Source organism: Bos mutus, chromosome 14 (assembly GCF_027580195.1).
Source record: "Bos mutus isolate GX-2022 chromosome 14, NWIPB_WYAK_1.1, whole genome shotgun sequence".
NCBI lineage: Eukaryota > Metazoa > Chordata > Mammalia > Artiodactyla > Bovidae > Bos > Bos mutus.
In genome coordinates this window covers 11,785,952-11,857,719 of record NC_091630.1, presented here as the reverse complement: position 1 = coordinate 11,857,719, position 71,768 = coordinate 11,785,952, and the positions used below count along the sequence as shown (strand labels likewise).

Here is a 71,768-nt window from a genome sequence, read left to right as displayed (position 1 = left end):
ACTTTTAAGTCTCTTGCTATGTTATTTGTCCATTGTTATCTCTCTCAATAAAATGGAAAAAAAAAAAAAGAAAGAGAATTGGTGATGAGACCTGCTCACCAAGATCACTCTCATCCACTGAGCTCTCCATTTCCTGGGAAAAGCACGTGTGAGGGCTAAGCATTGTCCAACCCAAGGGTTGAAGAGAGACCATTGACAGACCGAAGACCTGTCTCTGAAGTTGGGCAGAGCATGAGTGATGGGCAGGAGGTTCTGAAAGTGTTGGTGCAAGATTGGGGCCACTCAGTCATTTCAACGAGCAAGTCTTTGCTGAAAGCTCATCTCAGGCAAAGATCTGTGCTGGACACCCAGAGGACTTTTGAATGAAGTCATGGACTGAGCGTCAAATGTTGCATGAATGAAATATAACATTGAATTCCTTTGCAGGCCTCTCTTATCCAACCCCTACCCACTCTGACCTCATCTCCTGCCTCCTCCCTCTTACTCACCATACGTTAGTCACACTGACCATCTGGCACTTCCTTGAGGGGGCAGATTCCTTCCCCTTCTGTTCCTTTACAAGTGCCTCTGCCTCAAAGATTCTCCTACCTCTAACCCCCTTTTTTGTGTCCGCCCTTTTCTCTTGCTTTAGGTCTCAGTATAAAGTTGGTCTCCTCTAAGCTGTCCTGCCTGTTACTATCCACCTGTTAATTTTCTTCCTGGCACTTTCATAGTGTATATTATGTCCTTTATTAGGTTTGCTTCTTTAGGGGCAGAAACCTTGTTCACTGTTGTGTCCCATCATTGAGCATGGTGCTGGCATGTAGGAGAGGCTCTGTATTCGAATAAGTGAATAGCTTAACTTAGAATCTAATTATGGAGCCAAGATGGACATCGATGGCAGCAAAGAGTTAGCTGCTGAACTTTCAATAAATGGAGAGATCCATGTGGGCAGAAAATGTCAAGGAGGTACAAGCATTGAACAGAGTGGGCAGAATCCAAAGACTTAGCGATAGCCCTGGAGAAGAACCAGCTAGGAGAGAAAATCCAGTCTGTGGGAGAACACAAAAATAGTTTTCCCTTCCCTACAGGTTTGAAGCACCTGCAGTTTCAGTACCTGCAATCTGTCTAGCTTTACTTTCCTCATGTGCTCTCCTCCTACTTACTGGAACACGAGCAAAGGCCATAGTGGCCAGCTGTCCAGGCTTGTTTCTCCAGAGTGCTCTGGTGGACTCCCTTGGGGGGCTACACTCAACTGAGATTGAACTCGCCTATGGCTTCTCAGCCCAGGAATGAGGATGTCTGGGGGGAAACCAGCATGGCTGCTGCCTTCCCCATGAAAAGTGATCCCCAAAGTCCATGGCTCAGAAGGTAAAGAATCAGCCTGCAAGGCAGGAGACCTGGGTTCAATCCCTGGGTGGGGAAGATCCCCTGGAGAAGGAAATGGCTACCCACTCCAGTATTCTTGCCTGGGAAATTCCATGGACAGAGGAACCTGGTGGGCTACAATCCATGGAATCACAAGAGTCGGACACGACTGAGTGACTAACACACAAAGTGCAGAGAGGACCTCAAATGGTCATATTTTAGAATCCCTTCAAGGAATATAGACGCAGAGATGAAGGCAATGGCACCCCACTCCAGTACTCTTGCCTGGCAAATCCCATGGACGGAAGAGCCTGGTAGGCTGCGGTCCATGGGGTCGTGAAGAGTCAGACACAACTGAGCGACTTCCCTTTCACGTTTCACTTTCATGCATTGGAGAAGGAAATGGCAACCCACTCCAGTGTTCTTGCCTGGAGCATCCCAGGGACGGGGGAGCCTGGTGGGCTGCCGTCTATGGGGTCACACAGAGTCAGACACGACTGAAGCAACTTAGCAGCAGTAGCAGCAGTGTCTTCAGTCAGCTATTCTTGCCCACCCCACCACTGAGGTCTAATAGAGCACATTATTTCATTCTCTTGCTTAAGAGTTGTACTTGCACAACTTTGAATTTCATGAATTTCCACACTGTACATTTTGAAGGTTAAGACTTGTTAGCATTTTACCCATGTTCTGTCTTATTCATCTCACGTGTCTTGAAGGTGGTCTGTAGAGCATCAAGTCTTACTTTAATTGTTTATTCGTGTGTTCACTTCCCCTCACCCCACCCCTATCCAGCACACACTGTGCAACTTGAGGGCAGAAGACCAGGTCTTATTATCATTGTAACTCTGCTGCCAGCAAAGAATCTTTAATAAAACAGTTTCTTGGTAAGTGTGAAATTAAACTGAAGCATTCTAAGACCTTCCAGAATTCAGTTCTCTTTTTTAGCAAAGTTGCCTCAATTCATCTGAGCCCGAGTTGTTTGCCTGTTAACTGTATAAACCAAAATCTGTGTCCTCCTTGTCAAAGACGATTAAAGGGCAGAAATCTCATTTTAGCTTTAACTGGTCTGTGACTTAATTTGGCAAGCCTCGTCTTACCCACGATTAGACATTACTGAACAAGAATACAGAAAAATGAAATGAAAGTTAAAAATAACTTTCTGCTATAGTGAAATAACAGTTTAAAACTCTAAGCAAAACTCTTTGCCACAAACCTCAACCCAAGAATCCAGCTATTTCAGAATTTGTAGGGATTTAATTGCCACATTTCTGCCAAGGACAATACCATGCAATGGAGCTAGGAATGAAGTCATTTGGGCATGTGTTTTCTGGAACTGTGCCCCAAATAGTTTTCTTCTTGACATATACCCAGCTCTTTAATACAGCTTAGCATATTAGTATTAGTAATGCTCATAGTTTCTTTATAAAATCATGTTTAAAATATAAAGGGAGCAGGGAAAGATGCTCAGAGTAAGGGAAAGGAAAGAAAAATAAGGAGGAAAGCATTTGTTGAGGATGAATGAACACTCAACAAGAGTGCATCATGAAAACTGCTCTGTCAATGAGAACCTTATCCAAAGAGTCAGCCCAGTGATTGACATGACATTTGCCCCCTGAATTAGGACACTCTGAATTTAGCTAAGGACTATCTTCTTTAGATTCATGCATGATTCACTTAATCCACAAAGGACTATTACTTTTTTTTATTCCTAAGAAGCAGGCAGAAGCAGTGATGACAACCCTCCACCTTTGCTCACGCAGTTTCCTTTCTGTCAATTGTTTCACTCCACTCCTGTCAAGGCTTCAGAAGGAATGTTCAAGGACTCTTCCACTAAAAGGCTATTAAGTAAATGTTTACAGTAATCTTTGCCCACCTTGGACTGTTCCTATCTCTGATATTTCACCACGATCAGAGCCTAAGATCATTTGGCAAATATTTTAAGGAAATAAAAGGTATGAAAATCCCTATTGAGGTCAGAACTATGGAATTCCAGAGGGACTTGGTAGACTCCCCAACAGCTGAGAACAGTCAGCTAGAGAGTGATGCAGAAATTCATAAACTGTATTAAAACTTTTGGTGCCCTGGAAAAAGCTCTGAAATGTTCCAATCATTAAATTACTCAACTGAAATCACTTTCAGCTGAGCAAATGCAGAACAAACCCAAGCTTTTAAACTACATCATATGTTCCAAAAGTAAAATGGAAAGCAATAAAGCAGAGTGGTCTGTTCTTAACTCCCACCTGCTTATGCAGATTTAATACAAAGACATCTCCAGTATGTCTGCCCTCAGAACCAAATATGTGAAAATAATAAGCTTGGACCACTGACTCAAAGGAGTGGTTCTGCCAATTAGAGTGGTTGATGTCAGGACACTTAATACGTGGTAGATTTCAGTAATGTTCATTTCAGTGATACACAAACACATGGATAAATAATATCTGTGGTGAGAATAAGGTGAAAACTCTTGGCAGAGTAAGTAGCCCCATGAAAGAATAAAAACAGAGGCCAAAAAATAAGACAAAAACTTGCAGACTAAAGTGCTGAAAAAAATCAGAGAAGAAAATCATAAAAAGGAGTAAGTGGTTGACAAGCTCAACTGTAGTGAGGGGCGTTGGACTGATCAGTGTCAAGCAAATTTAATAACAACCTCGTGATCTGGAAGATGATAGTTGCAATTTGCACACAAGATCAATTAAGTGTACGTTGCCTCCAACTCCCTGTGCATTCCCTGGTATCATCCCCTTACCAGGAGTGTGGTGGGATTTAGTGACACAGTACTAGTGAGTAGAATCTGGAAGAAGTGATGGGTGTCACTTCTGATATTAGGTAAGAGAAAGACTGTGGTTTCTCTCTTGGGCTGCCTTCTCATTCTCACTCTCTGATTTGCTTTCTCTGGGGAAGCCAGCTGCCACCCTGGAGCTGTCCTAAGGAGACAGTCATGTGACAAAAACCCTGCTGTTTCTGGGTGATAGCCAGGGTGAGCCCAAGGCCTGCCAGCAGCCATGGGCATCCAAGCACATTCCTGCAGTCATTTACTGTGTTAGGAATATGTATTAATAGACATGGATTGCTTTCATTTATCTCAAGAAGTACGACTGTGCTATTAATATTACTGAAAATCACATTGTAGCCATTCCCTAACCTAACAGCAAAGAGTGATGGCCCTGTGGGCTTAAGGATAAAGGTGGAAATATCCTTCCTCAATGACTGAGCAAAGAAGATAGATGTCCTCTCACATTCAATTTACTCTTTAGTCTCCTAATTCATGGTTTCACTTACCATTTCAAGGTCTGTTTAGAAAATTCCAATCTGTTTTGACTAGATAGACAAAAATAGATGACTAAGAGCCAAAACAAAATATTTCAGAAACTATGATCTTTTAAAATGGGATTTGTTTTTAAGTCATTTTCTCTTTTGAAAAAAGATAACAGGAAGGAAAACAGTTTAACAAGACTGATTAACACAGCCATTTGGATGTGGTTATTTTGATTTAGGAAGTGTTTTGGTGTAACTATTTTGATCCCAGTATTCCAAAGAAAATGAAAAATGCTGTTTATTTTTTAAAATTTCCAAGTGATATGCCCAGTAAATTAGTGGATCTTTCTGTCCTGACCCTCCCTCACCCTGGATCACTCTGATCTTAATTTCCAGGTAGTAGTTGATGATGAGATGAAACTTAGGGGTTGGGTAAGGATGACAATTTCAGAGTACTGCAGAATGATATTTAAAATGTAAAATTTTAGTGGCACAATTTTGGGCACAATTTAGTGGCACAATTCAAATAATCTGATTATCAATATGGCCATTGCAAATTGTCAAGTACTTGGGGGTATATTATTTTTGCTAATATCTCTTTGCTTATGTGATCTTACTCAAAATGTGTAATATCCACTAATATAACTTATGTAAGTGCTTTCCAGATTTAAATGTAGATGGATAGCAGTTACATGAAATGCTCTCTGGAATGCACTGTAATATAATGGTTAAGAATACAAGATAATGTACCCTATAATATGGTATATAATACTATACACTATATTAATACTCTATAATAAATAAGAAAAGGAGTAGGTCAAGGCTGTATATTGTCACCCTGCTTATTTAACTTATATGCAGAGTACATCATGAGAAATGCTGGGCTGGAAGAAGCACAAGCTGGAAACAAGATTCTGGGAGAAATATCAATAACCTCAGATATGCAGATGACACCACCCTTAAGGCAGAAAGTGACGAGGAACTAAAAAGCCTCTTGATGAAAGTGAAAGAGGAGAGTGAAAAAGTTGGCTTAAAGCTCAACATTCAGAAAACGAAGATCATGGCATCTGGTCCCATCACTTCATGGGAGATAGGTGGATAAAAAATGGAAACAGTGACAGACTTTATTTTTGGGGGCTCCAAAATCACTGCAGATGATGACTGCAGCCATGAAATTAAAAGACGCTTACTCCTTGGAAGGAAAGTTATGACCAACCTAGATAGCATGTTGAAAAGCAGAGACATTACTTTGCCAACAAAGGTCCATCTAGTCAAGGCTATGGTTTTTCCTGTGGTCATGTATGGATGTGAGAGTTGGACTGTGACGAAGGCTGAGTGCTGAAGAATTGATGCTTTTGAACTGTGGTGTTGGAGAAGACTCTTGAGAGTTCCTTGGACTGCAAGGAGATCCAACCAGTCAATCCTAAAGGAAATCAACCCTGAATATTCGTTGGAAGGACTGATGCTGAAGCTGAAACTCCAATACTTTGGCCACCTGATGCGAAGAGCTGACTCATTTGAAAAGACCCTGGTGCTGGGAGGGATTGGGAGCAGGTAGAGAAGGGGACGACAGAGGATGAGATGGCTGGATGGCATCACTGACTCAATGGACAGGAGTTTGAGTGAACTCTGGGAGTTGGTGATGGAGAGGGAGGCCTGGCGTGCTGAGATTCATGGGGTCGCAAAGAATTGGACACAACTTAGCGACTGAACTGAACTGAATATAATATTAGTGTAAGCCACTCTGTAATATAGTGGTTAAGAATACAAGATAATATAATCTTATATATTGTTATCAGAAATGCATATGTTTAAGTTGAATCTGGGAAGGCAATTCCATTGATAATATCAAAAGCTGATAAAATACAAATGAGAAGTATTAAGATGTCCCTGGTGGTCCAGTGGTTAAGAGTCCAGCTTCCACTGTGGGCAGCATGGTTTTGTTCCCTGGTTGGGGAGCTAAGATCCTACAGGCTCACATGCCATGTGATGAGGCCAAAAAAAAAAAAAAGAATTATGTAAAGTTGTTAATATTAGGAATTCCCAAACATGGCTGCATATCAAGAACCATCTAGAAAGATTTCACCTTCCTGTGAAGATTAAAGAGAAAAATTTCACTCTTTCTGTGAAGAGTAAGGAGGTTTGGATTTAATTTCAGACCATAAACAACTAGAAAATAGGGTAAAATAGATGAAACAGTTGTTTTCATACATTGGACAACAGGCAGCACATTGATTCTTGAGAGAAGGAAAAGAGATAAGACGAGCCCTGTGAATCCTGTGAAGCCCCCAACCTTCTGCCCACAGGCAATTTATGGATCAGTGATATGGCAGGAGGGAATCCAGAGACTTGCTGAGTTGGAGAGATAGAGACAAAGTTTGGGGGAGACTGAAGTGGCTGAACTTGTGGGACAGAGTTCCAGAAAGGAGGGAGTAACACAGAAAAAGAACTTACTTGTGTAGGGATTCCTTTGCATCTTTGCTGAGTATTATGCTGTATAAAGTGTGAAATTCCACAAGCCTGGGTACAGAATGAACAGAGTTATAAACTGAATAATTCCCAAAGCTCACACAGGGAGGGAAAAATGTGAAATCTGGTTATTCAGTCTGATGATCCTTTACATCATCTACAACATTCAGTAGAGGGCCCAGAAGAATCACATCATAGTAATAGGACTCTATTATTTTGGAATGAATAATACTCTAGACTACCCTAGCTTCCCTGGTGGCTCACCAGTAAAGAATCTGCCTGCAATGCACAAGATGCGATAGACATGGGTTTGATCCATGGGTCAGCAAGATCCTCCGGAGAAGGAAATGGCAACCCACTCCAGTATTCTTGCCTGGAAAATCCCATAGACAGAGGAGCCTGGAGGGCTACAGTCCATCTAAGGGGTCACAAAAAGTCGGACACAGCAGAGTACACACACACACACACACAGTTATATTAGAAAAGATGGCCAAAATTAATGATCTAAAATCTCACCTTAAGAAACAAGATGAAGAAGAGTAAGTTAGTCCCAAAGTAAACAGAAAAAAGAAATAATAAAAAGCCAAAAACAATACACTAAAAAATGGGGGAGGGGGAAGTAGCTAAAATCAGTAAAAGCTGATTCTTTGCAAAGATCATTGAAACTGATGAACATTTAGCTAAACTTTTCAAAAAGAGAGACACACACACACACACACACACACACACCCAGAGACACAGAGAGAAGACACATATTACCAATATCAGAAATGAAAGAAGGAATATCACTATAGATCTTACAGACATTAAAATGAGGTTATGGACAACTTTATACCAACAAATTAAAAAATTTAGACAAAATGGACAAATTCTTGAAAGACTCAAATTATCAAAACTGACTTGGGAATGGATATCTGATTCTTATGGAGTCAACCTAGCACTGATTCACTGAATATTATTGAAAATCATTGGTTTTGATCAGATTTTATCTAAATACATCAGTGGACCAAAATGATGGAAGATTTGAGCAGGAGTGCTTGTTTTTGTTGTTTTAGTCACTAGGGCGTGTCCTACTTTTTGCAAGTAGGACTGTCGCTTACCAGGCTCCTCTGTCCATGGGATTTTCCAGGCAGTAATACTGAATTGAGTTGCCATTTCCTTCTCCAGGGGATCTTCCTGACCCAGGGATCGAACCCATGTTTCCTGAGTCTCCTGCATTGGCAGACAGATTCTTTACCTCTGAGCCAACACGGAAAGCCAGGATTAGGGTGTTCAAATAAAGCCCAAACCATTAAACAATAAAATATGCAACTGCAATTGAAGGCTGCACCACCAAACACAGCTCCAAATAGTTTTCATCGAATTGCGGAACGATTTGAGTCAATTGTCTAGGAGTTTTACAAACTTAGCCTTCAAGATTTAGATGTGAAGACACTGGTTTGGCTTACTTGACAGCCATTCCCAATCCCCTTCTCTCTTGCTTATTTTCTAAGCCTTCTTTGCAGCTAGATAAAGGTGGCCAAATGCACCAACCTGGCAAGAATTATAAGCAGATATCTGCTAAAGAGTGGGGGAAGCACCTTGATAAAAGGTGAAAAAGTTCAGCAGCTCTCTTGCAAATGAGCAAATGGCAGGGACAGTAGTCCTAACATCTTTTAGCTGTTGAATTGGCAATGGAAGTAATGGGCTTCTTATGGATTTTTTATTATTGGTATGTAAGGAAAAAAATCCCTGTTTATTTGAACAGTTGATATTGAGCTTTCATTTACTTGCAACTGAGCAGTCTTAACAGAAGACTTGCTGTTACTATTTAGTTGCTGAGTTGTGTCCGACTCTTTCACAACCTGATAGACTGTAGCCCGCCAGGCTCCTCTGACCATGGAGTTCTCCAGGCAAGACTACTGGAGTGAATTGCCGTTTCCTTCTCCAGGGGATCTTGCTGACCCATGGATCAAACCCATGTCTATCACATCGCTTGCATTGACAGGTGGATTCCTTACTGCTGAGCCACCAGGGAAGCCCAAGAGAAGACTAGGGCACATTTATATACCCCCATAACCGAGGAAACAACGAAGACAGAAAGGGAGCTGTCATTCAACTCTTCCCTTGATTGGCTGTAAAATCTTAGAACCATTCCTTAGCATCAGTGAGCCTGAGTTTTGACACCAGTAGATTAACAGCAACACCAACAGCTATGTAGTAAAAACAGTGCTGAGAGAAGAAATAAACAAGAGGCTTCAGTATCCCTTTTGGCCACTGGAAAGACACTATGCCAGTACAGGAAGTTCCTACACATCAGAACGGCTAAATCAAGACTAAGATTCTCCATGTGGCATAATGAAACATCATTAAGCATCAGTTTTAGCATGAATATGAAGAGTCTGGAGGTTTTTTTAGAGGTACATATGCTAAGAAGGCGTCAGCTCCTAAGAGGATCAGGAAAAGTAAATGAAGTGCATTCAGTGTTTCCACAACAGAAGCCTGTGACAATATTTCATATGAAGGAGTCTTTGCCTCTATGATTCCTGCAAATCTCATGACCCATGTTTCTTTTTACATAAAAAACCACCAAAGTTCCCCCCAGAATAACTCCCTGTTTAGCAGATATTTGTGGTCAAGGTTCAGAGAAGATTTTTCCCCAGAAATGGCTTGTGCTCTATGCACTTGGAGGAAAGTAGAGCTCACAGAATTTCAAAAGGCTGCGAGTGCCCAAGGAAATCCATGCAGACTACCTGGGCATGTAAGCAAATGGAGCAAGAAAGCCATGCGCCACTTCCAGGTGACAAGGAAGGGCAGTGAGATTGGAATCCACACAACCATGGTGCCTTACCTTTCTTTCTTATAAATAAGCAGGGAGCTTTATTTGCTCACTAGTCTAATTGCTTTTTGGCTTCCCGTGTGGCACAGTGGTGAAGAATCCACCTGCTGACACAAGAGATGCGGGTTCAGTCCCTGGGTCTGGAAGATCCCCTGGAGTAGGAAACGGCAACCCACTCAGGTATTCTTGCCTGGGAAATCCCACGGACAGAGGATCCTGGTGGGCTGCAGTCTCCACGGGGTTGCAAAGAGTCTGACACAATGGAGCGTGCACTAACTGGCTTCTTATATGAAAAACGGCTCTGGTACCATCCAGCTCCACCACTTCCCGCCTGGCTGTGTTGACCCTGGGTAAAAAAACAAGTTGTGTCTCAGTTTTGTCATGTGTAAAATAAGGATGATAATAGCGCCTCCGTAATAATAATGGGCTTCCCTGGTGGCTCAGCGGTAAAGAATCTGCCTGACAATGCACAAGACACAGGTTCAATCCCTACGTCTGGAAAATCCCCCAGAGAAGGAAATGACAACCTGCTCCATTATCCTTGCCTGGGAAATCCCATAGACAGAGGAGCCTGGCTGACTACTGTCCACGGGGTTGCAAAAGAGTCGGACACTACTTAGCAGCTAAACAAGTTAGCAACTTTAATAATAATACATTTATTGAGACCTACTTTATACGGAACACCACTGTAAGCACATTAAGTATATTAAACTCCTGCAACCTTCACAACTCCATGGTGTGGGCTCTATTATCATTATTGGATTTTAAGTTGAAAAAAGCTGAAGAAAGGGTAAGAACCTTCCTGAGGTCACATAGCTAGTAAGAGACAGAGGTTAGCTAGAGGGTGACTGCCAGGATTGAATGCGATGGAGTGTGCATGTGAAGCCCTGCCTGGCATATGGTGTGCACGTGCCGCTATAAACACTAGTTGTTATTTCTAGGTCACGTTTTGCCCATGATGTCACCTTAGAAACAAGTATAGGAGTCCATTGCAAGTTACGAGTAGGGAATGTAACATAAATAAAAGCACTGAACCTTTTTACGGAAATCCAATTTTGTAGGATAGGAACATGCTGGGTAAGGCAGTTCTAATTGTTTTCTAGGGAGTCTTTCTGGAGAAGCAGCCAGCACAAACCAGTCACAGAGACATTGTCAGTGGTGAACTAAAGTCAAGCTTAGGAGAGAAACAAATGCTGAGTTCTCACAATGGCAGGGGAGTTATAAGAGAATATAAAGGGGATAAACCTGTAACAGACACAGTCCCACTCCTTTCTAAAATAATCTAGACTCACCTAATCCTTCTGTTTTTCTATTTCATAATAAAAGAGTCATTGGCTATCTATCTGCTCCTCAGATAAACCCATTCTATTAATATGAACTCTTAGAACATTTTTTCCATTCCCTGAGATACACTTAATTCTAATCCACTTTTGATTTCAGCTTTAGCCGAGCTGAATTTTACGCATCTTTACTTGTATTGCCTCCAATTCTGTTTAAAACTATTCACTGAGCTCCTATTTTCTCCAAGATTTTTCCTGCAATCAAAAAGATTTATTCTTTAATGAACTTACATGGAAATACTTTTACGGGTTCTTTTTCTTTCTTTTTACAACTCTCCAACACAACTTTCTGTCTGACATTTGTTAGAAATGAGAACTTTGTGGATTGTCTTGTGATTTGTGATATTCTCAGAGAGATGATTCTTTCCTTTTCCAGAGGTCTCCCCTGAGGCTAAATAAATATTTCTCCAAAGAACACATACAAATGGCCAAAAAGTACATGAAAAAGATGCTCAACACCACTAATTATTAGAGAAAAGAAAAGAAAAACTACAATGAAGTAGCACTTCACACCAGTCAGAATGGTCACCATCAAAGCAATCTACAAATAGTAAATGCTGGAGAGGCTGTGGAGAAAAGGGAATCCTCTTGCCCTGTTGGTGGGAATGTAAATTGACATAGTACGGTGATTCCTTAAAAAAAACTAGGAATAAAACTATCATATGACCCAACAATCCTATTACTGGGCATGCACCCTGAGGAAACCATAATTAAAAGAGACGCATGTTCCCCAGTGTTCACTGCAGCACTGTTTACAATAGCTAGGACATGGCAGCAACCTAGATGTCCACTGACAGGTAAATAGATAAAGAAATTGTGGTACATATATACAATGGAATATTACTCAGCCATAAAAAAGACCCCATTTGAATAAGTCCTAATGAGGTGGACCAACCTAGAGCCTATTACTGAATTAGTGAATTTAGCCTATTAGTGAATTTGATCAGAAAGAGAAAATCAAATATTATATATTAATGCATATATGTGGAATCTGGAAAGATGGTACTGAAGAACCTGTTTGCAGGGCATCATTGGAGAGGTGGGCACAGAGAGCAGACTTGTGGACACAGTCGGGGAAGGAGAGGGCGGGGCGGATTGAGAGAAAAGCGTGGAAACATGTATATTACCATGTGTAAAACCGATAGCCAGTGGATATTTTTTAAAAGATGTGGTACAGATATACTGTGGAATATCAACCAACCATAAAAAAGAATGAAATAAGGCCATTTGCAGGAACATAGATGGACCTAGAGATTGTCATACTGAGTAAAGTGAGTCAGAGAAAAGCAAATAGCATATGATATCACTTATATGTAGAATCTAAAAAATGTACAAGTGGACTTATTTATAACATAAAAATAGAGTCACAGAGAAAATAAACTTATGGTTACCGGGGGGGAAAGAGCTGGGGGAGGGATAAATTGGGAGATTGGGATTGACATATACAGACAACTACATATAAAACAGATAACTAATAAGGACCTACTGTATAGCACAGGGAACTCTGCTCAGTACTCAGTAATGGCCTATATGGGAAAAGAATCTAAAAAGAGTATATAAATGACTCACTTTGTTGTACACCTGTAACTAACACAACGTTGTAAGTCAACAATGCTGTACCAATATACCAACTATACAGATAGAAGTTAAGAGGCATTCATTCATTCAGTGTTCAGCACCTATTATTTCCTAGGAGTGGGAATACAAAGATAAATAAGATATCATAACTGTCTTGGACAAGATACTAAAAGTAACGGAAAAAAGAATAAAGGCAGAAATCAACATTGTAAGTCAACTGAGAAGGCAATGGCACCCCACTCCAGTACTCTTGCCTGGAAAATCCCATGGGTGGAGGAGCCTGGTGGGCTGCAGTCCATGGGGTCTCAAAGAGTCGGACATGACTGAGCGACTTCACTTTCACTTTTCACTTTCATGCATTGGAGAAGGAAATGGCAACCCACTCCAGTGTTCTTGTCTGGAGAACCCCAGGGACAGGAGCCTGGTGGGCTGCCGTCTATGGGGTCGCACAGAGTCGGACACGACTGACGTGACTTAGCAGCAGCATACTCCAATAAAAAGCTGAGCTTTAAATACAGAACTATCTGGCTCCAGCACTTGTGTTCATCTCATTGGGTTAGACACCCATTCATTGACTTGCTCAGAGTCAGGTTCTGGGCGAGGTGACATGGCCAGGAAGTCACCAGGGCATGCAGCAGCTGGGACTTGACCCCAGATCTTCCATACGGGCCCATTGTTCCTCCCACACCACTGCAGTCCTTGACTGGGTAGTTGCCAAAATTGGGCAAACACCATGATAAACGCTAGTGGTAAAGAACCTGCCTGCCAAGCAGGAGACATAAGAGACACAGATTTGATCCCTGGGTCAGGAAGATCCCCTGGTTGGGCATGGCAACCCATTCCAGTATTCTTGCCTGGAGAATCCCATGGACAGACAGAGCCTAGCAGGCTACATCCATAAGCTCGAAAAGAGTTGGACATAACTGAAGCTAATTAGCATGCACACATGTAACATGATAAAGACTGAGTGGGGTTGGGGGTGTGGTCTCCCTTGGTTCAAAGGTGCCCAACAGAATGTGCAACCCTTTCCAGGTCCGCCTTCCCTCCCCACTGCTGCAAATGGACACCCACTTTGCACCTCGTCCTTTGCTTCTGCTTTCTTCCTGGGCTGCCTGCAAAGCACCAGGGACTTAGTGCAGGCTTTATTTATTCTTGTATCCTTGGGGTTTTGCTTGTGTATACTTTCTAGTTTCCAAAGTGCTGAAAGATATATTGGGTTTTTTTTTCTTCCTTCCATGCAGTTTATTGTGAGCTGCTCACAGAATAACTCATTTTAGAAAGAGGTTGCTACAAATGTATCACACACTTTAATTTAGGATTCTCCTTGCTGTCCTGTTAGAACACCAGTCTTGACCTCTGAAATTTGTCTCACCTAATGAAGATTGCAGCAAATACGATTTTTGCCTGAATGTCTACTGTTTTAGAAGGAGGTTTGGGATTGCTTAAATACAGATTAAATCCATTTAATTGAGCAAGTGTGTAAGGTCCATTGAAATGCAACCATCAATACTGAAATCTCCCAGGTTGGAGGCTGAGGGGACAGCCAGGATGAATGAGACAGTCTATGCCCTCTATGAGATTTTGGTTTAATTTGAAGGGAGGCTGATGGAGATCAGGGGTTAGCAAACTTTTTCTGAAAAGAGTGATATAGTAAATATTTTAGGCCCTGTAAGCTATAACATCTCTGTAACAACTACTCAATTCTGCCTCTGTAGCACAAGAATAGTCGTAGACAATAGTAAACAAATGGAAATGGCTATGTTCCAATAAAACTTTGTTTATAAAAACAAGCAGTGGGCCAGATTTCCCCCACCAGCCGTAATTTGCTGACACTTGGTTTAGAGTGAGGTTTCTGCCATGAGACTGCCCATGTTACAACCCACTGCCTCCAACTGTGGGACCTTGGTCAACTCACCTAATCCCTCTAAATCTTAGTTTTCTTATCTGTAAGTGGGAATGGGGATAAAAGGTGATTCACAGAAATGTTCTAAAATTGAATGAGATATGGCTTACATAGGGCAACGGCTGACTCCTGGTAAGAACTCAATAAATGTTAATTATTCCCACTAAGCCAAGAGCCCAATCAGAAGCCTCTCTCTGGTGAGGGCATCACAAGGATAGAATTAGAGAAAGGGGATCGTAAACCATAAAGTGTTGTAAAGAAATTCCCTTAGAAATGAAAGGCTTACACAAGGCCCTTGTGAAGAAGGGTGTGAGGATCAGAGAGATTGCCGAGGCTTTTTCTGATAGTCTCTTCCCCCACACATATGCCTGGCTTTGCTCTGCTCTCATTACATCTTATGTGAACTTCTGTTAGGGTCATTGATGGTTCCTCTGAGGAAACCAAGAGTTAACACCTGTCCTCACTCCACCGTGAGCCTCTCCTGGGATTCCAGGACCTCGAGCAGGGCTGGGCTCAGTGTCAGGTGGTTAGTGAGTATTGTTTTTGTATACTTTTCAGTGTTTAGGATTCTAGATGAGTGAAGAAACAGCTCTGCTATAACAGCTCTGAGCTCTCCAAAGCCGGTCCTGTTTTGAGGGGTTTTTGGAAGGACCTTCCCATCATGCTGCTAACATCCGTCCCCCTTTCATGGCAGTATCTAAGCTGGCTCTTACCCAGTCTCTGAAAGTCTGTTTTCTTTATTTCTAAAAGTCAAGGACCGATCCTGTAACACTTACAGAATGTTCTTGAATAACCAATTGACCCTGATTATTTAATGAATAATCTTCTTTTACTTGTAGGAATGAAAAACAAAGGGAAGTGCCAAAGGGGAGCAATCCTAGCATGGCAGCTCTGCGGTGGATGGTCGCCTTGCCACTAGACAGAGACCCAGACAAACAAAGTGAGTGGGAGCCAGACAGCCAGCTTTCCAGCGCACCCCCGGGAGGCATCCTCCAGCGCCTTTCCGGCACAGCTTGGAAGGGGCGCCAAATGGGGACACGGCTGACATCCGCCTCAGTTCTAACCGCTGCAGATCAATGAACCTGGCACCTAGCTCATCTTTATTTGGGTTGCTTTTGAAAGCCCAAGATAGGGAGAGCCACCGGGCTCTGCAGCACAACGTGTTGGTGGCCTTGGCCACAGGCTCTTCTGCTGGCTGCCTCTCCGCTGTGCTGAGTCATTCTCAACAGGGGAGGCGGCAGGAGGAAAGGGCCTCTTTGCAAAGATGTGGAACCAGCCTAACCATATCCCAGGTCTTTGCGCAAACTGGGTATTGCTGCTCACTTCTGTCTGAGCCATGGAGTCAGGAATGTAGCAGAAGCGAAGAATGGGGGCCTCGTAGAAGAACAAGCCAACGTGTATCAGTGCTGGGGCAAGCTTAGCGCCAGAGGCTGACACACACACTCACAGGAAATGCCCACAGAAGCTCTGAAAACTTCACACCAGAGCCCTTCTCTACCCTGGATCCCAGGTATGAAGGCTGCTATCCAGTCTTAACCTCCGCAAGCCTCCAAGAGGTTCTGTCACTGCTTCACGCTCTCCCCGAGACCAGGCAGCACTTGCTGGACTTGCTTTTCTCAAACTCGGCCTCTCTCTTTCACCTCAGAACCTTTCCAAGTGCTGCACCTTCTCCCGGAGCTCTCTTCTCCTCCCAACTCCGCTTCCTCCAGCCTTTTATCTTAGTAACTCAGTATTTAGGTCTCAGTTCAAGTTTTCCTTTATCCAGCTTCACCTAACCCTGCACTGTGGGTCTGTATCTCTCTTCAAACCTCTTACCTCAGCTTGTAATCACATTTATTAGCAATAAGTCAGTAGTTATTGCAGTGAGTGTTTTATCCCCATTGTTAACACAATTCCTGGCTCTAGAGCTGACCTGTTGGGATTTAAATCTTATCTCCAACACCTACAGCTGTATAACAGGGGCAAACCACATCTGCCCATGCCTCAGTTTATGCATCTATAAAATGGGCATTAGAATAGAACTGATGTTTTTGAACTGTGGTGTTGGAGAAGACTCTTGAGATTCCCTTGGATTGCAAGGAGATCCAACCAGTCCATCCTAAAGGAAATCAGTCCTGGGTGTTCATTGGAAGGACTGATGTTGAAGCTGAAACTCCAATACTTAGGTCACCTGATGGGAAGAACTGACTCATTGGAAAAGGACCTGAGGCTGGAAAGATTGAAGGCAGGAGGAGAAGGGGATGACAGAGGATGAGATGGTTGGATGGCATCACTGACTCGATGGACATGAGTTTGGGTAAGCTCCGGGTGATGGACATTGAAGCCTGGCGTGCTGCAGTCCGTGGGGTCGCAAAAAGTCAGACACGACTGAGCAACTGAACTGAACTGACATCATAGAGTCTTTGGGATGATCAATCAAGTGAACCCCTGAGGGGCTGGTTCTGCCTCTTCTCCTTGGTGTTGACACCTGTTTGGACTTCTGCATTCACAGGGATCAGTCAGTTCAGTCGCTTAGTCGTGTCTGACTCTTTGCACCTGTGTACATTCACAGGTATAGTCTGAACCTAAGCCTTAACCACTCCTGACTTCTTGTTTCCACCAACTGGTTTTGCTGTCAGATTGGCTCATTTCTGCCTGCTCAGTCCACGATTTTTCGCTTCAGTCCTGACCCTGTTTCTAGCCCCAAAGTGAACACAGACAATCACCAGCCCTGGCTCTCATCCAGGTTGTGATGCCTGCTCTGGAGGAAGGGGCACAGAGGTGACAGCAGGGAGGAACCGGATGGACCGAGCTCTGGCCTGAGCCAGCACCACCAACAGGCTGGGAGTCCCTGAGGGGCAGAGATGACACGCAGAGCAGTGGTGAGACTCCTAAAACCTGCCTTTCATCACATTTTCCCCTGCTCCCCTCCCTGACCTGGGCAGCAGGCTGTCACGCTCCCCTCCCTTGTGACCTGAAACAGCACTGAGAATTATGTTGGTGGTGTTTCCCACTGTGATCACTCGTCTACTATGTTGTGATGACATTTTACATGTTTAATTTTTATTTTACCTCAAATTAGTTTTTTAAAAATATTTATTTATTTGGTCGTGTCAGGTCTCAGTTGCTGCACACCGGTTCTTCACGTGGGATCTGTCATGTGGGATCTTTCGGAGCAGCACGTGGACTCTCTAGCTGTGGCTCACAGGCTTCGTTGCTTCATGGCATGTGGGATCTTAGGTCCCCAACCAGGGATCAAACCCATGTCCTCTGCATTGCCAGACAGATTCTTAACCACTGGACCACCAGGGAAATCCCTCAAATTAGCTTTTAATTATAAAAGTAAAATAATTTTATATGAGGGCTTCCCAGGTGGCTCAGTAGTAAAGAATCCACCTGCCAATGCAAGAGATGCAGGAGACCTCGGTTCAGTTCCTGGGTCAAGAAGATCTCCTGGAGGAGGAAATGGCAGCCCACTCTAGTATTCTTGCCTGGGGATCCCATGGACAGAGGAGCCTGGCTGGCTCTAGTCCATAGCGTTGCAAAGAGTCAGACAAGACCGAAGGACTGAGCACACAAGCAAATTTACATGATTTAAAACTGATCAGAAGCATAGAAAAGTTATGAAAAAGCTCTCTCCTAACTGCACACAAGCAAATTTACATGATTTAAAACTGATCAGAAGCATAGAAAAGTTATGAAAAAGCTCTCTCCCAACTTACCTATACTTGAAAGTCCCAACCCTTTCTGGGGGGGTGTCCACAATCTATTGTGTGTCCATCTAGAAGAAAAAGAAGTCACTCAGTTGTGTCCAACTCTTTGCAAGTCCATGGATGCAAGTCCATGGATGCAAGTCCACTGTCTGTCGATGGAATTCTCCAGGCAAGAATACTGGAGTGAGTTGCCATTCCCTTCTTCAGAGGATCGTCCCAACCCAGGGACTGAACCCAGATCTCCTGCATTGCAGGCAGTTAGTTTCTTTACTGTCTGAGCCACCAAGGAAGCCCTGTCCTTCTAGAAAAATGTTTGCCAAATATGGATTTATGCAAAAATATCTGTGCAAATGATATATCATACATATTGCCCTGCACAAGGGCACTTCTTTTAATAAAGTTGTACCTTTGTTTCATTTTAAAAGAGACTGAAGGAGAAACAAAGATTCAAAATACCACTTGTCAACCTATGCTGATTTTTCAAATATTATGGATATATGACTCATTCTTCTCAAGGCAGTAGCATTCTGTTCACAAAATTCAGAAAGGTCATCATTTCAAAACCAAAGAAAAACTTTGGTCTTAAATGGATAATGGTACTTGTACAGAGTAGGCATTTATAACCCATAGTGATACCACAATTGATAACATTATTAGAATATTCTAAAAGAGAAAGCTGCCTAAGAAGAGTTGGTTATTCCTTCCCTTGTGCCTTGTTATACCTTGAATGCTATAGTCACATCCATATTCCATATTTATAATTGTGTGTTTGCATTTCTTTCCTTTTGAGTCTTATTTAGTTTTCAAGCCGCATGGACTCAATAGTGTCTGGGACATAATATGCAGTCAGTCTTTGCCCTGTCAGTCTCTATGTAAAGGCATAGCTTCAACTCTTAAATATAAACAAGCGACCAAGGATGAGCAGCCTTGAGGAAAGCTATGTCATAAGATCCAGGAAATAGGGGACCTAGCACGAGAAGGAGGTGGAGAGAATAACCAGGATGATGGCAGAAGTCAGTCCTAGGACCACAGCTCTGCAGGAGGCCTTCTAAGAGATCAGAGGTAAAGGAGCAAAGGAACAGAGGATATCTCCAAGGAAAAAGTGTGATTAATAGGTTACCTGGGGCTTCCCTGGTGGCTCAGGGGTAAAGAATCTGCCTGCAAATGCAGGAGACATGGATTTGACCCCTGGTCTGGGAAGATCTTACATGCTCCACACCAGCTAAGCAGCTAAGTGTGCCCCACTACTGAAGCCCATACACCCTCGAGCCCACGCTCTGCAACCAGAGAAGCCATCCCAGGGCGAAGCCCACACACCACCACTGGAGAAAAGCCCCCACAGCAACAAAGACCCAGAACAGCCAAAAGTAAATAGATAAATAACATTATTTAAAAAAATAGGTTTCCTGATGTGTTTGATCATGTTGAGGGAAACTTTACAGCTTTGTAAGTGAGTCTGGCTGTAAATTGGTGATAAACACACAACATAAACTAAAGGAATAAAAAAAAATAATAACACAATCCTTAACTCCAAGAAAAACAAGCCCTTCTACAGGAAAGCAAAATAAACAATGCTTGACTAGACATAAAAATATAAACACAAAATAGTAATTTAACAAAAATTTGGGATATAAACATACTTTGGATATAAATATACTTGGAAAATATATGGAGATGGAAGTGAAGTGAAAGTGAAAGGCACTCAGTTGTGTCTGACTCTTTGTGACGCCATAGACTATACAGCCCATGGAATTCCCCAGGCTAGAGTGGATAGCCTTTCCCTTCTCCAGGGGATCTTTCCCACCCAGGAATCGAATCGGGGTCTCCTGCATTGCAGGTGAATTCTTTAGCAACTGAGCTATCAGGGAAGCCCATGGAGGTTGAAGTATAATATAGCTTATCTTTCAGGGTACAAAGTCAATCAATAATGTCTATAAAATTGGGAAAAATAGCAAAAATTTTCTGTTAAAGCATATTACTTAGACGCTATGGTGATTCCTTAGAAAATCAAAATATTAAAAAAAAATAAAAAATAAAATCCCCACATAATTCAGTAATTCCTCTTCTAAATATATATCCAGCTTCCCATGTGGTGCTAGTAATAAAGAACCCGCCTGCCAATGCATGAGACATAAGAGACACAAATTTGAGCTCTGGGTTGGGAAGATCCCCTGGAGAAGGAAATGGCAACCCACTCCAGTATTCTTGCCTGGAGAATCCCATGGACAGAGGAACCTGACAGGCTATAGTCCATCAGGTTGCACCAAGTTGGACATGACTGAAATGACTTAGCACACACAACACAAATATATATCCAAAAGAAGTGAAAGCAGGGTCTTGAAGAGGTATTTGTATGCTAATGTTCATTGCAGCCTTATTCACAACAGCCAAAAGTGAATATCCATAGCTGAATATATGGAGAAATAAAATGTAGTGTACAAACACAATGGAATATTATGTAACCTTTAAAAAGAGGGCAGTTCTGCCATTTATGTTCACATGGGTGATTCTGGAGGACATTATGCTAAGTGAAATAAACAAAGAGACAAATACTGTATGAGTCCACTTATATAGGTAACTAGTCAAATTCACAGAAACAGAAAGTAAAATGGTACTATCAGGGGCTGATGGGGAGGAGGGTATGGAGAATGTTGTTCAATGTGTATAGAGTTGTAGTTTTGCAAGATGAAAAAGTTCTAGAGATCTGTTGCACAACACGGTAAATATAGTTCACACCACTGAACTGTACACTTAAAAATGGTTAAGGTAAATTTTGTGTTATGTTTTTTAACCCAATTTAAAAAGAATCATAATTAAAAGACACTTGCTCCTTGGAAGAAAAGCTATGACAAACCTAGAAAGAGTATTAAAAAGCAGAGACATCACTTTGCTGGCAAAAAGTCTGTATAATCAAAGCTATGGTTTTTCCAGTAGTCATGTATGGACGTGAGAGTTGGACCATAAAGAAGGCTGAGCACCAAAGAATTGATGCTTTCGAATTGTGGTGTTAGAGAAGATTCTTGAGAGTCCCTTGACAACAAGGAGACCAAACCAGTCAATCCTAAAGGAAATCAACCTTGAATATTCATTGGAAAGACCATTGGAAGATGCTGAAGCTGAAGCTGAAGCTGAAGCTGAAGCTCTAATACTTTGGCCACCTGATGTGAAGAGCCAACTCATTGGAAAAGACCTGATGCTGGGAAAGATTGAGGGCAGGAAAAGAAAGGGGCAATAGAGGATAAAATGGTTGGATAGCATCATCAACTAAATGGACATCTGAGCAAACTGCTGGAGATAGAGAAGGACGGGGAAGCCTGGTGTGCTGCAGTTTATGGGGTCACAAAGAGTCGGACACAACTTAGCAACTGGACAACAAAAAACCCTCATCAACTGTACAGTTAAAATATATGCATTTTATTGTACACAAGCTATGCCTTAATGAATTTGAAATCAGCAAAAATGAAGAAGCGTGTTACTTAGAGAAAACACTAGAAGAAATAGCTCTTTTTAAAAATCTCTTTAAAGAGGTCATCCCTGGGGATGGGGGAAGTAGAGCAGGGACTACTACTTCATCCTACAATTAAATGTTAAATGGTATATTTTGTTCATATATTGCTCAGGAAAAAATAAACAATAAACTTAAAAAATCCATTCAAGGACATGAGTAAACATTAAGTTTTCAACATAAAAATAGATCAAGACTACAATTCAAGAAATACAAAGAGCTAATGAAAATTTTAAAAATTCAAAGTTATTAATAGCCAAAGAAATCCAATGAGGTACTATTTTTCCTATTAAAATAACAAACAGTAATAAAAAAATCATGTCATTCAATGAAGGCATAGAGAGAATGAGATGAAGGTTTTCACATGTCATGGAGCAACCTTCCAAAAGGATACTTTGAGAATGTGTATTAAGGTCCTTGGGGCCATACTTTTTGACCCAGTGGCTCTAGTTTCAGAAGTAATCATACAGAAAATTAAGGATTAAATCAGAGACATGGACAAAAAAATATATACAAAAGAGTTAATCATTGAACCATTATTTGCAATGTTTTATTATAAAAAATTTCAAACACAGAAAAGTTGAAAGTACAATGAACTCCCATATACTGTTCACCTAGGTTCAACTGTTGACAATTTGTCACAAGTCAAATTGGATGACCTCAGTAGTTAACAGTGGTTATGTCTGGCTATTGGGATTACAGGTAATTTTTACTTTTTATATCATATTTTTTAGCTTTTAGTAAAAACAAACATCAACACTATACAACTCAGCAATCCCACTACTAAGCATATTGTTGTTCAATCGCTCAGTTGTGTCTGACTCTTTGCGACTCCACGGACTGCAGCTTCCCTGTCCATCACCAACTCCCGGAGCTCACTCAAACTCATGTCTATCACATTGGTGATGCCATCCAACCATCTCATCCTCTGTCGTCCCTTTCTCTTCCTGCCTTCAATCTTTCCCAGCATCAGGGTCTTTTCAAATGAGTCAGCTCTTCGCATTAGGTGGCCAAAGTATTGGAGCTTCAGCTTCAGCATCAGTCCTTCAGATGATCTTTCCAATGAATATTCAGGGTTGATTTCCTTTAGGATTGACTGGTTTGATCTTGTTGTCATGGGAGTCTCATGAGCCTTCTCCAAGGCTCTTATAGTTCTTCTGTGTATTCTTGCACTTCTTCTTAGTATCTTCTGCTTCTGTTAGGTCCATACCATTTCTGTCCTTTATTGAGCTCATCTTTGCATGAAATGTTCCCTTGGGATCTCTAATTTTCTTCAAGAGACCTCTAGTCTTTCCCATTCTATTGTTTTCCTCTATTTCTTTGCATTGATCCCTGAGGAAGGCTTTCTTATCTCTCCTTGCTATTCTTTGGAACTCTGCATTCAGGTGGATATATCTTTTTTTTTTTTTTCTCCTTTGCCTTTCACTTCTCTTCTTCTCTCAGCTATTTGTAAGGCCTCCTCAGACAACTGTTTTGCCTTTTTGCATTTCTTTTTCTTGAGGATTTGATCTTGAGGTTTTGATCACTGCCTCCTGTACAGTGTTACGAACCTCCATCCATAGTTCTTCAGACACTCTGTCTATCAGATCTAATCCCTTTCTATTTGTCTCTTCCACTGTAAAATTGTAAGGCGTTTGATTTAGGTCATACCAGAATGGCCTAATGGTTTTTCCTACTTTCTTCAATTTAAGTATGAATTTTGCAATAAGGAGTGCATGATCTGAGCTACAGTCTTGTTTTTTTGCTGACTGTACAGAGCTTCTCCATCTTTAGCTGCAAAGAATATAATCAATCTGATTTTGGTATTGACCATCTGGTGATGTCTATGTGTAGAGTGGTCTCTTGTGTTGTTGGAAGAGGGTGTTTGCTATGACCAGTGCACTCTCTGGCAAAACTTTGTTAGCCTTTGCCCTGCTTCTGCACTCCAAGGCCAAACTTGCCTGTTACTCCAGATATCTCTCAAAGTCCTACTTCCTATACCCCGAGGAAACCCAAAATTGAAAAAGACACATGAATCCCAATGTTAATTTCAACTTTATTTACAGTAGCTAGGACATGGAAGCACCCTAAATGTCCATTAGCAAATGAATGGATAAAGAAGCTATGGTACATATATGCAATGGACTATTACTCAGCCATAAAAAGGAATGCATTTGAGTCAGTCCTAATGAGGTAGATGAACCTAGAGTCTATTATAGAGTGAAGTAAGTCAGAAAGAAAAAAATGAATATTGCATACTAATGCATATATATGGAATCTAGAAAGGTGGTGCTGATGAACCTATTTGCAGAGAAGCAGTGGAGACACAGGCATTGAGAACAGACTTATGGACACAGCTGGGGTGGGGTGGAGAAGGAGAGGGTGGGAGGTACGGAGAGAGCAACACGGAAACATACATTACCACATATAAAACAGACAGCCGATGGGAATTTCTGTATGACTCAGGAAACTCAAACAGGGGCTTGACAGCAACCTAGAGGGGTGGGATGGGAAGGGAGGTGGAAAGGATATTTAAGTGGAAGGGAACATGGGTAAACCTATGGCTGATTCATGTTGACGTTTGGTAGAAATCAGTGCAGTACTGTAAAGCAATGATCCTTCTATTAAAAATAAATAAATAAAAACACACATCAACAATTCCTAATTAATATTTCAGCGAAAAGAAATTCCTGATAAGTGATCTGTTTATTCAACAGATATTACATGGTGAGTCGTTTCCTATGTGTCATGCCATATTGCCCTCCCACTACTAATACCATTTCTGAGTTCAAAATGCCTACCTTCAGAAGCTTTAGTAAAGTCAGTGGTGAGCTTCTCCAGGTTTTTGTTAACAGTTTGCCTTTGAGAGAAGTTTGTAGGTTGCACATTATTTATCTGAAACTAGGAGTGAGTTTCCCTCTGGGTCAATCTGAAGCTACATTTATTACTATTTCTTCAATATCTGATGACCTTGGAAATTGCCCTGAATTCCAGCTGGTTGCCTGTCTTAACTGGTCTGAACCACTCCTCCACGCTTGCCTGTCTGGCTCTCACATACCGCTCTGGAAGGCCTAGCCTGAACCCCTAGTACCTGATACCCCAGGAGAATGAGAAAGGTGCTCCTCCCACCTCCCATGCCCCTGTAGTGCTGGGGTCTCCTGCAGCACGAGATTGCCCCTCGATCTCCTTACCTGCTCCCAACACCTGGCTCTTGGCTCTTGAGGACAGGATCTGCCTGATCCCAGTGTCACAGGACCGAGAAGACAGGGGGGCCCAGCACCTACTCTGTTGTTTAGAAGATCGTTCCTTTGCTCTGGAAACTATTCAAAATGACTTGTTTTTTTTTGGGGGTGGTTTCTTAACTTTACTGAGAGAAATGCCCGAAGAAGATGTGGTTTCCCATCTGGCTACCAAGCAAGGGCCCAGAAGTTTTGTCCTGCCGCTGATCCGCGAGCCTTAGTTAGGGCAACTTTTTCTCTCCCAGAGGGCAATTTGCGAACAACACGGACCACCTTCCAAAAGTCTGCTGTGGGAGGAAGGCTGGCCTGGGAGGAATCCAAAAGAAAAGCTCTTTTTGAGCTACCTGAGCGGAATCCACCCTCTGAGGAGATTTACCTCCTCTCTGAGCTCGTTTCCTCGTTTGTGAAATGGTTAAGTCTGGACTTGAAGGTGTCTCAGGCTTCTTGGTCAACATGAGTCAGAGCAGGGCCCTTGCCGGAGTCCTAGCTAGGGGTGGAGGGGATACCATCAACCCAAATCCCTAGAAAACACCAGACAAAATTAAGACAAAGGAAATTCAGAGCAGGTCTCCTCCCTGGCAGGCGTCCCCTCCACTTTGGAGAAAAATTAAAAGCCCACCTCAAATGTATGCCAGTTTCCCTGGTGGCTCAGACGGTAAAGCGTCTGCCCACAATGTGGGAGACCCGGGTTCAATCCCTGGGTCGGGATGATCTCCTGGAGAAGGCAATGGCAACCCACTCCAGTACTCTTGCCTGGAAATTCCCATGGATGGAGGAACCTGGTAGGCTACAGTCTGTGGGGTCACAAAGAGTTGGACATGATTGAGCGACTTCACTTCACTTCACCTCAGCCTATTTTTTTGCAGAGCATCCCTGGCTAGGGGCCTCAGGGGCACAAGCTCACCTTGACTTGCAGCTGTTGTTGCTGTTTAGTCTGTAAGTCATGTCTGACTGTTTTGTGACCCCATGGACTGTAGCCTGCCAGGCTTCTCTGTCCATGGGATTTCCCAGGCAAGAATAGTGGAGTGGGTTGTCATTTCCTTCTCCAGGGGATCTTTCCTACCCAGGGTTCGAACTTGCGTCTCCTGCACTGCAGATTTTTTACCAGTGAGTCACCAGGGGAGGCCTTGCAGCGGGGAAGATGCTTCTACATATGATTTGCAGACTTGAGAGCTAATTCGTGGTTATGGGGATGACGCAGCTGAGCTGGAAACAGAGTTCTGCACGCACAGCTACCTGATGAACAAGGGTCAGGGGCTCTGTTAGCTTCGACCTCCTGCTAGCTGGCCCGTGCCCAGGGCCTGCCTACCTGGCCAGGCTGCTCGGTCACAGTGAAAGGACTGCTTCGCTCTGGTGGCAGGCTGCTTTGGGGTTGGTACATCTGAATCATTTTCATAAACAGCAAATGGACCTCGGGTTCAGATGCCCACACATCGTGTGTCACAGCAGCCTTCAGAGAAGCGTCACAAAACGGGCAGACGGAAGATCAGGAAGGAAGTTAGGGCACAGGTTAGAAGAGGGCACGTTTCCGAAAAGGTCCTCACAATTTATCTTTTGAAACGCAGAGACAGCTGCGGGGCTTCAGAGGGTGTCGTGCTGGAACGAGCACTTCCTGGGACAAAGTAATTACCCAATGGCTCCCCAGCGCTCTGGAGACCAGTGACCAGCGGCAAAGGGCCTCTGACTAATGTGAACTGAATTTTAAAAGGCGCGATTTTGCCAAAAAAAGAAAAGCAGGACAATAATGAAATTCATAAACATTTGAGTATGACATTTATGACTTTTCTTCTTTTGTGCTTGAGATATTTTTCTTTGATGAAATCCAGGGCACAGAGACTTTACATCCTGGCTATTCAGAGTTAAGTATCTCCAACTTTGAGTATGACTGCCTTGTGACAAAACAGAGCGCGGGGCAGGCGTGGAACTTGTAGCTTCAAACTCATAAAAACACAGAAGCCATAATGAAGTGTGCCTCCTGGTGCCTTTATTAAAACCTGCTGGCCTGACGCTCCCAGACAGGCCTAGCCCACACCACCTGCTGCAAGCCTGGGTGAGCCGCCAGCCTGGCGTGTGGGTAGATTTGGGCCCTTTGGCGGTGCCTCCCACTGTCTTTTGCACTGATTTCCTTTGACCTCTAGAGTAATTTGAAAACAGATGATGTTTTGCTATGGAAAGTTTTCCTCTTGGAACTGTGCCCAAGCTTTTGATATGGGAAAATTTTTGCATCAGTTGCTTAATAATTCCCAACACACATCGTAAAACCCTCACAATTTAGGGTACTTTAGTTCACCCTACCAAAAATAAATCAATTTATTAAAAACAACAAAGGGAATTTATTTCCCACAGTAAGTTGAGAGAGGGAGAAACCAGCAGGGCCGTCAGTCTCTGGGGCGGAAGAGAAGTTTTTACTCTTCTTTCTCCTTGCTGTTCAGTCACTAAGTCGTGTCCGACTCTTTGCGACCCCATGAACTGCAACACGCCAGGCTTCCCTGTCCTTCACTGTCTGCTGGAGTTCGCTCAAACTCATGTCCATTGAGTCAGTGATGCCGTCCAATCATCTCATCCACTGCCGCCTCCTTTTCCTCTTGCCCTCACTCATTCCCAGCCATCAGGGTCTTTTCCAAAGAATCAGTTCTTAGAATCAGACGACCGAAGTATTGGAGGTCCAGCTTCAGCATCAGTCCTTCCAATGAATATTCAGGGTTGGTTTGCCCTTCCTTGCTTCTAGAGCTGCTAATTTGCTTGTTGAGATTCTCGGACACTGATGGGGTCATGTTCAAGGGCACAAGGTGCCAGGAGTGAGTGGCTCTCTCATCCTCCGTGTGTGGTTGAAGTACCCTGAGTGGGGACGTACCGTACCGGCCCATCTTCCTTTCTCTTCTCAGTGGGAGGGAGCCAGGAAAGCACTCTCCCTTCCCTGCAGGGAGCGTCTCTCCTTTGCTGCCAAATGGAGAATGAGGATTTGGACACAGGAGGAAACTGAGGGCTGCCCTTCAGGCCGCAGGCCTCTTGGCCACTGTCTCCAACTCATCTCTTTGGATTTTGCACAGAGCAGTGGTTCTCCAACCTCCACAAGCATCTTAATCACTGGAAGACCTTGTTAAAGCCCAGACTGCTGGCCTCCAGCCAGTGTCTGACTCAGAACGTCTGAAGTGAGACCTTAGGATGTGCATTGCTAATGAGTTCCCAGGTGATGCTGAAGTTGTTGGTCCAGGACCACGCTGTGAGAATTATGATAACGTAACATTTTGCTTTCTTTTACAAATTAGATGTTCCCGGTCCCTTGCTGAATACCATCAAAGCCTCTCTCTGACCCCTGAAACGAGTAACAAAATTATTAAATTATCCCAGTAATAGACAATGGATTTTATGATGTAATGATAAAGGACTCAGAAGTTTTTAACCTAAAGAGGAAGAGGCAAAGAATCTCAAGGAGAAAGCTGTCCATATTTCCTACACACAGTTAAAAAGGCCTGAGCAGCTATGAGAGAGGGCCTGGTGGACATGTGGAAGGATTTCCAAGGATGATTAAGCAGGCTCGCTGAAGGGGCCTGGAGAAATCTTATCCTCAGGGGTCTCCAAAAGCAGGATCCATGACTATCACTTGGACTGCTTGAACCTGGATGACAACATGCATTTCTAGAAGAGTTGTGATTAGCTTGATTCTCATCCTCTTCCAGGAACTATGCTACATGCTTTATTTTATTCTCTTATTAATTCTGTAAAATTGGTGCTCATATCACCATTTTACAAATAAGGAGGCAGAGACCACAAAAGCCTCAAGGTCACTACACCTGGAAAGTAGCAGAACTCAGATTCGGATCCGTGTCTGTGTGATTCCCTGTCCCAAGTTCTGGTCGTACATGAAGCTGTAACTAGCTATTGGTGGTTTGTATCTTCAGATTAAAGAGTCATTCCTGTCCCAAGAAGTTGGGAAGAAGAAAGTTCCCTGTAACTGAATGAAAGACGCATGATTGGTAAGTTTTGAAGGGTTGAGGATTAGGGAGTCGGGGTAGAGGATGTTGGAAGCACACAGGCCCTGGCCAACCAGTGAGGAGCTGGGGTGGGGGTGGGGGGACAATATGAAGAGCCTGGACCCCATGGAGCAGATCACACTGAAGAGGGTGGAGAGAAAGGAAACTCAGCTCACAGTTTGTAGCTTTCATAATTTTGCTTGGGTCAGATCTGCTGAATATAGGCAGTATCAAAGTCACCCAGATTCAGTATAGACTCACTCAGGATGGAAGTTTGTTTCTCTCTGATGTGAAAGTCCAAGCTGGTGGAGCAAGTTTCCTTTGTGATAATGTCAGGGGCCCCAGAAGATGTGGCAAGAATACACAGAAAAACTATATGAAAAGGGTCTTAATGACCCAGATGACCACGATGGTATGGTCACTTACCTAGAGCCAGACATCCTGGAGTGTGAAGTCAAATGGACCTTAGGAAGCATTACTATGAACAAAGCTGGTGGAGGTGATGGAATTCCAGCTGAACTATTTCAAATCCTAATAGATGATGATGTTAAAGTACTACACTCAATATGTCAGCAAATTTGGAAAACTCAGCAGTGGCCACAGGACTGGAAAAGGTCAGTTTTCATTCCAATCCCAAAGAAGGGCAATGCCAAAGAATGTTCAGACTACCCTACAATTGTGCTCATTTCATATGTAAGCAAAGTTATGCTCTAAATCTTTCAAGCTAGCCTTCAGCAGTTTGTGAACTGAGAACTTCCAGATGTGCAAACTGGGTTTAGAAAGGGCAGAGGAACCAGAGATAAAATTGCCAACATTCCCTGGATCATAGAGAAAACAAGGGAATTCCAGAAAAACATCTACTTCTGCTTCATTAACTGCACAAAAGACTTTGTGTGGATCACAACAAACTGGAAAATTCTTAAAGAGATGGAAATACCAGACCACCTTACCTGTCTCCTGAGAAACCTGTATGCCAGTCAAGATGCAACAGTTAGCACCAGACATGAAACAGTGGACTGGTTCAAAATTGGGAAAGGAGTATGTCAAGGCTGTGTCTTGTCACTGTGCTTATTTAATTTATATGCAGAGTACATCATATGACTTTCCTGGCTGGATGAAACACAAGCTGGAATCAAGGTTGTGGGAGAAATATCAACAGCCTCAGATATGCAGATGATACCACTCTAATGGCAGAAAGTGAAGAGGAACTAAAGAGCTTCTTGATGAAGGTGAAAGAGGAGAGTGAAAGAGCTGGCTTAAAACTCAGCATTCAAGAAACTAAGATTATGGCATCTGGTCTCATCACTTCATGGCAAATAGAAGGGGGAAAGTGGAAACAAAGGCAGATTTTATTTTCTTGGGCTCCTAAATCACTGTGGACGGTGACTACAGCCATGAAGTTAAAAGATGTTTGCTCCTTGGAAGGAAAGCTATGGCAAACTTAGCATATTAAAAATTAAAGACATCACTTTGCCAACAAAGGTTCATATAATCAAAGCTGTGGCTTTTCTGGTAGTCATGTATGATATGAGAGTTGGATCATAACGAAGGCTGAGCACTGAAGAACTGATGCTTTTGTTTTGAGTTGTGGTGCTGGAGAAGACTCTTAATAGTCCCTTGGACTACAAAGAGATCAAACTAGTCAATCCTAAAGGAAGTCAATCCTGAATATTCCCTTGAAGGACTGATGCTGAAGCTGAAGCTCCAATACTTTAGCCACCTGAGGTGAAGAGTTGACTCCTTCAAAAAGACCCTGATGCTGGGAAAGATTAAAGGCAAAAGGAGAAGAGGGCAGCAGAGGATGAGATGTTTAGACAGCATCACTGACTCAATAGACGTGAGGTGAAGTGGAAGTCACTCAGTCGTGTCCAACTCTTTGCGACCCCATGGACTATACAGTCCATGGAATTCTCCAGGCCAGAGTACTAGAGTGGGTAGCCTTTCCCTTCTCCAGGGGATCTTCCCAACCCAGGGATCGAACCCAGCTCTCCGGCATTGCAGGCAGATTCTTTACCAGCTGAGCTACAAGGGAAGCCCCAGTAGACGTGAATCTGAGCCTAATCCTGAAGACAGTGAAAGACAGGGGAGCCTGGTGTGCTGCTGTCCGTGGAGTCACAGAGTCAGAAACGACTGAGTGGCTGAACAGCAGCAACAAGGCTGCTCGTGGCCACCTGCCCCCAACCCATTCCACAAACATTACGTTTTCTTCAGGACTTGGCCAGATGTCATTCTCCCCAGAAAATTACTTGGATCCTATAGTTTCATTCTAAACCTCCAGGCCGCTCTCCTGTTACAGCACGCCTCATTTTGCTTATCTTCTTATTTATTTACTTGGCCACGCCCAGCTTCAAGACATGTGGGATCTTAGTTCCCTGACCAGGGATCAAACCTGTGCCCCTTGCAGTGGAAGTGAAGAGTCTTTACCACTGGACAGCCGAGAAGTTCCTCTTATCTTCTTGAGGCTGAACACTATGCTGATTTTGTCCCTAACCCCAGAACAAAACACAATGTCTGATAAATCTCTTAGTAAGTTTATGTTGGGTCCACTTAAAACTCCAAGAATCAAGTTGTACTCAACACTTCTGTATCATGCACATCACAAGCCAATGGCTAAGAGTTCTGTGCCCTGGCAGGGAATTCACTGCCTGGGTCTGGGCCTGGAGGTAGAGCTCATGCCTGGCTAGCATAGAGCTGTCCCCTCTCCTGCAGGCCACATGGGAGGAACAACTGGGCCAGGGAACACCCCCTTAGAGAATACTCAGGTCTCTCAGCTTTTCCCATCATTTCAGATCTTCTACCTTGTCTCCTGGCTCAGCACCTTATAGACATGTCAGTGCCTTTTATAAAATCCCTTCACAATGGCAATGAAAGGCAAGCAAAGCGAGGCTCCATCCAGCCACTGCAAGGAAAGAAAATGTCGGAGGTGGTTTAGCTTCAAGTCTGAGGACAACAGAGGCCATCAGCTTTTGGCCCTTGGTAATTTTCAGGCGTAGCATGAAAAGGTATTTCAAATCTGGCAAAAGATCTGAATCTGTGTCCCAGCATATCTGGAGTCAGAGAAAAAAAGGTCATATTATTTGCTTCCTGGTATTTGCAAACCCAAGGACCAGACACTGAACGGCTGGGCTGTCTTTCCTTGGATGCAGAAGAACTCAGACGAGAGGGTGATACCCACTTGGAAGGGGACAAAGGTCAGAGGTCACTCATTCATTTGTCACCCAGCAGTCACCCTCCTGGTGACTCAGGCCTGCGCCGGGCCCTTCAGAGATCAAGACCCACTCTGCCGCGTGCTGTCACCACCAGGCAGGATGTGACACACACAAGCTTGTGTGCTACTAAACAAAAATCTCTACAACTTAGATGCCGTTGCTTACAGTCCACTTGATAAACTATGACCTCCTCGTATTAGCGGAAGTCAGACAGCCATTAAAAAGCATAGTGACTGTAAGATATGTTGCTATGAGAAGAAAGGAAGCTTCAGGACAGTGTCAGCTTTGATTAGTATGAAAAAGGACCTATCTACCTGTGTGTCTACACACACATACACATGGGCATGTGTGGTCTTAAATGCTTACTGGCTTATTGTTGATGCGCTGGGAAGGGAAACTGGATAATAAAAGGTGAGAAGAAGATGTAACATTCATTTTATATATATTTCAGGCTTCCCTGGTGGCTCAGCAGTAAGGAACCTGCCTCTCAATGCAGGAAATGTAAGAGACACAGTTTCAATCCCTGAGTTAGGAAGATCTCATGGAGGAGGGTATGCCAACCCACTGCAGTATTCTTGCCTGGAGAATCCCATGGGCAAAGGAGCCTGGTGGGCTACAGTTCATAGTGTCTCAAAAAGTTAGACACAACTAAAGCAACTGAGCATGTATGCACGCACACATAAATATATATATTTCAGTAATGTGTGGACCTTTTAAAAAAATCTTTAAAATAATGCTCCTTTTTGAGTTAAAAAAAGGCAACCTGAGGAGGGTTTGAATCCTACTCTTGAATACTCTGCCAGGCACTGGCGTGTGTGCATTACCTCATTTACTCTTCACGAAACCCATGAGGAAGTTACTGTGGTCCCCAAATAATCGGTGAAGGAAGACAGAGCCGCTGTGGAGAGCCAACAGGGAGCTGGCACTCCCGGCCCAGGTGTTGAGAGCGGACTGAGCCTCCATTTCTAGAGTGAGTCTGAGGAGTCAGGCCAGGAAGGCAATGCCCGGTGAAGAGGGCCACAACCCAGCCAGGGGCCCAGGACTGCTTGATGGCACCGGGGTGTCAGGCATTGCTTCCTTCTGATATCTGAGCCCTGGAAAGTGAGGAGGATGAGGCAGGAGAAGAAATGGGGGTGAAGCAGGGGGTGAGAAGCGCATCTGGGCGACAGAGCAGCAAGGGCTGAGGGGTGACGGGGCCCTGCTGGGGCTGCCTGTCCCAGGGTGATGAGCATTGAGGACAGGCTGCAGACAGAGGCTGGAGCCCTTGTGGGAGGCCCCGGACAGCCCTTGCTGAAGGCAGCCAGGAGCTCCAGCAAGGTTCAAACCAGGAAAGAGGGTGTGTGCCCGCTCCTGCCTCATCATCTTCACCCCATTGTCTGTCCTTTTTTAACACTGACTGCTGTCTACAAAGGGCTTCCCCGAAGGCTCAGCGGGAAAGAATCCACCTGCGTTGTAGGAGATGCAGGAGACGTGTGTTTGATCCCTGGGTCAGGAAGATCCCTGGAGGAGGACATGGCCACCCACTCTGGTATTCTTGCTTGGAGAATCCCATGGACAGAGGAGCCTGGTGGGCTTACAGTCCACGGGGTCGCAAAGAGTCGAACATGACTGAGTGACGGGGCACCCACTGTCTATAAAATCCTTGTAGCTCACTTGTTTACTCTCTGTGTCCCTCAACGGATATATAAGCTCTGGAGAACTAGGACCACGTGTGTCCTGTGGGCCCCACTGTCTGCTTGCCTAGAGCAGCGCGGGGTATACTTGGGCTCTCAGCATTGAATGAACGGGTGAAAACTGATTGATTGCCGTCCTGCTGTGCACCCCATGCCCCAGTCCTCGAATGCAGGAGGGAAGTTAAACACTGAGCTGTTCTATCTCCCCCTAGGTCCACTCCCTGCCTTCTCCACCCTCTCAGCATCCTGGGGGGTGGGCTTGGAGGAGCCCGTAGGGACTCCCTTATGCTTTAGCTTCTTGGAGGGTCCAGCCAATGACAGCACTGGCGGGAGATCAGGGAGAGGGCCTTCCATTAAGCCTGTCTTTTATTCTCTGTACGCTGAAGCTTTGACCTCTTTGACTCCATCAGACCCTGGAGTGCGCCTTTCATAAGCAGATAAACCAATCCAGTGTTCCCGCTACCAGCTGCCATCTTCATCAGCTCTCCCCTTCTGGGGCCTGGTCCCCTGCCCTCCTCATCTCGGACCAGGTACGAGATGACTAGAGGCAGCCCCTACTCCCCAGTGTTTAGCCTAGCCAATCCTAAGCTTCCTTATCCTGCCTCTCTTTTTCCTTCCAGTGGGAACCACAGGAAAGGCTCTTCCTGGTCATGTTTTCTTCTGCTCCTTCTGCCCCTGACTAGTTATAGCGCCTCCTGTGGACGCCTTACACAGTGGAGTGCCACGCCTCCTATTGCTGAGGAAGCGTGAGTAGAAACAAGTCTTCCTTCACAAGTCATTTCGTGTCTGTGTGTCTTGAGGGACTGGATTAAAACAGGTGCCGGGTACCCGGAAAACTGGGCACAGTTAGGTCGGGGTATGTGTTCCCTCTACATCCTGTTTGTGGAGGGCTGGCTGCACCCCTCAGGTGAGTTACTTAACTTCCCTGAGCTTTGGCTTCCTCATATGTACAGTGGAAATACTATTATCCACCTGGCAGGGTTGTTCTGAGGGATAAACAGACAATGTACTGTATATATCTTCCCAGAAGGGGAGCTTTTTCTCCCTCTGAAAACTTACCCCTCAGAACTAAAAAGGAACTACCTTATATTTGTGTCCCTATAACGAGGTGTGTTTCTACTGTTTCCACTGGAAACAGTGGCTGACTTTATTTTTGGGGGCTCCAAAATCACTGCAGATGGGAATTGCAGCCATGAAATTAAAAGATGCTTACTCCTTGGAAGGAAAGTTATGACCAACCTAGACAGCATAGTAAAAAGCATATTACTTGGCCAACAAAGGTCCATCTAGTTAAGGCTATGGTTTTTCCAGTAGTCATGTATGGATGTGAGAGTTGGACTACAAAGAAAGCTGAATGCCGAAGAATTGATGCTTTTAAACTGTGGTGTTGGAGAAGACTCTTGAGAGTCCTTTGGACTGCAAGGAGATCCAACCAGTCCATCCTAAAGAAGATCAGTCCTGAGTATTCATTGGAAGGACTGATGCTGAAGCTGAAACTCCAGTACTTTGGCCCTTGATGCGAAGAGCTGACTCGTTTGAAAAGACCCTGATGCTGGGAAAGATTGAGGGCAGGAGGAGAAGGGGACAACAGAGAATGAGATGGCTGGATGGCATCGCTGACTCAATGGACATGGGTTTGGGTGAACTCCGGGAGTTGGTGATGGACGGGGAGGCCTGGCGTTCTGCAGTTCATGGGGTCGCAAAGAGTCGGACACGACTGAGCGACTGAACTGAACTGAACGGGGTGTGTTAGAGGCCCTGTGATAGCCTCTCAGACTCACTTGGTTTCAAGGTAATTCCCAGCTGCCACCGGCGGTGTGCCTTCACACAGGGGTAACGACAGCCTCCCACTTCCTGCTGCACCTTCTTCCCGCCCCTTTGGGGGCTCCCTGCAGACGCTGCCATGTTGCTGTGAGGCCCGTTCAGTGCCCTGAGCTTCCATGGGGCGGGGGAAGCTCCAGCTTCCCAAGGGCCAATATTGACCCCAGGGAGACTAGGAGGGATGAATGCGTGCCCCTCCCCCTACCCGTCCCAAGAAGCAGTTATAAGGCCTTTTGAAGGATGTCTTGAGAGATGGTGCCCTTGATACCAGCAGGGGTGCAGCTCAGGAATGCACCCCATATCTGCTGCTGCCCAGCGCCCCACTCCTGCCTGCGGTTCCCTGATAGACTGGCAGCTGGAAGGCTTTGCTTTCTGTGGAACCCGGGCCAAGATACTTGAGGATTCTTTTCCTTTATTTTGACAAAGTACTATTTGAGATGGACAAATTGTTCTGAGACAATGTTCTGCTGTCAGCTGCAGTTTGGAGTGGTTATAAGGGTTGCCTTACACAATGGATTTTTTCAAAGGAGGCAGATTTAATACAGATATAGTCATAAATCTGTATTATCTCAGGATAATACGGATTTAGTCATAAATCTAGGGATATGACTTCACAAGAGCAAATACTAGATATCATTGAAAACAGGCCTTTAAGGATCACTTTTAAAAGCAATAATAATTTTATAAATACCATAAATACACATTTAGAGAATGAAGAGACACATCTGTACTAAGCCTTACAGAGATGGATATCTGGGGCCTCGGGCACATTTTCATTAACAGCATATTATTATATGGATTCAAAAACCAATGTTATCGCAAAACAACTTAGCGGGAAGTAAAGGTGATGTGTTTTGGAAAACTGTTAGATGCCTCAAAATGTGACTTCGGTTGTGACAAGGACAGAGATAGTAAAGGAGATATGAAGAACTAATGTAGGATGGTTTCATGAATGTGAGATGGGAATATTTAAAAGAAATATTTCTAAGTTAGCAGTATTTCTAAATTACTATAATGTTTGTAATGTCTTGATAAATTAATAAATGTAAAAGGTAGACATTTGTCTGCTTCATTTCTATTTCTAAAAGAATATATCCTCACATTGTTCAAAACCTCTTTTTCGATCTTCTGTCTTTCGAAAGTGGAGACTCATTGTCCTTTTCGCGTTTGCTGTCTGTTTAGACATTTGTGGTACATAGAGGGCTTGGCACAAGGAAGGAGTTGGCAGGCGCCAGCCCCTCTGCCATCTTACTTCCTGATTAACAGATCAGGTCTCCTTGCTCTCTGCTGCTCGGATTCCACCAGGCGCTCGTTTGCTTTGCTCTGTTTTCTCTAATAAGGGAGCCAGCCTTGGGCCTAGATAAGCACCTGACTCTTTTTACCTGGTGTGTCCTGGCTGTCTTTCTACTATACAGCTGATGGGGGGTGGTGGTGGTGGGGTGCTAGTTAAATTGGGATAATCTAATTTTTGCTGATGAAAATGATATCTTATTTGCCCAAGAGATATGATTCTTAGGAGAGTCCATTCTGCTTATCTTGAAGAAGCAGGGCATCTGCCAATTGCAGGTCAGAGCCACACAGAAAACAGGTGCAGGGAAATATCACTTATTGGGAAATTTTTCTCATTACCATAGAGGCAATGGTGCTCAGAGGTAGCTAAAACCAGACTGACATGACTGTGGCTGCTTTGAGTAAAGAGAATCCCAGGTTTTTGCCCTTCCTACAAGCAGAGACGTTACTTTGCCAATAAAGGTCCATCTAGTCAAGGCTATAGTTTTTTCAGTAGTCATGTATGGATGTGAGAGTTAGACTATAAAGAAAGCTGAGTACCAAAGAATTGATGCTTTTGAACTGTCAGGTTGGAGAAGACTCTTGAGAGTCCCTTGGACTGCAAGGAGATCCAACCAGTCCATCCTAAAGGAAATCAGTCCTGGGTGTTCATTGGAAGGACTGATGTTGAAGCTGAAACTCCAATACTTTGGCCACCTGATGCGAAGAGCTGACTCATTTGAAAAGACACTGATGCTGGGAAGGATTGAAGGCGGGAGGAGAAGGGGATGACAGAGGATGAGATGGTTTGATGGCATCACCGACTCAATGGACATGGGTTTGGGTGAACTCTGGGAGTTGGTGATGGACAGGGAGGCCTGGCGTTCTGCGGTCCATGGGGTTGCAAAGAGCTGGACACAGCTGAGTGACTGAACTGAATGGCTCTTCATCAGGCATTAGGTTGTTTCACTATTATTATGGCTGTTACTTGGCATCTTCACTGGATCCGCGGCTCCTCAGCAGCTGGTCTTTGCAGGCAGGATCCGTACATAGATGCCACTGTGTTCTCAGGAGGCACAGGCAGAAAAGTTACCACGTGGGTGTCTTCTGACAGCTGGAGAAGGAAAGCAGTTGATAGATGCAGTTATTGGGACTGAGCTCTTGAGTGGTTTCTGGGTCTCTGATCACCAATAAGGTGAGTCTAGAGCAAGGCTCTGAAGCCAGCTCCAAAAAGGGAACAGGAAAATGGCTTCCTCTCATTAGCTGACCAGCTGACCAGTGAGGGTGGAGTGGGAAGGACTTGGATTTGGGGTCAGGCAGGCCACGTGTGCATTTCAGCTCCTCTGCTTACTATTTATGTAACCCTGAGTGTATTAACCGTTTTTGCTTTCCATTTCTTTAGTTCAAAATGGGTATAATAATAGCTTCCCCCTTTCCCCTTAAAACTGATAAAAAGAATTATATAAAATAAATATGGGAAATTCTTGGCACATTGTCTGGCACCAAGTACTCCAAAGATGTGAGCTGTTATATTGACTATATTACATTTTCTTTAGATAGCACTTGACTATGCAAAATCCTTTTCTGTCAACGGACGTGTCCTTGCTCTCGGTACACTAAGCACATCATGACTATCCTTGACAAGTTCTTAGAACTTCCTCCCCTAATCACTACCCATGAGTAACAAGAAAAATAGACATGAAGTCATAATTAAACCCCAAATACTTCACATGGGTTTAGGGAATGAATTAATCAACTGAAATAGGCTGATAAGAGATTAGATAAAGAGTTCTTAAAAGAAAAACAAAGGATGCTGCAAAAACTGGTAGAATTGTTTCTTCTCGTGGGGTTGCTTTTTAGTGATCTTGGTGGCCAAACAGGCAAGTAGAGAAGTAGCTCAAATTCCCAGGTAAGCAAAACATTTGTTTTCATTACTCTCCTCAAAACATCTATCATTACTAAGTCTGAAGCAATAAAGTATTGTTCTAGAATCTTTGAGTGAGGCATTAAAATGAAATACTACCCTGAAGGACAGCAAACGAGAGAGGGCTGTTATCTTCCCTTGGACTTCGCCCCCCAGGCACTCAGCTCCTCTCCTGAGAAGCAACCAGAGTTACCAATTTCTTATGCATCTTTTGGAGATATTCTGTACAGAATGAAGCAAAAAAACTTTTACCCTCTTTTTTATACAACAAACCAAATGCATTGCTTCATATTTTATTATTCTAGTCAACAGTGTATCTTGATAATCATTGTAAAGTCAATACTGAGAACTTCCCCATTTTTTTCAAGGCTGCAGAGTATTAGATCTTACACAAATACCATCATTCATTGAGGGAATCCCCTCCTGATGGACATTCGGGTTGTTCTCAGTCTTTTGCTATTACGAAAAGTGCTGTGATAAATAACTTCTGACTTATGATGTTTCTCACGTGTAGAGACAGAACGTTTTTAAAAAGTATTTCTTAATCCTTTGGGGTCAGGATGCCCAGACACTGAGAAACTTATGTAAGTCATGTCCCTCCAACACCAGGCCAGGGCACCAAGCCCCCAGCTGCGGTGGGGGTGGGCTGCCAATGGCTCGACGCTACCTCTTTCTCCAGGGTGCCACCCTACTCAGATTACCCTGCAGTGCGCCCCAGCAGCCGTGACTCACCCAGAGGGACAAAACGACTGCCAATTCCACATGCATCTCATGCTCCGGGCGCCCGTGGGATCACGTTGAAGCTGGACTCGGGTTGAAGCTACCTTCTCTCTTGGTTTTATTCTGTGCCTTGTCCTGTTTTCCTTAGTCTTTTCACCTTGAGATAATTCCCTCATGCACCCAAATTCCTGTTTTAGGCTCTGCCTCAAGGGTACGTACCAACGTAAGACAGGGTTTCTCCTAAGAAAAATGTACATACAGATGTCAAAGAGAATTTTAGATAATTTCAGAGAATTCACTGGGCCTCTGAGTTCCAGACCAACACAGGGCTTTTACTTCGAAACATCCTAAAACATTCACAGTCTCACAAATACCACCTCACATAAGAGAGTACATTATAGCCAGCTATTTCTTCCGTACTTTAACTTCTCTATTTCCTTTTCAGTGGAAGATGTCAACTTGATTAATTACCTTTAGAAATTCAAATATTTTAATCGCTAGTTGGACTGTTCACAATTGATTGGTTAAGAAGTGGAAATTTTCACCACAAAGTAAGCTCCAGTTCTCAAATGCATGCCCCGGGTAAAGTGTTTTTCCCTTTGGGAAAATAATGGAAATGCGTAATCTTTCCAAGTTGCTTCAATATCTGATGTCCTTTTGGGGGAAAATGTGGGAAGTATTTTCTCAGTCTTTTGAGGTTAGATGCTCTGGTTTTCTCAGAGTTCCATAGAATTCTGAAGGACACATTCTGCTGTAATTTACCAGTTTTTATTACCCGGTTTTCAAAAGTTTTAGGAAAATTGCTTTCTTAATCACTGGTAAATTCAAATGCCACAGATTCTTCCAGTTGGGTTTAATGAATCAAATAGGTCCTGAAGAATGACTTTTCTAACCAGAATGGCATCTGAGTAGAGCAGTGTAGGTCTCCATGTCAATTACTGAAGCTTTGTTTTTAGTGCTGCCAGATGTGAGGAGCCGTGATGGATAGGAGCCTGAATACTAATGATTAATAATAACAGGAGCAGCATCGACGGCAGCTGCTGTTTACAGAGCATCTGCTCCAATAGCACTGTGCTAGGCACTTGCTAAATGGTTTATGTGCGCCATCTGATTTAAACCCTCACGACAACCCCAGAAGGTAGGGCTCACATATGAGGAAAACGAGGGGCCAAGAGGTGCTTCTTTTTCGACTTCAGTGATATCAAATCAAGAATCTCCCAACCTCTTCCCAATAAAAAGCAGCCGAAGGGTTACGATTGTGATTGCCACATTATGGATGGGACTGAGTGGAAAAGGAGGAAGAAGTTAGGAGGGATGGGGCTGGCAGGACTTGCTGAAAATGAAACTTACCCCTAAATGTGCTGTTGGCGAGGCTGCCATCTCCACTGACCGTGGAGAGGGCCTTGGGGTGGCAGTGGCTGACTGAGGACCCCCTCCAGGCCTTTGAAAGGGGGGATTCTCAAGTGTGAATTAAACATAACCTTCACCCTTCTGCCCTCCAGATTCTGAATCCATTTAGAAGAAAATAGGAGTAATACAGGGTGCAAAATATTTGCTTTCAGGATAGTCAAGCTGATTGCAGAGCATGACTGGAACTTTGGACAACTTAGTGGTGTAACCCCATCCCCCAGTTTAAACTTTGGGAACTGCGCACAGGAAAGCAGCCTGGAGAATCGGGCACAGCCTCACACTTGTGGGACTGAGACTGTGAGACAGGCAGAAGGAGGGACTTCGTGTGTGCCTTTAACTCACTCGCTTTGCTCAGCAGAGGACCTGAACAGCCAACATCCAGGGCCCAGTGAACGTCAAATGCTAGTCACCTCAGCAACCAGATAAATCACTCTCCCCATAGGAGGAGGACTGAGAGTTCAAGAAAGGGACCAGAAGCCTTTCCTCTGGAGAATAGGACGGATGTTCACTCTCCTCTACAGAAATATGAAGATAAATATGAACCTCCTGCCTCAACCCTCCCCAGCAGGAACCTCTGCTGTGAAGCCCCACTTGTTCAATTTTGATTTGCTTCTAACAGATGCCACATATCACAGGAATTCAAGACCGAGACTCAAATAGAACAGAAGCATAAAGATACAAAGTGCTTCACATTCCCCACTACTGATAAAAATAAACTGCTGCTCATAAGCCACTCAGGTGGGGATATATGACAGTTGGATATAGAAATACATGCAGCATATAGCCCTTGGGGAGTGGTGAAAATCTTTTAGACAGGAGAAAATCTAGATGACCTGGGGTGCGGTGATGATTTCTTAGATACAACACCAGATGCACGATCCAGGAGAGAGATACTCGATTAGAAAGACGTCATTAAAATTAAAAACTTCTGCTCTGAGAGACTGTTTAGAGAATGCGAAGACAAGCCAGGGACTAGGAGAAAATATTTGCGGAAGACATATTTGTAAAGGACTGTCATCCAAAATATACCAAGAATGCTTAAAGCTCAACAGTAAGTAAACAAACAACCTGACTTTTTAAACGGGCAGAAAATGTGAACTGATATCTCACTAAAGAAGATATAAAGATGGAAAATAGGCATAGGAAAAGATGTTCAGTATCATTTGTTATTAAGGAATTGCAAATTAAAACCACAACACTTTACACCTACTGGGCTTCCCAGGTGGCGCTAGTGATAAAGAACCCAGCTGCCAATGCAGGAGATGTACTTGACATGGGTTCAATCCCTGGGTCAGGAAGATCCCCTGGAAGATGAAGTGGCAACCCATTCAGTATTCTTGCCTGGACCCCATGGACAGAGGAGCCTGGCGGGCTACGGTCCATGGGGCTGCAAAGAGTTGGACACGACTGAAGCAACTTAGCATTCAAGCATGCCTGTTAGAATAGCCCAAATTCAAAACAGTGACAACACCAAGCACTGATGAGAATATGGCACAATAGAAACTCTCATTCATTACTAACGGGAATGCAAAATGATACCATCACTTTGGAAGACAAGTTTGGCAGTTTCTTAGAAAACCAAACATTCTAAGCATACAGATTACCATATAATCCAACAATCATGTTCCTTGGTATTTACCTTTTAGCCCAAAGAGTTGAAAATTTATGTCCACACAAAAATCTGCACATGGATGGTCACAGCAACTTCATTCATAATTGTCAAAACTTGGAAGCAACCAAAATGTCATTCAGTAAAGGGCATGGTGTGAAAATAAAACTAATCAAATGAGAAAAGCAAAGACTTTTCATGAACTTGCTATATAGCAAGGCAGTTGGCCACTCACAACTGACAGGGACTCAAAGGCAGCAGAAGAGTAGGAAAGTTCATGGGCAGAAAAAAGAGGAGGCTTCAGGTACGCCTTATTGGAGGCTGTTGGCATGAGGGAGCTCCTGAGGACAAACTAGAAGTGGGGCATCCCGGGTGACAGGTTAGAGGACGTATTTGGCCCTAAGTTGGAAGCTGTCAGTTATAAACCAAGTGCTGGCCACCAGAGGCGGATTATTATAGAAGCTTTGAAGGAAATGGCAACCCACTCCACTATTCTTGCCTGGAGAATCCCATGGACTGAGGAGCCTGGTGGGCTACAGTCCATGGGGTGGAAAAGAGTTGGACACGACTGAGTGGCTTCACTTTCACTTTCACTTTTGTTTAGCTACATGGATTATCACCAGAGATAGCAGTCTGGCTTCCTTGAGTCTGGCTTATACCAGGCTGACTTCCTGAGTTGCTTACTGGAGATTAGTAGAGGTTCGCTTCCTGGGCAGTTTACTGTAGGTTGCAGGTCAAAGTTCTGTTTTTGTGTGGGGTCTGACCATTGTCCATTTGTATATTCAGTCTCTCAACAGATAAGTTAACATGTGGTGCATCAGACATTAGAATATTATTTGGCACTAGAAAGAAATGAGCTATCAAGCCATCAAAAGACAAAGAGGAAACTTAAATGCATATTGCCAAGTGAAAGAAGCTAATCTGAGAAGGCTGTATTCTGTATGATCTGTCTGTATAACATTCCAGAAAAGGCAAATCTAGGGAGACAGTAAAAATAGTGGTGGTTGCCAGGGGTTGAGGGGGTGTTAATTCGTTACACAAAGAGGCCTGCAGACTGAGGTGTCTCTAATGAAGAAGAAAGCCTATGAAAACCAACCAAAATCTAAGCCTGTCAATGCTTCAAGGTTAGGAAATGAAAAGCTGAGGACAAGCAATCACAGTTTGTGATCAACAGTCCAATGGACTCTAAGCTACAGCTTATCAAGTAATTCTCTTTCTTTGCTTCACGTCTCTTCTGTGTAGGTACTTCCCCAGCTCCTGCCCGAGGTGGGACCGTCACCACTTCCCATTTGATTCTGCCCCACTTGAACCGATGTTTGCTCTAATAAATTCAAAAAATTTTAATATGTCTCAGTTTATGATTCAACAAGGGCAGGGGAGGGATGAATAGGCAGAAGACAGAGGACTTTTTAGGGCAGTGAAACTGTACGGTATGATATTATAATGTTAGATATGTGTCGTTATAATTTGTTAAAGCAGAATGCACAACGCCAAGAGAAAACCCTAATGTAAACTGTAGACTTTGGGGAATTACGATGTGCGGGTTCATGGATTTCAACAAATGAATTGCTCTTGTGCAAGATGTTGATCGGTGGAGAATAGTGTGCATGTGGGTGGAGAGACAGGTATATGGGAACTTATATTTTCTGCTCAGTCTTCTGAGAACCTATGATTACTCTAAAAAATGAAGTCCACTTCAAAGGAAAAAAGAATGTTGTAGAACTACACAGTGGTAATGTTTGTACAGCCTTGTGAAATATACTAAATGTACTGAATTGTATACTTCAACAAGGTTAATTTTACATTATATGAATTCTGCCTCGATGTTAAAAAATAGAAAGGTGGGGTGGTCACATTCAAAACCAAAACAAAACCTGTAGTGAGTATCCTACATCTTTTTAAACTGGTTCATTGCTGGGACTCGGCCATGTCCAGGCCTGCCTAGAAGCTGTGAGCTGGCTGCCTGAGGACAGAGGTCCACTTGAGAAAGGACCTGCTCTGACAGGAAGGGAAAACGCAAGCTTGGTCCAGTAAGGCAGAGGGCAGGGTGATTGGAGAATTAGATGTTTCTGGTCCTCATCTTTCCCTGGTGTAACTGTGTGTCCCCTGTCTTCTAGGCCGACTGGGCTGCCCTTTCGTGCACCATCAGGCCCCAGCTCTGCCTCGAGAGTAGGATCTCCAGCAGGCGCTCAGAGAGTGCTGACAGTTCCCAGGGGTAGTGTTGTTCACACATCCTGCTGGGGCCTCTCACCACTGGTACCAAAATTCTGCTCTTGTTTGTCCTCTGCTGCCTCTGACCCATCTGCTACCTCTCCATGCCAGCCCAGCTTCTTCCCAACATAGGTCCATTATTCTGGCTGAAGGCTTTGTAATGATGGAATTGTTATCGAAAGGGTGACCTCTTCCAGGGCCTGGGAGTGGGCTCTTGTCCAACATTCAGAAATAAATTGTCCAGGGAGACACACTCTCTACAAAGTGAGAGGCTTTATTGGGAAGGGGCGTCTGAGCAGAGAGCAGCAGCGTGAGGGAACCCAGGAGCACTGCTCTACCGCGTGGCTCACAGCCTCGGGTTTTAAGGTAATGGGGTGAGCTTTCTGGATTGTCTCTGGCCAATCATCTTGCTCGTGCCCATGTTTGATCTGACTCGGGTCCTTCTTGGTGGTGCCTGCATCTCTTAGCCAAGATGGATTCCAGCACAAGGATTTCTGGGACGTTGACAGGACTTATTATGGGCTGGTGTCTCCTCCTTCCTTTGGGTCCCTCCTGGATTCTTCCAGTCGGAGGTAGCTGGTCATTTCCATGTTCTTTATATGAATCTCCTGTTGTGAGATCACTCGTGCCAGTGGTTATTATCCTGCCTGGCCAGGGTGGGTGGTTTCAGTCAATGGTTCCCTAACAGAATTACATCAGTTTCCCTAAAGCCCTGGGTCAAATCCACCCAGGCCAGTCTCCTGGCAGAGACCAGGCTCCAGCACTGGCCACCACTGTGCCCCTGGAGCCTGTCCCTCAGAACAGAGGTCTATTTCCAGTGTTCTCTCTCCTTGAAGTCTAGAACCATCTTCACTCCTCCCCCTTCTCTTTTCTTTTGGACTGGCCTAGAGGAAACCAAAAGTCAGACATCATGAAAGCCAGGATAAGCTAATAGTAAAAACACGACAGTATGTCAGAGAAGGAAACATTACACAAACTCCAAAAAGAACTCAGCCTCACAAGCAATCAGAGAAATACTCGTTTAGTATTTAGCACATACCTACCAGACTGACGAAAATGAGAAAGGCCAGCAATACCAGCTGTTAGCAAGGATGCGGGGCAACGTGTCTCCGCCACCCGCTGGTGGTGAGAGTCAAATGCAGTTAATGGGGAACAGTGTTGCTGGCCTCAAGAGCCCTCCAATCGCTTCACTTCACGAAGGCAGAGCGGATCCTCTTTGCATCAACAGGAACATTCTGGACCAAGGTCTGGCCTCATCTTATTGTAACCTCTTTGCCAAAGCAAAGCCTCCTTAGGATGGCTCTGCCCCCATCTCCTTGGGCAACTGGCACAAGAGGCAAGCCTGGGGTTCTTCTGCCTCTGGTTCTCCTTGAGGCTCCCAGTGAGGCAGGCCGGGGCCTGGGATCCCTTGCTGCAGTGCTTGCAGCTTGACCAACATCTTCTCGAGCAACAGAATACCAAGAAATTATGAGGGACTAAAAATAACTGCAGACGTGCGCAGTTGGGGCAAATTATGAACATGCTAAGTCAACTCAGCTATGTCCGACTCTCTGCCACCCTGTGGACTGTAGCCCACCAGGCTCCTCTGTCCATGGCATTCTCTAGGCAAGAATACTGGAGTGGGTTGCCATGCCCTCCTCCAGAGGATCTTCCCAATCCAGGGATCAAACCTGCATCTCTTATGTCTCCTGCATTGGCAGGTGGCTTCTTTACCACTCATGCCACCTGGGAAGCCCAAGTTATGAACATTAGGAAACTAAAAGACCAAAGCCCAGTTGCCACATCTGAGGTGCTGCCAGCAAGAGCAGGGTATTACAAATGATCTTGCACAGAGCACCACCAGGGGTAGCAGACCATCTAAGCCACTCTCCGGGCTGACCCACCAATCCAGCCCTGCTCTCATCCCATTTAAGGAATCAGCTCCTCCCCTCCCCCTCGCCCCAGGACTGACCACAGGCATCTGATAGGGGTTCTTACTCCCTCTCGCTGGAGCACAAGTTCCAGCAAAGCCTTGCCTGAATTTCTCTCCTGGCTTCTTATCAGTTTGTATGGATTACATTGTCCAAGGGCCAGGGCTGCCACCCTGGGTCAATGTCACCAAGGTGGCTAAAGGGATCTCAAGCTCCTTCTGCAGAGCAGCCTCCAGCAGCCTGGAGCTAGCCCTGGGCCTTGCTTTAGGGCTGGCATACTTCATGCTGGGGTCAGTGGCACCTTTGGCCCTGGGCACAGCAGGGTCACCAATGAAAATGGAGAGACATAGCGATGCGCCCACATCAAAGGAGCTTCACTGTCAGTATGTGAGACAGGCGGCACTCGTGCTTGGACACCGTGCCCGCGATGGCGGTCAGTGGTCCTGGGGCGCGTGCCTGCAGGGACGGAGCAGGAGTGTGGACATGCCGCATCTCGGGTTGATAAGGGCACACTCCTCAGTGCTCCAGGAAGCTGGAGTAAAGGCCCTTTCACTGAGGCAAATAAAGACAAGAACCAGACGGTGATGACGATCATGACGGTGACATGTTGATGCTCCAATTTTATATCCTGCTTGCATAACCTGAGAACCAGCCACAAAATGCCAATAAATCAGGTGGCCCTCCAGAGCCAATTCTGTGTTTCTCAAAGGGAGGCCTTCAAATTGGCATCAGCATCAAGGGCAAAGTTCTTTAGACCTGGATGCTCAGATCCTACCCTAGGCCTATTGAATAAGAACCGCTGAGTGGGAGCTGAGGAACCTACATTTTAAGGCATTCCCAGGGTGATTCATGTTTCCCGTCCATCAGGGGAGGCAGGAGCTTCTTTGCAAATATGGCCGTGCCTCTGATGACCCTAGGGCTCAGGGTCTGAGCTCTACTTCCTCCTCCTCTCAGCTCAGTCTTTTCACCAATGACTGGGGAGCCCTGCACATTGAAAGGGTTCAAGAGTTGTTTTCCAGGCTCGTTCCATTCTGAAAACACAAACTCTTAATTCCTTTTAAGAACCTTTGCTTTGTAGAATGTCTTGAACAGGTGATGTTTATATTCCTAATGGGTTGTCAACATTATTTTTTGCTTTCATGGTGATTTTGTGAAACATAAGATTTGGGATGCGTCTTAACACAGTTTCAGGCTGTTATAGCCTAAAAGCCATTTGGGATTTCCCCTTAATGTACATATCACACAAAGGAGAAAGGGGCAGGGGGCTATGTGCAGAGTTCCAGGCCCTTCCACCCCTTGCCTTCCCCTCGTGTGCAGCTCTCACGGGGTGGGCTCTAGGTCAACTTGCCTTTTAGGGCTCACCAGGTTACCTGAATTTTTTTCTGTGGGTACTGTCTGTATCTTCTTCTTTTCTCATGTTTTTCTCTTCCAGAAAAACTCTTCTCTTGAGTTTTTAAAAGTAATAATGCAAAAGAGAGACCAAAAACAGGATTTTACACATTGGCTTGAGTTTCTTGTTACCCACAGTTTGGGATGTTACTTAGTTACCAGAAGAGTCTGGCTTGGGCTCCAAGAAAATTAGTTTGACACTAAAATCTTAAAAGTGCCAGATGTGCTCAATGTTTAGACAGGCTTGGCAGATGAAAAGTTCCAGAACTGGAAAGTGGTACAAACATGAAACCCACTCAGAATCCACAGGCCTCTGCATTTCTGTGCTTTCCCCTCTCTCTTTTTCTCTTCTCCAGGACATTTAATTGCCTATGGGTGGACAACAAATCTGTGTTCTTGCAAACGTGTCTCCTCCTGTCATGAATGATTTATCCTGTCTTTTCCCAGTGGCTGGTCTACATTTCTATGAAAATAAAAATAAAATGGCCCCTGCTCTAGAAAAGGAGGAAGAGGGAATCTCGACTGAGTCCCCTATTTGTTTTATTTATAGAAAATCACAGACGAGACAGCATCGCAATTTATAACTGTGTTTGGTGTATCTCCCTGCTGAACCCATGTTACACCACAGAGGGAAGTCTGATCTAGTCCATCTGGGGTGGGGCCCCTGAGAACTTGCATTTTTTAACAAGTTCCTAGATGGTGCTGCTGCTGCCTATCTAAGTAAGGACCTCCAATTTGAGAGCTGGTCAGAGCAATGATTTTCTCAACCTTGACTGCACATTTGAAGCACCTTGGGAGCTTTACTAAGCTGAATGCCTGGACCCACCTCAGAAGAGCAGGGGGTTATGAGAGCCACATCAGCACTTTCAATCACTCTGCGTGCTCAGTCACTTCAGTCGGGGCTGACACTTTGCAACCTCATGGACTGTAGCCCGCCAGGCTCCTCTGTCCGTAGAATTCTCCAGGCAAGAATACTGGAGTGGGTGGCCAAGCCTTCCTCCAAAGAATCTTCCTGACCCAGGGGTCGAACCCGTGTCACCTGTCTCTACTATATCGCAGGCAGGTTCTTTACCCACTGAGCCACCTAGAAAGTCCTTCTGTCGCTCCAGGGCTGTGTTTCCTCAGTCTTGGTTGCACATCGATTACCTGGGGAATTTTTAAAACCCTGTTCCTAGGCTTCTGCCAACTTCAGACCTATTCCCAGGCATCAGTGGGATGCAAAGCTTTTCAAAGCTCCCCAGGTGAGTCACACATGCAGCCTGCAGGGTGAAGAGCCGCCAGAACACAGGCCTGTTAGCACGGAGCAGTGGCCATGGCTCTGGGAAGACGGCGGGCCCTTCAGTAAACCCTGGTTTACTGGTCACTTCAAGAGCAGTTGTTACTTCAAGTTGTTACTTCAAGAGCAGTTGTTACTGGTCACTTCAAGAGCAGTTGTTTGTTTTTGTTTTTTCCTTCCTGTCCTTTCTCCTACTAAGTGGATTTTGAAACAGAGGCTCTAAATCCGCTGTGTTAATGCTGGAGGGGTTTTATTCAACGTCTTAAGTCACGGAAACAAAAAGGATCACCACAGTCTTTCAAGGTCAGTGAGTCCACCACTTTGAACAAGTGGGCTTGACCTTGCTATTACCTTCTTTTGAAGGTGGGAGCAGAGGTTGCCGTTTACAGGGGTAGATCGTATAGCTTCACTGGGAAGGTGACATTGGGAGGGACACCAGGCGAGAGGTGAGGGAGCCTGCTGGTGGTTTGAACTGGCCACACACCAGCCTGTGACTGCAGGCTGTAGAGACGAAGACATCCGACACCGGAAGAAATGGAAGCAGGAAGGGCGGTCTGGGGAAGCCTGTCCAGTGCTCAGAACAGCTGGAGGGTGGGGGCCCAGGTGCCTCAGGACAAGATGGGGACTCAGGGAGGCTTGGAAAACACCATTTGACTCAAACCTGGTGCTGAATGTGACTTTAAAATACGTATGTATGTATGTATGTATTTATTTGGCCACATTGGGTCTCAGTTGCAGCATGCAGGGTCTCTGCTGGGGTGTAAGAACTCTTGGTTGCAGCATGTGAGATCTGATTACCTGACCTGGGATTGAACCTGGGCCCCCCGCATTGGGAGCGCAAAGTCTTAACCATTGGACCACGAGGGAAGTCTCTAAATGTGATTTTTTTTTTTTTTTTTTTGATGAGGGACCCAAAGAGCACACTTTCCTTTCAAAGAAGTTGGTTTAGACTAAGTCACTTTTTGGAATTCTTAACCACACACAGACCTTTAAACCTGAAGAGATGCTTCATGATCACCCAGTGTCAGTTCAGTTCAGTTCAGCCGCTCAGTCGTGTCCGACTCTTTGCGACCCCATGAATTGCAGCATGCCAGGCCTCCCTGTCCATCACCAACTCCCAGAGTTCACCCAAACTCATGTCCATCAATACGGTGATGCCATCCAGCCACCTCATCCTCTGTCATCCCCTTCTCCTCCTGCCCTCAATCCCTCCCAGCATCAGAGTCTTTTCCAATGAGTCAACTCTTCGCATGAGGTGGCCAAAGTATTGGAGTTTCAGTTTTAGCATCAGTCCTTCCAATGAACACCCAGAACTGATCTCCTTTAGAATGGACTGGTTGGATCTTGCAGTTCAAGGAACTCTCAAGAGTCTTCTCCAACACCACAGTTCAAAAGTATCAGTTCTTCAGCGCTCAGATCACACAGTGTAGTTCTCTCCAAGGTAGGTTTTACAGAGCTTTGGGCATTTCCAAAGGTCCTTTGAGGGGCCTTCTAGGAAATAAGTGGGCTTCCCTGGTGCTTAGATGGTAAAGAATCCACCTGTCAATGCAGTAGATGTGAGTTTCACCTCTGGGTTGGAAAGATCCCCTGGAGAAGGAAACGGCAACCCACTCCAGTGTTCTTGCCTGGGACAATCCCATTGACAGAGGATCCTGGCAGGCTATAGTCTATGGGGGTCACAGAAGAGTCAGGCATGACTTAGTGACTAAAACCACAACAGGAGACAAGACAAGAGGCGAGAACCACGGTGGAGCCAAGCTGTGGCCTGTGGTGACCCTTCGGTTCAGTTCAGTCACTCAGTCATGTCCAGGTCTTTGCGACCCCACAGATTGCCGCATCCCAGGCCTCCCTGTCCATCCCCAACTCCCGGAGTCCCTACCCCCCACCTGTAGACATCAGGCCTAGTCAGTAAGGCACTTGCTGTGCAGCTTCAAGACAATAAAAGACAATGCAGGGTGCCTGCTCACTCCCGCCAGTCTCGCTCTTAAGCAGCTGCCCTGGGTGAACTCATTTAGTCCTCCCCAACCCGGTGAAGAAGCTCTGTCCCCCTCCTACTGGTGAGGAAACAAGCCCAGGGAGGCCAGGGCCGTTGTCCAGGGTCCCTGCTGTCTAGAGGCCGAGCTGAGACTCACACTCATGGTGTGCAGGGCCCGGGCTCCAGCCCTGGGTAGTCCACCTTCCCGGAGGCCGAGCCTGGCTCCCCTCTGGCTCGCCTCCTGAGCTAGCTTGGCCATACGACAGAGGTTCAAGGCTTCTCTATCTATGATTCAACCCGAGTTCCTCCCGTTCCATGCCAGAGTGGCAAGACCCTGCCTCTTCATCTCCAAGTGGGCCCCTCTGTCATTGGGGCTACAAACGAGTGGAGGGTCTGTGTCTGCTTCCCCTGGCAGGGTGGGCTGTGGGAGCCCCCAGGCACCCCCATGCAGCCCCAGGTCCCTCAGGGCCCTTCTCTGCTCCCCGCCAGGCAGCCTGCCTCTCAGGCCTCCTCCTGGCTCAGCATGCAGAGCCAGGGATGGGCTCTCCACGGAGGGCCAGGCGAGTCTCAGGGCTGACAGAGGCGGGCAAAGGCTGCCCTCTCTGCCACTCAGCTGTTGTCCTGTACTTTTCCTGAGAAGGTCCTTTCCTCCCTCCTTATGCAAACACAGGGCCCCTGTGGGTGTCACCTCTCTCCCTACCTTCTCTCCAGAAGAGGACCCTCCTTCACCTCCTTCAAGGGCTTACTCCGGGGCTTGCCATGCCACTCTATTTACAGCAATAAATGAGGAGCGCAAGGTACGGGTCATGGGTTCTGGTAACTTGCCCTGAGATTGATTCAGACCTCTGAGGCTCTTCCCTGAGCTTTGCAGGTCGAGGTCGAGAGGATATGGAACCCACTCCGGACCCTCTATCAGATCAGCCTCCTATTAGAGCCGTTTGGAGGAGAGGGGAAGATAACCTTGCCAAGCGGAGGACTAGTTAACCAGTTTCTGGGGAAAACCATGCATCTTTTGGATCAAAGGCTATTGCTCCTTTGAGCCGACCCCACACCTTGTGGGGTAGCCTTTGTCCTCTCAGCGTGGCTGGGGGCTTTGCTCAGGGGTCTGCCTTCCCTGCCCGACCTGAGCCTGCAGGCCTTGCAGGTCAAGCCTCTTTCACTGCAAATGGCCCTTCAATCCAGGAGGAAGGGTGCTGGATTCTGTGCTTCAAACATGTAAAACTCGACTCCTGGGCTCCTCACACTCACGTAAGTTTGTTGGATCCATGCAACTTTCAGTTTCAAAGAAGGAACGCAAGCTTGGGGGGAAAGTGTCTGAGACCAGATATTGAAGGTCTTTGCTCCTCATTTTATATTTCAGAAAACCCATTGCAAGGAGATGAGACATCTCTGACATGGTTATTGAGCTCACCTTACATGAAAGAAAAATAAGCCTCGCATTTTCCAGGAAAGAGTTTAGGCAGAGAAAGATGTGACTGAGAATCCTTCTAGAATAATGAGGAAAGTGCTGATCACAGACCTATTTTCTTGTCCTCCTCAAGGGCCTCACTATGATACCTTCTCTCCTTTCTTTCAGGGTAGCTTAGATAGGACGTGTGGCACTGGGACGGTTTCACGTCATTATTTCAAGCCTACATGTAAAGCCAGATCCTGGCAGTTCCAACCCTTCTCCCTCCTGGGCTGTTCGGAGGCCTGTACCTATATTCCACAAGGCAAAATCCGATTCTCTGGAATGCAGCCGTTGTTCCTTTTTAGGCTTTGGGACAGTTTGTTTAAGATAAGGAGAGGACTAACAGGCTGGATTTAGAGTCAGTGAAGGAAAGACTGAGCGGTTGCAGGCTATACCTATACGGGCACAATGACCTCATCCCTGGGGAGGGTGCCAGGGCCAGGGAGGGACGCTCCTCCCACATGGCCCCTGGTCACTGCCATTTACAAGAGAAACTGTCCTTATTTTCTCTCTTCCTCTAGTGATGTCCCTAGATGGCTACTTCTTACCCCTGGAGCTGTGGGGCTTCCCTAGTGGCTCAGACAGTAAAGAATCTGCTTGCAATGAAGAAGACCCAGGTTCCATCCCTGGGTGAGGAAGATTCCCTGGAGAAGGGGAAGGGTACCCTCTCCAATATTCTTGCCTAGAGAATCCCATAGACAGAGGAGCCCAATGGGCTATAGTCCATGGGGTCACAAAGAGTCAAACATGACTCAGCGACTAACACTTTCACTTCACTTTACCTAAGGAGCTGTGGGGTTCAAGAGTGAACTGAAGTGAGAAGCAAAAAAAAAAAAAAAGAAGAAAAGAAAAAGGAAGCTTAAGAGCTGAAACTACTGCAGGAAAAACATGGGGCCCAAAAGGGATGGTTAAGTCCCAGGTCTCAGGCGAGTGCCTGGAATGGGCCACCAAGTGAAGAATTCAAGAACTTCCCGAAGCAGAGTGAAAGCAGACTTATTCGGGCAGACAGGAGCTCCATAAGCAGAGTGTGAGCCATCTCAGAAGACAGAAGGCCCCAGGGTAGGATGTTGTTGGTTTTTATGGGAGGGGTAACTTCATAGGCTAATAAGGGGGAGGATAATTCCAGCTATTTGGCAGAAGGGGTGGGGGTTTCCAGAAATTGGGTCACCACCCATTTTTTGGCCCTGTATGGTCAGCCTCAGAACTCTCTTGGCACCAGTGGGTGTGTTGTTTAGCATATGCTAATGGAACAACAGACTGGTTCCAAATAGGAAAAGGAGTACGTCAAGGCTGTATATTGTCACCCTGCTTATTTAACTTATATGCAGAGTACATCATGAGAAACGCTGGCCTGGAAGAAGCACAGGCTGGAATCAAAATTCCCAGGAGAAATATCAACAACCTCAGATATGCTGATGACACCACCCTTATGGCAGAAAATGAAGAGGAACTGAAAAGCCTCTTAATGAAAGTGAAAGAGTAGAGTGAAATTCATGGGAAATTGATGGGGAAACAGTGGAAACAGTGTCAGACTTTATTTTTATGGGCTCCAAAATCACTACAGATGGTGATTGCAGCCATGAAATTAAAAGACGCTTACTCCTTGGAAGGAAAGTTATGACCAACCTAGATAGCACATTAAAAAGCAGAGACATTACTTTGCCAACAAAGGTTCGTCTAGTCAAGGCTATGATTTTTCCTGTGGTCATGTATGGATGTGAGAGTTGGACTGTGAAGAAGGCTGAGCGCCAAAGAATTGATGCTTTTGAACTGTGGTGTTGGAGAAGACTCTTGAGAGTCCCTTGGACTGCAAGGAGATCCAACCAGTCCATCCTAAAGGAGATCAGTCCTGGGTGTTCATTGGAAGGACTGATGCTAAAGCTGAAACTCCAATATTTTGGCCACCTCATTCTAAAGGTTGACTCATTTGAAAAGACCCTGATGCTAGGAGGGATTAGGGGCAGGAGGAGAAGGGGACGACAGAGAATGAGATGGCTGGATGGCATCACCAACTCGATGGACATGAGTTTGGGTAAACTCCTGGAGTTGGTGATGGACAGGGAGCAAAGAGTCAGACAGGACTGAGCGACTGAACTGAACACCCTCCCCCTAGGTGATTCCATCTAGTCTCAGAGCTTTAAGGGCCATTTGGAAGCCAGTGACACCCAAATCATCATCACCAGCCTTGACCTCTCCCAGGAACTCCACACTTAGGTACCTAGCTTCCTACAGGACATCACCACTTAGGGGCATAACGGTCTCTCCATGCTTACAACGGCCAAAACGAGACCCTTTAATGTGGACTCTTCCACCTCTCCCTCAAAAAGGCCTGCATCTCAGACTTGGCTTGAGAAGCTACCTTTGATTATTTATTCTTCTCAACTCTCCCCCCTTCCCCATCACCCCCTTTGCCACCACCGTAGTCTAATCCACAGCCTGTTCTGTCAACTGCACCTCAAGCCCTATGTCAGTCCATCTCCACTCCTATCACAGCAGTCCAGTCCCCTGTATCTATTCCTCTGGACCTGAAGCACCATCTCCCTGGTTTTTCCTTCTACCCTGGCAGGATCACGCCCTCACCTGCCTCTTCAGCCTGGCCTTGTCCATTCTCTCTCTCTTCTATTCTGCTGTTGCCATACTGACTCTGTTACAATTTCTCGTACTTGCCAAGTTCATTTTCACTTTAAATCATTTCCTCTAGACATTTTCCCCATCTGGAATGATCTTTGTTCTGACAGGGCAAACAGCCCCCACAGCTCCAAAAATGCACTTAGTATTTGAAAACAAAGGGCACATAAATGTTTACATTATTTGCCACTTTAGATAATCTACACTGTGACTATATTCTTTCATTTGGGATGATTAGGAGCTGTTGAGAGAAAAACGGAGACACTCAGAAATTCACCTTTCTTGTTAATAAGGTAATGTGATCCCAAACTGAAGAATTCTATGAGGTTATATGGTCCGTGACTCAGAGTGACTCACACTCCACCCTGAGTTTGATACAAATCCCTTCCTGATGCCAATGGGAGATTTCCGTGGGTAATTTAATCAATTGGACCTGTTACTACGTTACCATTGCATCACTTCTTGCTAAGATTTATCCCCTCTTTCCCCCAAAAGAGTCTCAGTGCTGTCTCCTAAACTTTAAAATTGACAATGAGCAATACTTTTAAGGACAGACATTGTAAGGCTTAAACATGAAGGTCACAAAGACTGAATCTAATTCTTTTTTCTAAAATGAGACACGGAGGAAATGACACACAGAAACATTTCCCTGGATATGACAGGCTCGGCTATTCTGCTGAAAGTGCCTCAACGCACATTCCACCCTCCCAGGGGTGAAGTCAGGTGGGCTGCAAACGCCTCGGTCACCATTCAGCTACTTTGCAGTCTGACAGTGGCTTTCAAAGCTCATGTTCTGGAGGAGATGTTTGCACTTCAGGTGGAGCTGCAGGCAGCTGGGAGCAAGTCCATCATGTTGGGTGTTTTCAGATACCTGCATGTCTGCCCTGAGAAATAGAAGTTGGTGGCAAAGCTCATTCTTCCACTCCCTGCAGGCTGTGCGGCCAGCATGCCCCCCAGCCCATGGGGAAGGCAGGGATCGAGAAAATAGAACACACTGATAGAAGGTGTGTGATCTCCTGAGTAGCCAAGACATTCAGAAAACTCCCATTCTCCCCGTATTTGAGCCATGCCCTATTTGCCACCTTATATTACCTTTGCTCGGGCTTCCCTGGTGGCTCAGAGGTAAAGAATCAGCCTACAATGCAGGAGTTGCAGGAGATGCAGGTTCAATCCCTGGATTGGGAAGATCCCCTGGAGGAAGGCATGGCAACCCACTCCAGTATTCTTGCCTGAAGAATCCCCATGGTCAGAGGAACCTGGTGGGCTACAATCCATAGGGTTGAAAAGAGCTGGACATGAAAGAAGCGGCTTAGCATGCACGCATGCACACATTCCCTTTGCTCTCCTTCGCTGACCAAGGTGTCAGAGGCAAAGTCCATGCTCCAGGGCAGTATGTTTCTGAGAATAAGCTAAAAAACTAAAACAGGGAAACAATTTAAATGTGAGCAAAACCCTGGTTCACGCTGTTGTCAGCGGAGGTTTAGGCTTGGATTCACAGTGTTGACCTGCTGCTTATTTCAGAACCATAAAACAGGTTTATTCAGGATCAGCAGCGAATTTATTATTTACTTTGGCTACGCTGGGTTTTTGTTGCTGCACCCGGAGCTTCTCTAGCTGTGGAGAGCAGGGGCTGCACAGCAAGGCAGAGACAGCACTTTTATGGGGGAAGAGGAAGTTGGGAGGGCTGCAGTAAACCAGGAGGCCAGGGCTTTTCGCTGGCGGAACTGTTGCCATGAAAGAGGAGCCTGTGTTCCTGTTGGGCTCTGCCGTGGTCTCAGGACAGAACAGCTCCCTCTTCTGGTTTCCCAACTCTTTAATTAAGGTTTCTGTTGATCAACTTTTCACAGCAACTACTATGCGAAACCCTCAAATGTGTATTTTTACCTTTCACTCTTTTTGAAGGACAGAAGCAATATAGAAAAAAAAGATGAGTAAAAAGTGACTAATCCTCACCAGATTTTTAATCTCAGCACCTGTTTCCTGATAGCAAGCTCAAGTAGGGGAAAGGGACACAACTTGATCGCTGATGACTATGGAGAAGGAAATGGCAACCCACTCCAGCATTTTTGCCTGGAGAATTCCATGGACAGAGGAACGTGGTCACCTCTAGTCCATGGGGTCTCAGAGAGTCAGAAACGACTGAGTGACTAATACTTTCATTTTCACGTGTTTGGCACAGACTAAACACGTTCTGTTCACTCTCTTATCTAAACTCCAGTGTTCAAACTAGCGTACTCGGATAGCTATTACTATCTCCATTCAATGGATGCAAAAACAGGCACAGAAAGTGAGGTAAATCTCTCTAGATCTCAAGGCGAGTCCATGGCAGGGGTCCGCCTGATCCCCAGTTCTCTGGTCCCTGCACTCCCAACCCTGCTTCCTTCTGCAAGGTTCCTCCTCTGATTCCTCTGGATATCCATACCTGCTCCAGCATCTCCAGGACGAGAAAAATCAAAGAAAAGGGCACAACCCTGGTCAGACACTTCATTCTCTTCTGGTTGTGGTCCTCTCATTCTCCTTTGCTTCAGTGAATTAAATGATTAATTTGTAATGAGATAGATTTTAATGCACACAAACATTTTGTTCTGTCTTGGTGCTTTGGATCATTTTTGCCGTGTTGTCAGAAGGAAATGATTGTCAAATTAATCCAAGCATCAGGATCATCTGGAAAAACTTAAAAAAAATACATATCCAGGACCCCATTTCACACCTGAATCAGAATTTCCATGGCCACAACACGAGTCTCTGTTAAGAGGGGGGTGTGTGTGTGTGCTTGCACGCATACACATATTTGTTGATAACAAGATCTCCCTTCTTAGCAAATTTCAAGTATACAATACAAATAGTTAGCTATAATCATGTTAGTACATTAGAGCTCCAGAACTGATTCATCTCATAACTGACACTTGGTTCCCCTTGACTGTCTCTGCACTTCTCCCCCCCTCCAGGTCCTGCTCCTCTATTTCCATGACTTTGACATTTTTAGGTTCCACACATAAGTGAGACCATGCAGTATTTGTATTTGTGTTTCTTCATCCAGTTTATTTTACTTAGTCACAATGTTCTCTCAGTTCATCTATGTTGTTACAAGTGCTAGAATTTTCCTTTTCTTTTGGCCATATCTCACGGCTTGTAGGATCTCAGTTCCCCCACCAGAGATCAAATCTGTGCCCCCTGCAGAAGCACAGAATCTGAATGAGGGAAGTCCCAGAATTTTCCTTCTTTTTTAAGGCTGAATAATATTCCTTTGTGTGTGTGTGTGTGTGTGTGTGTGTGTATACACACACTCTACTTTCTTTATCCATTCACCATTGATGGGCATTTAGCTGTTTTCATACCTTGGCTACTGCAAGCAATGCTACATCCTGGTTTCACTTCCTTTGGATGTATACCCAGAAGTGGTGGGATGGTTGCATCCTAAAGGTAGTTCTGTTTTTAATTTTTTGAGAAACCTCCATATTGTTTTCCATAATTAACCTTTAAAGCCAAGCTTCTTCAAAGTACAGAAGTATGTAAAATATGCCACTATTTTGTTTAAAGGTGGATATATATATATATATATATATATATTCCTGGTGGCTCAGATGGCAAAGAATCTATCTGCCATGCAGGAGACTTAGGCTTGATCCCTGGGTCAAGAAGATCCCCTGGTGAAGAGAATGGCAATCTATTCCAGTATTCTTGCCTGAAGAATTCCATGGACAGAGGAGCCTGGTGGGCTACAGTCCATGGGGTTGTAAAGAGTCAGACATGACTGAGCGACTTTCACAAAATAAAAGATACCCAAGAAACTGGTAATATTGGTTCCCACGGGGAAAGTGGATAGTCAGCTGCTCTCTGGCCTGGAGCAGAGCCACCCAGCTGAGCACAGTCGAGGTCAACCAAGCCTCCAGCAGCTTTACATTGTGTGAACAATAACAAATAATTACTGCTTAAAATTAATAGAAATACATCATAAGAGTGCTGTGTATCTCACTATTATGCTACAATAATTCCCTGCTTATATATTTATTCAAGGAATCTACAGTGTAAGAGTGAGGCTCTGGAGCCAGACTGCTTGTGTTTGAATCTCAGTGCTGGTACTATCCAGCTGAATCCCTTGGGCTAGTCACCTAACCTGTCTGTGCCTGCGATTTCTCATCTGTAAAGTGGGAATTCTAATAGCTGCTGTGTTCAGTTGCTAAATCATGTGCAACTCTTTGTGACCCTGTGGACTATAATCCAAAGTGTCCTCTGTCCACGGGATTTCCCAGGCAAGAATACTGGAGCGTGTTGTCATTTCCTTCTTCATTTATAAAAGGGCCAACCTCAAAGGGCTCGATGTTTTCTAACATACATTTTAAAATACAAAACTAAACCATTAAATATCACAGTAATCCAAGTCTATGCTCCAACCAGTAACACTGAAGAAGCTGAAGTTGAACAGTTCTATGAAGACCTACAAGACCTTTTAGAACTAACACCCAAAATAGATGTTTCATTATAGGGACTGGAATGCAAAAGTAGGAAGTCAAGAAACACCTGGAGTAACAGGCAAATTTGGCCCTGGAATATGGAATGAAGCAGGGCAAAGACTGATAGAGTTTTGCCAAGAAAATGCACTGGTCATAGCAAACACCCTCTTCCAACAACACAAGAGAAGACTCTATACATGGACATCACCAGATGGTCAAAACCGAAATCAGATTGATTATATTCTTTGCAGCCAAAGATGGAGAAGCTCTATACAGTCAGCAAAAACAAGACCAGGAGCTGACTGTGGCTCAGATCATGAACTTCTTATTGCCAAATTCAGACTTAAATTGAAGAAAGTAGGGAAAACCACTTGACCATTCAGGTATGACCTAAATAAAATCCCTTATGATTATACAGTGGAAGTGAGAAATAGATTTAAGGGCCTAGATATGATAGATAGAGTGCCTGATGAACTATGGAATGAGGTTCGTGACATTGTACAGGAGACAGGGATCAAGACCATCCCCATGGAAAAGAAATGCAAAAAAGCAAAATGGCTGTCTGGGGAGGCCTTACAAATAGCTGTGAAAAGAAGAGAAGCGAAAAGCAAAGGAGAAAAGGAAAGACAGAAGCATCTGAATGCAGAGTTCCAAAGAATAGCAAGAAGAGATAAGAAAGCCTTCTTCAGTGATCAATGCAAAGAAATAGAGGAAAACAACAGAATGGGAAAGACTAGAGATCTCTTCCAGAAAATTAGAGATACCAAGGGAACATTTCATACAAAGATGGGCTCGATAAAGGACAGAAATGGTGTGGACCTAATAGAAGCAGAAGATATTAAGAAGAGATGGCAAGAATACACAGAAGAACTGTACAAAAAAGATCTTCATGACCCAGATAATCACGATGGTGCGATCACTGACTTAGAGCCAGACATCCTGGAATGTGAAGTCAAGTGGGCCTTAGAAAGCATCACTACAAACAAAGCTAGTGGAGGTGATGGAATTCCAGTTGAGCTATTCCAAATCCTGAAAGATGATGCTGTGAAAGTGCTGCATTCAGTATGCCAGCAAATTTGGAGAACTCAGTAGTGGCCACAGGACTGGAAAAGGTCAGTTTTCATTCCAATCCCAAAGAAAGGCAATGCCAAAGAATGCTCAAACTACCGCACAATTGCACTCATCTCACATGCTAGTAAAGTAATGCTCAAAATTCTCCAAGCCAGGCTTCAGCAATATGTGAACCATGAACTTCCTGATGCTCAAGCTGGTTTTAGAAAAGGCAGAGGAATCAGAGATCAAATTGCCAACATGGATTATGGAAAAAGCAAGAGAATTCCAGAAAAACATCTTTTTCTGCTTTATTGACTATGCCAAAGCCTTTGACTGTGTGGATCACAATAAACTGTGGAAAATTCTGAAAGATGGGAATACCAGACCACCTGACCTGCCTCTTGAGAAATCTGTACACAGGTCAGGAAGCAAGAGTTAGAACTGGACATGGAAAAATAGACTGGTTCCAAATAGCAAAAGGAGTACGTCAAGGCTGTACATTGTCACCCTGCTTATTTAACTTATATGCAGAGTATATCATGAGAAACGCTGGACTGGAAGAAACACAAGCTGGAATCACGATTGCCGGGAGAAATATCAATAATCTCAGATATGCAGATGACACCACCCTTATGGCAGAAAGTGAAGAGGAACTCAAAAGCCTCTTGATCAAAGTGAAAGAGGAAACTGAAAAAGTTGGCTTAAAGCTCAACATTCAGAAAATGAAGATCACGGCATCCCGTTCCATCACTTCATGGGAAATAGACGGGGAAACAGTGGAAACAGTGTCAGACTTTATTTTTCTGGTCTCCAAAATCACTGCAGATGATGACTGCAGCCATGAAATTAAAAGACACTTGCTCCTTGGAAGGAAAGTTATGACCAACCTAGATAGCATATTCCAAAGCAGAGACATTACTTTGCCAACAAAGGTTCGTCTAGTCAAGGCTATGGTTTTTCCTGTGGTCATGTATGGATGTGAGAGTTGGACTGTGAAGAAGGCTGAGCACCGAAGAATTGATGCTTTTGAACTGTGGTGTTGGAGAAGACTCTTGAGAGTCCCTTGGACTGCAAGGAGATCCAACCAGTCCATTCTGAAGGAGATCAGCCCTGGGATTTCTTTGGAAGGAATGATGCTAAAGCTGAAACTCCAATACTTTGGCCACCTTAAGTGAAGAGTTGACTCATTGGAAAAGACTCTGATGCTGGGAGGCTGGGGGCAGGAGAAGGGGACGACAGAGGATGAGATGGCTGGATGGCATCACTGACTCAATGGACGTGAGTCTGAGTGAACTCCGGGAGTTGGTGATGGACAGGGAGGCCTGGCGTGCTGTGATTCATGCGGTCGCAAAGAGTGGGACACGACTGAGCGACTGAACTGAACTGAACTGATTAATATATAAAGTGTCTTGTCCATATACCACCTAAAATCACCTTTTAAAATACCAGTTGGCATTATGCTGAATTTGGGCTACACCACTCTTAAATAAAAGAAAGAAAAGGAAGGAAATGTGCTCAGTAAGGGTCCTTCTGGAGCGCTAGGAGGAAGGGGAGTTACACTCACGTGACTGATCAGTGACTCAGGAGGAGCAGCCCCGCCCAAGGCTGGCAACAGCAGAGAGGCTCATGTTGTTTCCATAAACCTACGGAGTCCTCCCCATCTCTGCAGCACCTGCCCATTCCAGGACATTGAAAGGTAGGTTTCAAATCATTTCAAATCATTCAAAGCGCCTCTGCCAGAAGTTTAGGCTGAAAATCCCTCCTGGGATAAGAACGATTATGAGGAATCGATGTGTTTTCCTAGCCTTTAATTCTGTTTTTACTCCAAACTCCATCAAATTTTAAAAGCTTTTGGTCAACCTAAGACTTTGTTAATATAATGATGAGAGTGTTCTCAGGCTTCCAAAAAATTTTTTAAGGATAAAGTAGTAAAAGGGAAATCTAGAATCTCAGTTACAGGGGAAGAATACTTTGTAGCTTCTAAATTTAAGCACTTAAAATATCGAAGCTATCAAATGGCATACTACCACGAGCTGGATGGAATTGAACAATTTTTTCCACCTTCATAAACATGTGCATATATGTGTATATAAGAAATACATCTTTAAAACTGTTGATAATGTTTTTTGAGAAATTTTGAGCTATTTTTGAAAAATGTCCAAAGTAGAGAAAAGCAGAAACATTTGCCCTAAAGATGGACAAGAGCATCCCTGAGAACCGGTGATGGTGGAAGCGTGCCTCACACCATTGTCTTCTCATTTCCCACACCTCCAGCGAAGTCTGTGGGACGGTTTCCAAGGTAAACCAGAAACTGAAGGCCAAGGCTTGTATTTCCTAGTTCTGTTTCTGCTGTTTACCTCCTGCAGAACTTTGTGCATTATCTCATAAGAAAAATAGAAATAAAGGCTTAAATGAGCTAGTTACAAAGTGGTTTTAAATAATTAAAATAATTATGATGCAGAGATAACACTCATGTGTACCGACACATATGAAGAGTTGCAAACATAGAATCTGAATGCTAAAAGAGATTTTAGTTCTTTCTTTCTTTTAACAGATGAAGAAATGGAGGAACAGAAACGTCAAATGACCTGCCCAAGGTCACAGAATAAATTCATGCTGTTGGAGATTAGAACATAGGTCTCCTGATGCCATCTAGTACCTGGATTGTAATGTACATGGTACAGCGAAGTCAATGTCCAGTCTAAAAATGGAAAATAAATGGATATGTTTGAAGAATAATTACTTTCTATAAAAAAGTAGAGACATAATTTTTTTTCCCTTGATATGGGTAGAGGGCAAGGAAATTAGCATAGATTTTAAAGGCTAAGTGATAGTAAAAATAATAATAGACATTAAATAGTGTGTGATTTAGTAATAATAATACGGTTATAAGACACAGTAAATATTACATGGCAGGCCCTGTGCTTATTATCTCACTTTTCCCCTCATGATATCCCTGCGACATTGAAACTCTTCTTATCTCCAGTTCAGCAAAGAACAAACAGTTTTATGGAAATTTTCCAGTGAGATGGCTTACACTTGTAGGTGGTGGATGAGCTCAATTTTACAGCCTCACTTTGACAAACGCAAACAGATTGAGAGGCCTTTCCAAGAACAGAAGCCAGGGATTTAAAACCTGCTGAGGGGGCTGAAGGACCGGATTTGGAGTGTTCCTGAGAAGTTAAGTGCATTTATACACCCATTTAATCCCCTCAGCAACCAAAAGACCTGGTTACTAAGGTTTTCTTGGTTCCATTTTACAGACAGGGAAACTGAGAAAAGAGAGATCAAATAACTTGACAGAGGTGGAGACAGGATTTGACCCCAGTTCTGTTTCCTTCTGATTCCACGCTTCTGGCCAGCATACTCTGCTTCCTTCTGGGCCTCAGTTCTTTCACCTAGAAGGCAGGAGTTAAAACACCACTCATGAGATTTAAGAGAGGATTATATTGCACAATGCCAGGCAAATGAAAGAGCTACAGCGATCAGGTTGCTCTGGGAACCCTATTTTTGTGGGGATGAGATAGTAAGGAAACCTTTGTTTGGAACTGTAGAATTTAGAATTGGAGTCTTCCTAGGAATCTTGGCTAATTTTCCCCCTAAATTCTCAATGCTAACATTCTCCATGTTTCCTTGCAGTTTCCCTTCTGCATACATTACTAAAATATGCATGAAACCCCAAGATGCAAATTCAGCTTTCTCATGAAAACCATTACCATTAAAACACTTTGTCAGATTGGTGATGATGGGGGTTAAAATCAAAATAGCAAGCTGGCTCCCAAAGGGTTGTTGTTTCTGTCGACCTTGAGATTCTGAAAGAAAATAATTGAAGCAGGGCCTGTGCAAGGTTCCCACAGAGATTTATGAACAAAACCTTAAACACCTCAGCAATGCAGCCTGTGTTTAAATCGCTCCATTGTCAGTGACCTCCAAGCAGAAAATCTGAGAGCGGGGTGATTTGAGAGCTCACAGCAGGAGAGACACCATGGCGGGAACGGGAAAAGCGTCTCTCTTGCAGAGGCACCTGGACACTTGTACACACAGGGGAAGTAAAAGCTCTTGAGTTGAATTAAAAGGTGAGGGGCTGAGACCTGGTGGGCCATGCATGTTTTTAATGCGTTGTCTGTCCCTGTTAGCATTTCACGTCTCAGCCTTGACCACAGATTCGTCCCCCACTAACATGTATACTCAGACACAAGCTTAACTTTTCAAAATAGATAGTTTGCCCAAAGAGAACTCTGGGACATATTTTGTTTAAAACAGTATCCATTTCTTAGAATTGGTTCGAATCAAAGCCAGTGGTGACTTAATGTCTTAAAAGTGCCTCAGTGAGACATTTCTGAATTCAGTCTACAGGGCATTCACACTTTGGAAAGCAGATAAACCTTCAACAAGTCACAGTATGGGTAGTTGTTTCCATTCGGAAAACTGACCTTAAGCTTTGTAGTATCAAATCCATTCTATTTTTCCTTGTTTTTTTTTTCAAGATTTGTTCTAGATAATGCTTACATGGTAACCAATACAAATAACCAGTCACCCAGCTGAAGGACTTCCCACAAGGGAATGTGGACATCAGGACACAGTGACACTGCTGGCTTGCTTCCCTGAAATGATTTCATCAGTCAGTCAGTTCAGTTGCTCAGTCGTGTCCGACTCTTTGTGACCCCAAGGACTGTAGCACGCCAGGCCTCCCTGTCCATCACCAACTCCCGGAGTTCACTCAAACTCACATCCGTCGAGTTGGTGATGCTGTCCAACCATCTCATCCTCTGTCGTCCCCTTCTCCTCCTGCCCTCAATCTTTCCCAGCATCAGGGTCTTTTCCAAGGAGTCAGTTCTTCTCATCAAGTGGCCAAAGTATTGGAGCTTCCGCTTCAGCATCAGTCCTTCTAATGAACACCCAGGACTGATTTCCTTTAGGATGGACTGGTTGGACCTTCTTGCAGTCCAAGGGACTGTCAAGAGTCTCCTCCAGCACCACAGTCCAAAGCATCAGTTCTATGAAATCATAGCTGTGCCCAAATCCAGCACACACCTAGCGTTCACCCTCAGCCAAATTCACCAACCCATCTGAATCAGTTCACAGTAAGACTGAGATCCTTATTGTGAAGAAAAAGGAGACGGCAACACACTTCGGTCAGCTCCCTCAGACGTCCTCAGAAGCCAGCTTCTTCAGCTTTGGCCAAATGCATGTACAGTCAGCTCTCCCTATCCACGGATACTGAACCTACAGATCCAGGGTGCTCACTGTACTACATCATTTCATATGAGGGACTTGAGCATGGCAGAGTCCTGGACCCAATCTTCCATGGATACAAGGGATGAATACAGTTACATGGTCACATAAATCCTTTTACAGATGTTTGGTATAAAGAGGTTATCGATTTCCTCTGGAAACCAATTGGCAAACAGAGTCACTGGGACTTACACAGGTTCACTGGTTAAAAAAAAAAAAGCCCATGTGAAAATGGATGGGCAGTGATTCCACTCCTAATTTTAAACTCAGACTCCAACACAGGGACTTGAACACATACTTGTACACAAATGGTCATAGCAGCACTAACCACGATAGTCAGAGGAAGGTGGAAACAACCCAAATGTCCATCATGTGATGAACAGATCAGCAAAATGTGATGCCTCACATTGTATATCATTGAGTCTTAAGAGGAATGAAGTTCTGACCCATGCTACAACATGGATGAATGTGGAAAACATTCAGACACAGAAGGTCACACATACTGCATGATTCCACTTATATGCATATCCAGAACAGGCAAGTCCATAGAGACAGGAAGCAGAGTAATTGTAGCCAGGGTCTGGAAAGGGAGGTGAGAGAATGGGACTTGATGACTTAAGGGGAATACAATTTCCTTTTTGGGTGGTGATATTGTTTGGAACTAGGTAGATGTTGAAGCTGAAACTCCAATATTTTGGCCACCTGATGCAAAGAGCTGACTCATTGGAAAAGACCCCGATGTTGGGAAAGACTGAAGGCAGGAGGAGAAGGGGATGACAGAGGATGAGATGGCTGGATAGCATCACCAACTCAATGGACGTGACTTTGAGTGAACTCCGGGAGTTGGTGATGGATAGGGAGGCCTGGCGTGCTGCGGTTCATGGGGTCGAAAAGAGTTGGACACGACTGAGCGACTGAACTGACTGAACTGAGAGGTGATAGGTGTACAACACAGGTCTGCGCCAAATGCCACTAAACTGTACACTGTGAAGCAGTCGATTTTGTTATGTGAATCTTAGCTCGACAAATAGAAAGAAAGGCCAGGGAATAAGACACAGATCCCACCAGAGAGGAAGAACTTTGCTGTTCCTGCCTGTGCTGCGTCTCCAGCCCCAAGGCCTCTCTCCCCTCTCGGTGATCTCACTGGTTCACTTGGATACGTAGCCGTTACCACTCAGGTTTCTATTGCCTGACACGAGGCAAGCAAAAGCGCTGAGACACTGAGGTTTGTAACAGAGAGAGGGTTTATTCACAAATCAGCCACGTGAGGAGGCGGCAAAACCTGTCTCAGACTCACCTCCTCAGAGGCAGGGGGCTTGGGTATTTATGGCATAAAGCATAAAGAACCAGCGTGGGCTGAGGCGTGGGCAGTCTGGGGCAGGGGCAGCATTTGTCATTCTGCACAGTCATGACTAAGCTCCAGGTCTCCCCACATTCAAACGTGGAGGCACATGGCACCATCTGAGGGTGGGGTTTTCGGTCCTCTACCTTCAAGAAGTCACCCAGCGGACACGTGTGCACGCCCAGTTGGAGGGCTGGTGGTTCTAATCAGTCTTAACTAGCTCCGCTTGAACCAGACACAGCAAACTCCAAGTTCCTGGAAAACAATTTGGGCAAACATTTACTGCTTAGGCTTGAGGACAAGCAAGTCTTCACCTTGATTTGCGAAGGCAAGGGAGAGGGATTTGACCAACGATTGGCTTTGATGGCGCAGAAGATGAGAAATCTCCATGCCACCCACTTGTCCAGCCCATCAGTTCGCTTCCAGTCAGCTGCCATCCCCAGCCTGGTACTCGTCTTCCACATCCAATGACAACTGCCCTTGGCTGCTATTCAGAGAGGGTTTGCCAGTACCCACTGGACAGTAGCTGGTGAGGGTCCGGGACCCTGCCTTTACCTGGGTACCACTTTGCTCATCCTCACTTCGCCTCAGAACTTCAGGGAACCAGGGAGTTAAAGGGTTTTGAGGCATCCTTCTTGTTGCCAGAGAAGTCTGAGCTATATATAGGGGATTTTCCTGAAACAACAGAACACTTTCAGATTCAAGGAAGTGAGAATTGGATTGTTGTCTTAGCCTGGGTCACCCAGAAAGCAGAGCCTGAGACAAATGCACACATGCAAGTCAGTTACTTGGGAAATGATCCCACGGAAGAGTGGAGAAGGACGGAGAGGAACTAGGAATGAGGGAAAAGGGAAAACCAATATTCAGATGCATTATCAGTTTGGCCCCTGCGACAGGTGCTGCTCGATCTTGCCTGAGCCTCCGGCATGGTGTCTTCTCAGGACTATCAGCCTTGATTACAGTAGGGGGAAATATCTGTCCGTCAGTATCTGTCCCCGCTTGATCAAGGGTGGTCCAGCAGTACTCACATTTCTGAGCTGCACATTTGTGATTGCCCAGCTCCTTGGAAGAAAATCTATGACCAACCTAGACAGCATAGTAAAAACCAGAGACATTACTTTACCAACAAATGTCCATCTTGTCAAAGCTATGGTTTTTCCAGTAGTCATGTATGGATGTGAGAGTTGGACTGTAAAGAAGGCTGAGTGCCAAAGAACTGATGCTTTTGAACTGTGGTGTTGGAGAAGACTCTTGAGAGTCCCTTGGACTGCAAGGAGATCCAATGAGTCCATCCTAAAGGAAACCAGTCCTGAGTATTCATTGGAAGGACTGATGCTGAAGCTGAAGCTCCAATACTTTGGTCATCTGATGCAAAGAGCTGACTCATTGGAAAAGACCCTGATGCTGGGAAAGATTGAAGGCAGGAAGAAAAGGGGATGACAAAGGACGAGATGGTTGGATGGCATCACCGACTCAACGGACATGAGTCTGAGTAAACTCCAGGAGTTGGTGATGGACAGGGGAGGCCTGGCATGCTGCAGTCCATGGGGTCACAAAGAGTCGGACACGACTGAGCGACTGAACTGAACTGAGTGCCCAGCAGGTTCTTGTAGCCTCTCACACGCTGGCATCAGAGGTGCCCAGGCAGCACAGGATGCGTGTGTTGGCAGCACTGGTCTGTTTGGAGCCCTGGCTGGAGCTGTTTGATCAGCAGCAGCTGGAGCAAGGCAGAGGCTCATGGGAGGTGCACTGGCTTGAGGCATGAGTGCCACAAGGATGTAGGGAGAGTGCCTTAGACTTGGAAGCAAACATCTGAAAGCGGCATCTATGAATGGCTAGCGTTTGTGTTTCTGCAGTTCTTCATTCCTAGTGACCAGGCAGCCATCATCAGATAAACTCTGCCTGAAACCTTCCAAGCCTCAGGTGTTGACTGGGCACCATCTGTGTGCTAGTTGCTGGGCATCCGGCAGTAAGACCGCAACATCCTTGCTCTTAGGAGGCTTACATTCTAGCGGGCAGAGATGGACAACATAAACCACCGAATAAACAAGAGGCATGTCAGATTAACTAAGTGCTGGAAGCTGAACCAGGGTGGTGCACTGGAGCTGAAAGGGCCAACTTACCTTCTTACTATTGCTTTGCGGTGTTACACAGGTGGGTGGTTTGGCTTCTGGTTCTTGTTTCCAACAGCTCTGTGACTCATTCACATTTTCTTTAAAATCTATTTCAATTCTTAGTCAGACACAATTGCACAGTTTTTAAGCCTAACATTTAAAAACAAGTTCATGATTCATAAGATCCTATGACACATACTAAGACCATCGATGTCTTCTTAGAAAAAATGTGCGAATCATTCTTAATTTACTGTTCTCCTTTGCATCTCTCCCCCACACATTCACACACACACACAAAACACACACACACATCAGCTGTACTTCCTGCCATTTCTCAAACCCACTCTCCTTTTCTGGCTCTCCATCCCCACAGCACGTGTGGTCCAGGCCTCTGCCACCTCTTGTCCAGGCTCTGTGCGGCTTCCTGTTGGCTGCCCAAGTTTTGCTTTGCTCTGCAACCTCATTGCTTGGTATCTGGAAGAATTTTCCTTTTGTACCTTTTACCCACTGGTCTTTGTTATGCCCTCCAGAGTTTCGAGGAATGACTATAGGCAAATATATAACTACACACCTGCTTTCCCAACGAATGACTAGAATGCCACAATACCTTCCCTCGTCCCCTCTCTCTAGCCTGCGCCTCCTCATTCCCTACCTTTCTCATTGCATCATCACTTCCTGATCCTTCTTCCTCCTGGGGACCCAGCTCTGAACACACTTTGATTTATTGTTTCGAAAATGTACTAAAAATTGAACACAGCATTTCAACATGAACAACCCACAGTGGTTCTATTTCTTCTTTTTAACTAATGCTCTTCTAAAACAACAACAAAAATTTATTTATCTGTTTGGCTGCACCAGATCTTAGCTGCGGCATGCAGGATCTTCAGTCTTCATTGTGGCATGCAAGATCTTTAGTTGTGGCGTGTGGGGTCTAGTCCCTGACCAGGGATCAAATGCAGGTGCTGTGCAGTGGAAGCATGGAGTCTTAGCTACCGGATCACCAGGCAAGTCTCGAACTAATGCTTTTATTAAAAATATTGGGTTAGCCAAAATTTCGCTTGGATGGAAAAATCTGAATGAACTTTTTGGTCAACCCAATATATTTTAAGAGTGAATCTCTGAACTTTGACAAATAAATACACCTGTGTAGCCTCAAGTTCAAGGTAGAGAACATTCCCATTACTTGAGAAAGTTATCTCTTGCCCTTTTGAAACCATGCACAAGCCACTGTGTCCTTGTCTTTTGAAGTAAAATGCTGACTCAAGAGTAAATGATTGGGAAATGTGAAGATAAAGAAAGAAGAGCTGTTGGGCTAGGGAACTGGTAACAATTTACACTATAATTCTGCCACACAACAGAATCACCAAACTCCCAGTTTTCTGAAAGGTATAGATGAAGGCCTGACACACATTCCGAAGCAGTTTTTACAGGAAGCCGACCACACTCCAGATGAGAACTACTGACCACAAGATCATAGACCCTAAACTAGTTGAAACCAGAAGGTTGATGATGCTTGAAACTTCACCTTGATGCCAACCAATCCAAGAACTCTCTACGAGCTGATCACGTCCCGCTCCTTGAACACTGAAATTCCTCTCTCTTTTCTCCAGGGTGGGTCTCCCAGTCTTTAGGGCCTTAGCCCACTGTGCTCCCCTTTACCTGGCAAAGCAATTAAAGCTTCTTTTTTCTACTTCATCCAAAACTCTCTCCATGTTTCTATTTATCATCGGTGAGCAGAGGCCAAGTTTTGGCAACACTTTCTTAGTCCAATCTTACCAATAGTAGCAACCATTATTCTGATTCCTCCCACTGTAGATTAGTTTTACTAAACCAGAATTTCATACAAATAGAATCACAGAGAATGGACTTTTCTGTGACTGGCTTCTTTCAGTGAACATAATGCAACTGAGCTTCATCCATGTTGCTCCTTCCTACTATTGAGTAGTATTCCATTGAATGGTTATACCACAGTTTGTTTATCCATTCTCCTGTTGACA

General features: G+C 44.7%; 1 long non-coding RNA gene across 4 annotated transcripts; it reads left to right on the top strand.

The window, feature by feature from the left end:
• Positions 1–15,495: 15,495 nt before the first annotated feature.
• LOC138990790 (uncharacterized) lies at positions 15,496–37,037 on the top strand. 4 transcript variants are annotated; one of them, XR_011466898.1, is made up of 6 exons: positions 15,496–16,220; positions 16,876–17,006; positions 17,436–17,571; positions 29,028–29,102; positions 32,760–34,511; positions 34,602–37,036. It is a non-coding gene; the product is annotated as an uncharacterized lncRNA (long non-coding RNA). The 4 variants fall into 4 exon arrangements; XR_011466899.1 differs by having other exon boundaries at positions 32,760–33,836; positions 34,392–37,034; XR_011466897.1 differs by having other exon boundaries at positions 32,760–37,036.
• The last annotated feature ends 34,731 nt before the right edge of the window (positions 37,038–71,768 follow it).